At 41.5% G+C, this 72,089-nt stretch overlaps 1 protein-coding gene across 1 annotated transcript; it reads left to right on the plus strand.

Annotated features, from left to right (window-relative positions):
- The first annotated feature begins 2,736 nt into the window (after positions 1-2,736).
- TNFSF11 (TNF superfamily member 11) lies at positions 2,737-23,555 on the plus strand. The gene is made up of 5 exons (XM_058018627.1): positions 2,737-2,955; positions 11,011-11,178; positions 17,649-17,694; positions 17,777-17,875; positions 23,040-23,555. Exons 1-5 carry the CDS (start codon positions 2,737-2,739, stop codon positions 23,459-23,461), a joined length of 954 nt encoding a protein of 317 aa, XP_057874610.1. The 3' UTR covers positions 23,462-23,555.
- Positions 23,556-72,089: the final 48,534 nt, after the last annotated feature.

A 72,089-nucleotide genomic window follows, 5' to 3' on the forward strand; every position in this document is an offset into this window, starting at 1 on the left:
ACAACTCGTTAACATTTTCCAGTATACATTTCTTGCATATTGTGGTATATGATACCCAGTAGGGGATTTCCTGTCTGTATTGTAGTAAGTTTGGAAAAGGTTTAGGTGGCTTTGTCAAATATGCAATCCTAGTGGAGTGTCAGTGTTGAATGAGCATCATCTGTAACTTTGTGAGGGCGTGTCAGGAGTGCTTTCCTCAGAGCAAATGAGGTGATGTCTGTGGGCTATATCAGTTTTTCTAGTGTGTTTTGGATAGCTGATGGTTTGTGGAAGGAGGTGTGTTGGTCTGTGGATTTTCTGCATATGGTATTTTGACGGTTGCTATTTTTATGTTGACCTTGGTGTCTAGAAAGTTGGTGCTGATGTAAGTTTTCCAAAGAGTTTAATGGGCAATTCTGGTTGCTGGATTTGTGGTAGAAATCAATGAGGGAATCTAAGTTTCAGTAAAAATGTCATTTATGTACCCCTAGCATACCAAGACATAGGAACCTGCGATGGTTTGGTGGGAAGGTTGACGCGGGGTGACTCCTTACGAGCCTGATGTCCTGGATGAAAGTACCTGGGTACGTGCAGTTCCATCTGAGATTTTGTGAGGGTGAAATGGTTGTGGATGAACATGAAACAGATGGGCTTGATTATTCAGTGACAAGAGACAAGACATTTAGGATTAGGGTCAGCAGTAATGGTGCCCTGGCGCAGCATACAACGGATAGCAATACTAAAGACGGTAGAGAAGATAGTTAATGAAGCCAGTAGAGAAGATAGTTAATGATGCAGCAATCCTGGAGGAAGGCATGTTTATCTAGAGAAAGTTGTTTTTGTATGTGACAAAGTATTTAAAGATGATGTCATCAGATCTTCACAGCTCTTCACTGAAAGTCTCCTTTTGTTTCCTTCTGCAAGAATTTAGAAGAGCACCTTAAGGTGGCAAGAGCTGACATAAATTTTTTCCATCTTCATTAGGAAGAAATTTGCACTCTAGAGTGAAAAAATCTGAGGTCTTTCTTGAGTTACTTCTCATAGGAAAGCATAAAAAATCATGTGCTGGCATCACTGATACTATCCTAACTTATTTATAAATTGTTTAATAACTAATTGGTGACTGGATCTTAAAAACTATGTAGACCCTTAAAAACCTCAATTTTAAAAAGTTCTTTCTGAAATAATTGTTTTTGTAGACCAATGTAAAATTGATTTAGGAGGGTGCAGCTCACTCTAATGTGAGATTATATTCATGGTTATTTTACAGGTGGTGGTGGCTATTTTGTCTTTTTTTTTTTTTTTTAGAAAAGATAGTAAACAGTTACAGGAACACTTCTTCCAATTGACTACAGACCACAATGCTCCCAATGTTTCCAAGAATAAAAGTAAGCATTAAAAAAAGTAAGAGTAAGAAGAAATAGTGGTAGATATTCAAGGTATTCCTCCCAATGGCTATATGGTGGTTGATGTTGAGATGCAGGTCCCCTCATCATCATTTCTCAGGTGGTGTCTTGTAGGTGAAGGAATTGCCATTGCACCATTTGGGTTCAGTGCTAAACATAAGTTCCCTCTGATAGTGATTTGTTGCATGGTGGTTTGGTGAGTTCCAATTTCCTTTACTTTGTTGGAGCTCATAATTACGTCAGGTTCTGTCAATCTCTCAGGAAGGTAAAATTTTCTCAGTTTCTTAGATTAGAGAGACCTAAACAGGATATTGTGTCACGTGTTTGAGTTGAAATATAGACTTTTTCCTATAGACAAGATGACTTGTAAGATGGATCTGTGTCATTCTCCCATGCTCCTCAAAGCCTGAGCTGGACTTCAACTCACTTTTATATCTGGCCTGAACAGGACTCCGAGAGGACAAGGAGAAAGAAAATGGCTACAAACTGTAGCATGGCTTTATGAAGAAGAGGTTTTGGTATTGAATGTAAGCTGAGACATAGAGAACATCAGAAGGTGATCCTAACCAAGGGATCAGGAATGTGTCTGTAGTGGGAGATGAGGAGGTTTTGAGCTGGTTTCACTGGCAGCCAGGTGCCAGCACACCTTTGCCATGTCTTTAACCCCTTCCTTTAACACGATTGTGAACTGCATTGCTTCTTTGGACAGTGCAAGCCAACAGCACTTGTGCTCATTTTTAGCCTGGCTGGATTGAGGAGCGAGTGAGACTGGGAGAGGTTAGCAGTCTTTCGGTCCCCGAGGGCTTGGACCCACCGAAGGGGCTGGGGATGCGCACCCGAGGTGCACGCTGACTGCACACACCGGGAATTCAGGGGACAGGGACCCTGCAGATGCACCCAGGGGCTCAGGGAACCCTCGGCTGACGGGGCCGCCAGGGTGGAGCGCAGACCTGAGCGGGACAAGGGTGCGGGGGGCAGCGGCAGGCGGCGGAGGCAGGGCTCACCGCGGGGCGCAGCGCTGCGCGGGGCGGGGCAGCGCCGACCGCCATCCCCGGGCGACCAGCCCGGCGGCGGGGCCGGGGCACCGGCGGCAGGGGCAGGGGCGGGCCGGCGGGGGCCGGTCCGTGCTCGGGGAGGCGAGGCGAGGAGGGGGCGGCGGTGGTGCGTGTGGCGGCAGCGGGAGGGAGGAGGAAGAGGAGGAGGAGGAGGAGGGCGGCAGGGGCGCGCCGCCCGTGGCTGATTGGCCGCCCCGTTTATAAGAGGTGCCCGGCCGGGGCGGCCAGGTTGTTTGCCAGCGCTGGGGAGCTCGGCGGAGCCGCGTGTGGAGCCGTCGGAGCGGAGCGGAGCTGCGATGCGTCGCGCCAGCCGAGACTACACCAAGTACTTGCGCGGCTCTGAGGAGCTGGGCAGCGGCGCCGCCCACGAGAGCGCCCCGGCGCCGCCGCCGCCCCCGCCGCCCGCGCACCCGCACCCGCCGGCCGCGTCCCGCTCCCTGCTCGCCGCCCTCGTCCTGCTGGGGCTCGGGCAGGTGGTCTGCAGCGTCGCCCTCTTCCTCTACTTCCGAGCGCAGGTAAGCGGGAGCGGGCGCGGGCGCTTCCCGCTGAGGCAAGCGCTGCCGCCTCGCACCCTGCAGAACAGGGCAAGGCCCTCGTGCCGGTGCGATCGAGGGGATAAATTAAAGAGAAACAAACAAAAAGTTTTAGAAGACAGCTTCTCTGTCTCTAAAGTTGATGCAGTTCTGAGATGGGTCGGGCCAATGGGCTCCCAGTGCCCTGATCACTGGGGCTGCTCAGTACGAGAGTTCCAGGTAGCGCCCCGGACATCGGGTGCATTTTGGGGTACCGGGCTTCGCCGCCAGGTTGGATATGAGGGGTTCCCTGACTCCAAAAGCAGTTTAGTCATGATCCTTCACCTGAAGTCTTGCAGGGCTTTGGTTTTTAATGATCAGCTCTCAGTTATCCACTGGAGAGAATTTTGGCATTGGCTAGACAAAGTTTTTATAGACAAAGTTTCTTGCCCCTGAAGGTGATGCACTGGAAGAGGCTCTCCAAGGAAGTGGTTACAGCACCAGGCCTGACAGAGTTCTAGAAATGTTTGGACAATACTCTGAGGCACATGCTGGGATTTTTGGATATGGTGCTCTGTGGGGTCAGGAGTTGGACACGATGATTCTTGAAGGTCTCTTCCAGCTCTGCATAATCAGTGATTTTGTGGCATGGTTGAGGTGTTTGGCTGCCGTAAATATTTCACCAGCAGGAGAAATGGCTTTAGGGACACCAAAGATCGTCATGCAACACCACTGGTGATGGTTTGTCACTCAGGCTGCGCAGGGGCGCTGCAGGGGAGCTGGGTCTGTGTGCCCACGGACATCGGCCAGAGGTGCCTGCCGCGGCTCAGGAGCTTTTCCTGGGATCCTGGGGATGCCTGGGAGAGCCGCACGTCACCTGCCAGGCCCCAAGAGTGCCGGGATGTCTCGGCAGAGGCAGCGGTGCGTGCGGGGGCAGCGCGGGGAGTGTCGCTGTGGGGGCAGATAAGGTGCTGAGCGGTTGGGCTTTCGGGGAGCGGAGCACTCGGCTTCTTGGAAATGGCTCGGCTGCCTGGATTCCCTCGCTGCTGCATCCCCTGCCCTGCAAAGCCGAGCCCTCTCGGAGGAAGTGGGGAGCTGCCAGCGAGTTGGTTCTCAGGGCTAGGTGTTAGATTTCTGCTTGGCTTTATTGTCGGATGCTAGCTAGTTCTGTTGATGTGGCTCTCACTGCCGTCATGGAAGTGGTGCTTCTGTTGTGTGTACTTTTCATTTGAAGTCGGCACAGACTGGAAACCTGTTTCTTTCGGTTTACTTTCTAGGTAGGGGCACTTGATCTTGAGGTAGCAGGCTGGATTTCTTAACTAAGTGCACTCTGAAAGCAGGTGTTGCACAAGTGTATACCCACTTAATCAGATGAGTGACTGTCAAATATACAGTAACGCTGCTGATAATTTATTATGCGGACTAATTCATATTTTCTTACTGACAATGACTTTGTGTTTTCCATTTTTCGAAAAATAAAAATGTAACGGCAGTACAGCACTTAGTTAATCATAACTTGTATATTTCAGAAGAGTGACATCTAATTTCTGGGACTCATTGTAAAGTAACTTAAAGCTACTTGTTTGCTTGACAGTGAAATAAATTAATGCCTGCTTCAACTTGTGACAGGGGAATGTTTTTCACTCCAGATGTTCATGAACCTGAAAAGACATTCTTGTCAAAACACAGCTCAGAGATGCGCAGCAATGTGTTCATTATTGGGATCGAGAGCCATTGCAATCAAAACAACTAATCAAAGTGTACCCCCTTATGAAAGGCTCTTCCTGACAGGTACATGTCAGGGTTTCGTGTGTGCCTAACAAAGGGTAAAAAAGAATCATAATTGCTATTTTTCTTCTGCTTCATTGATTTAAAAAAATGGCATGGTTCAGGTGTAACTCTGCATTTGACAGGTTAATTCTCTTGCTAGCTTCTTGTTCCTGTAGATTTGGAGTAGTGCTATTGAATGGAGTCTTTCATAAATTTGAATTTCCAAAACATCTAAAGAGGTGATATAACTCAATGTAGGCTTGACTGAAGTCATTGCCTAAAAGTTTTTAATGAAGAAATTGTCATCAATGGAAAATAGAATAATAAGTATACTCTTGAATTTAAGTACATAATTCACTATAGGAAGATATGATAATTCATATTTTTTCCCCATTTCTAATTGTGGAATAATATAGATAGAAAAACATAGTAGGTCCTGCAGCAGTTAATTCTTATTTCACACTCTTTGAGATGTATTTTATTTAAGTGGGACATGATCAGACCTCTTTCTTTTGGAAAGATTTCTGTGATGTTTGATTTTATTAAGCTGCTTCAATTTGGCCTTTTCAAAGTAAATTTCAGCTATCTACATTTGTACTTTAATAACAGAACTTAATTATTTTTAATTAATTTTGTTGAAATAATGAGGCATTAGGAGTAGTAGCTGTGGATGAAAAGATTTGAATTGTTTGCTGTAAATTAGAGCAAATGTGAATTAGAAAGATTTGACTGTATAGGCTGATGTTAAGAAATTATATATCTTATAGAAGCTCTTTAAACCTTATCTAGGAGTCTGAGTAAACTCTGAGTCAGTTTTACCACTCACATTTTGTCTGTATTCGCATAAAATCATTTGGGCTGGATCATGACATCGTATAAGCTGAGACAATAGTTGAGGTTTTGGTTTTTCCTTAATTTTGTTTATTTTGTGGCTTGAGCATTTGAAATTTCACAAGACACAGAACTAAGACTGACACTAGGTTTTCACGGGTAAACACATGTTTGTGGCCAAGAAATAATGCAGTGCCATGCAAGTGAGACAATGAGCTGGTATGGCGAAAAGGAAAGAAAAAAAGCAACAAGACCAGTATTCTCATAAGAGTGTACTGAAATGTAAAAACATTAGCATGTTTAATCCATGCTTTTTGGTCTACCCTGTGCAGTGTACTGAATCCCAGAAATTAAGCAATAAAAAAATGTATTGGTCTTAAGCATTTATTTTGCCTATACTTTGAGGAGTATTTTCTCATTATCTATAAAAATGCTGTGAAAATTTAGTTAAGATACCCAGAGCAGCTGGAGGTCATCTCTCGATAGAGACTCATGCACAGCACAGGGTGACAGAAGTATTTTCTTTAACTTTGACTGATAAATGCTGAGGTTTAGTCTCCAAAAGCTTAGCTTTTAAGCTTTTCTTTCTGGCCCATTTCCTTAGTGCACTTAGATTTCAAAAGAGTAGGCATCTGGGCTAACACTGACTGAGCTGGAGAGCAGTGAAGCAAATTGAAACTGCTCAAAATGAAATGTGGTGGCTGTGTGCCTAATGCTCACAGTTTAAGCTAGACTTCCAAGAGTGTGCACTTTTCCCATTAAAAAAAGTCTGTCCAAATTTCAAGTATTCTAAGATTAAAGAGGTCACAGTTGGATAAATGGTGACCTGGAAGACCAGGTTTTTTTGTCATTTCATGCTTATGTGGAATTCTTGTGGTATGTTTTCAAACTATTACCTTTCAGACTTCAGTTGAAGTTTTGTGAGCATTGTGGCTAACAGAAAAAACAGCTTGCTGGGGATTGTTAACATCTTTCAGAAGCCTGAAAGAACCCCTTCTTGGTGCTTAAGAAAGGTCATGGAGTGCAAAGTGACATTTGATAGTCTGGAAAGTGGTTTAAGTTTGAAAAAAGTGCAAGTATAGATTTTAAACATTTATTGTAAGGAGGAAGTATTTAATGCAATATTGTAACAGTGCATAATTGATGCAAAATTTAATAGTAAAGCTGGTTGGAATGTATTGTATCTCTGAAAATCAAACTGAGTCCTTTTTACACCAGAAAATTGGTTCTTAATTCTGTAAGATAATCTAACCCATGATGCTGGAGTTCATTTTGGCTGCCCTGAAGTGGCTGAATAGACTCCAGAAATGCAACTAGAATGATGAGAGGTGCTGAAAACCAGGGGCACTGAACAGTCTGACCTGATTTCAAGGTCAGGCAAAGCAGATATTAAAAATAAGCTAGACACTCCTCTCTTTAGTTTAATTCCTTCACACTTTATAAAGCTTTCTCCTTTATTTGTGTTTGCATCTTGATATTTCTTCCAGATATTAAATTTTTAGGACTTTTTGCTGAAGGTGCTCTGCCCTGCAAGTTAGCAAGATGCTTCTGGTATAATTCATCATAATTTTCTCATTCTTTAGAAGTTCTTCTCAAAACTCTCTTGGAAATTTTTCTGTGCATCACTACTTCCCCAGTTTTGATTTCAATGCTTGGTAGTGCTTGTTTACAGCCATGGTAGTTCAGTGCCTGTTCTTTGTAAAGACTTATGGTGCAGGATTTCTGAGAAGTCCTTTTCAGGCAAGTGAGCTGATTTTCGTAGTTAAATGTGGTGAAGACTATTCTTGAAGGTATTCTTTGAAAAAGGTGAGGGCAGTAGTCCCAAGATCAGAGTTTCCCCTTATCAAGCAGTAACTCTGGAGACTTGCAGTTTTTGTCAGGGTGGGCTGTGCAGCTCCAGGTTGCTGAAACTGTCAGCTGCGGTGTTCCCATTAAGCCTTCAGTCTTTCACCTGTAGGTGCAGAGATGCTGGATTTCTGTCTTATGCCTTGAGCAGAAAAACTGTAAACTGAGCAAGGGATTCTGTGCAATCTGCTGTTACTGTTGTGATACAGTATTGTGTGACACATTTGAATGTTTGCTGATAGCAATTAGTCTATGCTGGCATGATTTGTCATGCTGGACACTCGGGCCTTTACAAATTTCATTATTTTTGTGCTGTAAAACCTAGTTTTCTTGCCTGTAATTCAGAAGATGTGTTTTAATAAACCCAAAACTGGGATAGCAGTCTCTGTCTAGTAGAATTGTTGATACAAGTTAGTATTTATTGGCAGTTATTTGCTGTAACTTTCTATGTTCTATTCTGTGATTTGTGTAGAGGGGAGAAGATTCAGATACCCAGATCCTGTTAAGAGACATCAGTTCAGTCAGGTCTCTAATGATCCCAGCATGAGAGGTTACATTTGAAATAAAGGGTCCTAATTTGGGTCCCTCAATACCAGAAATGTATCAACAAACCAGAAGGTGTCCAGCAGAAAACCACTGTGGACAGGTAGGAGCCATCATGTATAAAAGAATGGAGAGCTGGATTGTTTGAAAAAGAGCAGATTAAGGTGAGGGAAGCTAATCACTGTTTTTAGATACCTGAAGACAGGCTCTTCAGAAACGTGCAGCAGAAACAAGAGGCACAGTCATAAATGGCACCAAGGATATAAAACCCAAGGTTTTTTTGCACACTCGAAGTGGTGAAGTTTTCGGACAGTTTGTCCAGAGAAGCTGAAATTCTTTCTTGATGGACATTCCCTAAAGCTTGTCTAGAAAAGGCCTTAACCCACCTGGCCTGAGTTACAGGTTGGCCCTGCTTCAAGCAAGGGGCTGGACTAGAGACATCCAAGGTACCTTCCAACCCAGGTCATTCTGCATTAACTGCCTTTTAGCGCTGTTGGTAAACATTTTGTGGTTCTCTTTTTTATTATTTCTTTTTATTTTATTTATTTTTTATTATGTTTAGTTTATTTTAGTTGATTTTCTGGGTTCTGAATGCAAGTGGAACATAGTGTGAGAGATGCTTGAAGAGTTAAGTTTTACTGTCAGTTAAAGCTAGTGTTGCCTTCCTGATATTTCATTCTTATACCCATCCTTGTACTGACTCTGATGCTTATCTGGTATATCTGGAGTAACTTGGTTTTGAGGAACTAATCTTAAAGGAAATTAGGCCAGCAAAATTTCCTCCCTTGTTACTGATTTAGAAGAGGAGACTGAAATCCAGGAATTAAAATCTGTGGTGAAGGGGGTGAGAGCAGAGAGGTGCTGATTTAGATCTTGTGCAGTTAATGAGGCTGCACTGTACTAGCTGACTTCAGAAGGCATTAGTGTAGGTTTTTAGCACCTAATTCATAGAGCTGCAATGGCTGTACACAGATTTTGTATGGGGATTCAGCTGTCAGGCCATCACAGGAAGAAGTTACTGCCTCCAAGGCATTCTGTAACTCATCACTACCCCTCTGGTCAAAGCTGTGGCATCTTATGATCTTCAGGTGGACCTTCTATGACCTGTTTCATTCATATGCAGGGATGACTGAGACAGCTAAACCAGGCTACAGCATCTGACACTGGTCTGGGTTAATTGGGCAAAGAGCTTTCCATCTGGAGACTTGAGCAGAAGGGTGGTGGTGGAGGAGGCAGCATTTGGTACCACTGTCTGTGCAACAAGTGTCTCTCTGCTGTGTGCTACCATAGGGTGGCTGCCCGGTGGTGTAGACTTCAATTCAGCTCTGTTATCCTAACCTTACACTTTTAAGTTAAATAATTTCTTTTTGGGGGGGGGTTAGGGAGTTGAGTTTATGTTCCTGTAAGCAAATGATATGCTTGATTCACTCTGGCTGTTTTGTATTGAGAAAAACTTCCTCCTGATATGGTGTTTTGTTCAGCTCTGTGTTAAAGAAAACTGAACACTAGGCATCATCCATAATGTCTTGGTATTTCTGCATTGCAGTTACAAATAACCTTTTGTAATTCTCAGGTAGAAGTGTTCTTTCTAGCTAAAGAAAGACAGAAGTCAATGTTCTTAAATAGGCCAGCTGATACAATTAGGGAGCCTAGACTAAGAGTTTGGGTGCAAAACCCCTTCTTTAAGCCTGAAGTAAAAGCAGAATAAATGCAAGTTGAGAACAGTTTCTGGGAGTCCTAGGCCATCTCCGAAAGATAGTTGTTAATCTCTTCAGTGTAATGGATTTGGAGTGTGTAGGAAAAAAAGGTGAAATGGAGGATTTAAAAATATACTTGATTCAGTCACAAAGACTGATTGATAAAAATGTATTACAGATACTCTAAACTTACCATTCTTTGTCCAATGTTGCAGATGTGTCTTGTGATGCAGTAGTGTCATCTTTAGGTCTTTAACTTTTGCTGTCTTGCTGTCTTTGGGACTGTTTCACACAGCAATATCTTTTGCCACTGTCATGGCTTAATCCCAGCTGGCAAATAAGTCTCAGACAGCTGCTCACTCCCTGATGGCATTCTGGAGAGAATTGGAAGAGTAAAAGTGAAAACTCATGGGTTGAGATAAAAAAAATTTAAAAGGTAAAGAAAAAGCTGCACATGCATAGAAGGAGAATATGAAGGCAGGTGTTTAGCCGTCCCTGGGACAGCAGGGCTCCACCACACAAAAAGTGACTTGGGAAGACAAATGCCATCATTGCAAATGTCTCCCCTTTCCTTTTCCCCCCACCTTTATATACTGAGCATGATGGCCATATGGTCTGAGGTGTCCCTTTGGCCAATTTTAGTCAACTGTCCAGGCTGTGTCCTGTCCCAGCTCCTTGTGCACCACCTCTTTCTGGTGGGGTGAGAGGCAGAAAAGGCCCTGACTCAGTGTCAGCCCTGCTCAGCTGTAATGAACACGTCTGTGTGTTACCAACCCTGTTTTGGTCACAAATGCAATACACAGCCCCATACCAGCCACTGTAAAGAAAATGAACTCTATCCACAATGAGCGCATCCATAAAGCACATCCAGTGATAGCTGACTGACAGCTTCAGTGATACAATTTCAGTGATAAAATTGTTCCAGAGATAACTTCTGTGTCTTCTCTTGAAAATAATGTGCTATACACACACATGCATACTGTTCCCATGTTTCTCTACTTTACATTCATGTGTCATCTTACAAAGAATAGCTTTTGAGGTAGGATAACTGTGTATGTTTCCTGCTAAAATAACTGTGATATTGCCCTGAGTGGTTGAAATGCAGAATTCAAAATTACTGACTTTACCATAAGAATGGGACTTATCTTTAACTTTTGAAAATCACATACCTAGTCTAAGCTAATGAAATAGGCAGCACCAGGAGATATTCATTATCCTAACTCACATGTTTGTTGGATGTTGGGAACTTTTCTCTTTACACTGCTTATAATGAGAATTTAAATAATAAACTTAGCCTGGGGCCAAACTTGTAGGTGGTTGAAAAGTGTCTCTAACACTTAGAATTGTGGTTGTGCTTGTGTTTTTGTTTCAGATGGACCCTACTAGAATTTCAAAAGAACATGCACACTGTGTCAGAACACTTTTTGGACACCAGGAAAGTACAGATTTGCATGATGCCTCCTTTGAAAGTCAAGAAGCGAAGTTAATGCCAGAATCCTGTAGAAGTGTGAAACAGGCTCTCCAAAGGGCTGTGCAGAGGGTAAGTGGCACAGACAGTGTGTTCTTTATTTCGTGGTCCTGTTGAAATTAAAACATTTTTTCTGAAATCTGTATTCAGAGGTAAGTTCTATAAATTATTTCCTGGTGTTTGAGTAACACCTGCTGTTTTATCCAGGATTGTATTGTATTTGCTGATGAATCTGGTAGTGGCTAACCAATTCTGTATTCAAGCACATTTTATTTACTTTATTTTTCTTTTAAGAAAGGAAGACTTGAAGTTGTACTAAGAAAACTGATTGAAGTTAGGTGATTACCCATTCTGACATTTGGATGGGCCTGAAGAGTAGTAATTTATTCTAATATTTGTATAGGTTTTCCAGATGCTCATAACAGGTGTCAGTTCCACATTGTTTTCAAGGGAATCTTCCAAACAAGATTCTCTTAAGTCAAAATCATCAGCAAGCAAAATACTGCCTGAAGGAAAAGGAGATAGCATTTGCTCTCATTTGCTCTTGTTTCTTTTTCTGGAGTCCAAAGTGAGGCTCAGTTCCTGCTTTGGTTTTGCTCACTTTGTCAGTTCTGTGTTCTGTGCAGGCCATTCTCACACTGGCAGAGGACCTACTTGGCCATAGCATGATAACTGGGTGGTCTTTGTCCAGGAATCGAGAATGACAGGTTGTTCCCAACACAAATGACAAAAGAAGTCAGCCCTAATGAAGAAGCCTAGACAAGCTGGAAATATGCCACAACCCCCTTTTACTGCAGTTACTGCCTTTGATCTCTTTTTGCGTTCATTATAGTGTTTAGTGCTAATTATGGGCTGTGTAACAGATGGATGTCTGCTATGGTATTTGGTTTTTCTGGCTTATCAGACCCATTACAACTTTACTGCCTCACATCTTCATAGGACTAGCAGTTTTTCATTAAGGGTGCTACATAAGATTTGAGCTGAACTCACATATGCTTTAGCATGAACTGTAGTTGACTTAAATCTACAGCATTTGAATTGTGGTAATGTGATGTATGGTTTTAACAGAGAACTCTAAGTGACAGATCTTTTTGTGAACAAAACACAGAGACACATAGGAGTCTTGTCTCTTTTGCTGGCCACCTCCTTCAAGAGCTTTAGGGGGAAACAAAGGGTTATTTCTGTAGGATTAGGTCTTCCCTCCTGCATTTTTTAGAGCCTCTCATGAAGCACCTACATATGTGCTGTGTGCTGGGCTGCTCCTTCACTCGTGACAGAGGAAGGAGCTTGTTACAGTAAGTCAGTGGGGAGCCCTGTGTTCTGGTTATTTGCTGCTGGTTACTCAACAAAGACACTGGCTTTAGCTGAGGCTTTGTGTCCTGCCAGTCTGGATGGAGGTTAAAAGCTGCAATGTCCATGGCCAGGATAAGTAGTGAGTAGGGATAACTTTTTTGGCTGATCACTATTAGTTTGAGAACAATAAAATTTCCCTTGCCAAAGTAATTAGACTCTGAATGTCCTTTGAATGCAATGGAGTTTATTAAGCAGCTGCACCAGTGGTCTGGATGCTTTGTCATCTTGTATCAATGACAGAGAAAGAAATAAATAGGAAGGTGGTGACCTGAGGCTTTTTACATCTTGTCGGTACATCAGAGAAGTGAAAGTAACAGTGTCAAGGCAGAATTATACTTTATCATCATCTGTAAATTCTGCCTTTCAGACACCCTGCAACAATGAAGAGCAGAGATGCAGCTATAACTTACTTGCAGTTGCACGCACTCCTTTGTGTGTGGATTCAGCTAATGTGACTTAGAGGAGGTTTCCTGTTGTCTGTGCTTTCTTCACTTTCCTTAAGGAGCATAAAAAATTAACTTGTGTGCTTTAAGAACCAGTATCCTTATTTGAACTGGCAGCATGCTAATTGACTAAAATGGAGCATTTCAAAGTTTTTCAGTTTTTCAATATATTGTGTTTTGCAATCCAAGCTGTTCAGGAAATGAAAATAGACAAATTTCTTTTGCTCAGGTTTATGGTCTGGTTACAGCTTCTGGCTTCCTGTGCCAGTTCTCATCGGTTTTCTTTGCACACCTGTATGTAGACAGAGTGCTTAAATGTAAAGCAGAGATTGATGTTGAAAGTGGAAGTGCTCTTATGAAAACCAGTGTAGTAGGGCTGCAAGGTCCAGACTAGAAATACTTGTCTCCTGAAAAAGTAATAGTTTTTTTCTTTTAATCAGAATCTAATGATTGATTCCTTAACATATGCTGTGATAAAAATTCTGCTTAAGGATCAGCTTACTAAGTAGAGAGAATATTTTCAATATTGCATATAAACTTGCAAGCAGACAAATAATATACTTTCCTAGCCAGTCTGTTTGCTTAATTTTTTTCCATGTAACTCTAAAAAAGTTTTGGCAGTCCAGATGCTCTAACCACAGTCCTTATGAAGTCTGTTATGAGCCTGAAGTAGAAAGGACTACAAACATATCTTGGGTCAATCCATAAGTAACTTTGCTTGGCAGGGCTCCCAGGTTCTAGCTGCTTGTGGAGTTCAGGCATAAGGAGTTCTCCCACATGGCAACAGAGTGCTTTGCTAGACCTCCAGGGCAGCATTTATAAAGAGATCTATATACTTAGCAGACATTTAAAGAGCACATAGTTACGGACCAAGTAAAGGCTTCACAAGTGATTGCTGTAAGTTGTTAAAATTTCACCTAAAATTTTGTAGGTTTCCATCCTGCAGTCTTACATGCCTTTTTTTTTTTTCTTGCAAGCAGTAGACTACTCATTTGGAGAGAGGTTTTATTGCTGGTCTCTAAGCTGCAGTCTGAATATAGGTTCATGTACTTTTTATTTTACTTCCTTCCCGATTAGCATTCTTCAGATTGCTGAATTTCCGGCAAGAGAATCAGATACTTCTTCCTGGTATCAGCTTTACTTAAGGCACTTGGTAATAAAAGAGTCAAGTGGTTAAAGAAGCTTTAAGATCACATCTGAAGCAATAAGTGAGTGTCCAGAAGTTTTCTCATTGTTCCCTAAAGGCTACTTAGAGCTGCTCATAGTAGATTCTGAGATATTTAGTTAAAAGCTAAAGGAGACTAAAAACTTTTCACAAATGTCATGTCTTCAGGTGTAGCCTTGTCTCTGCATCCTCAGCATTGGACATAAGTTCAAGAGCAGCAGGTATTTTAGCAGCCTGCTGTGGATGAGGTAGCAAGCAGTTCCCAACTTTCCAGGCACTTAAAACATGATTTTTAACTGTAAAATGAGAAACTTTTGGACCTTCTTAGTGGCCTTTTTTTTTGTTTTTTTTTTTTTTTTTTTTTTTATGAAGGGAAGACATGTTTTTAGTTTTTGTGACTAACTCCTTGTCTGTTGTTTAAACAGTGAGTATGTGGAGGAGGTTGGAATGTGGGAAACAGGCCAGCAGTATTGACTTGGTGGGCAGTGAGCAAATGACAAAGGTGTACAAGTGCAGCTTGTCATAAGATTAAGAGTGGGGTGATTTTTGTGTACAGTTCTGCTAAAAATAACTGAACAGCTTGGTATCACACACGCTTCTGTGGATGGCAGTCTTGAGAGAAGTTGCTGGTAATGTTTTGTCAGCAGTTTTCATGCCATTATAGCAGTGTCTTAGTCACGGGTTCTGTTGAGTGTTTTCTGCCTCCTTAATGAGCCTCTACATTGTGAGTAAGTATGAGACACCTAAAAACATTCAGGAGCTAAAAAACACAGTGGATACTTCGGTGATTTGAGAAATCACAGCTCTTAATTCCTTGCAATAAGAATACCAGGGGATTTTATAATCCCATTAAGAGGCTACCTTCAAACATCCACTGAAAAATCTCCTTCAGGGTCAGAAGCAAATACAGTTAAATGCTTTTTTAAGGTAGGTTATGTATCAGCACCTTGGAACTGTAGGAACATCAAATAAGAAAAAAAATCAAGATGTGTTTAACTGCTTGTTCTTTAGGAGGAAACCTACAATTCCATATCTGTTTTCTTGGGACTAATTAATATGTTTTTTCTTCATTTTGGAAGCTGGGGCAACATGACAGAAAGACTATCAAACTTTGATGAGGCTGGTCAGAATCAAGTAACGAACTTGACACTAGTCTGGAGCTTAGACAGGTGCTGGAGGATTTTGTTTTTTTGGCCACAGTCTTCCACTTCTGATCCAGTGATAGGCTCACAGAAGAGTCAATGAACAATTGGCTCAAAGCCCCCAGCCTTGGTGTTGTTAGTGCCATGATCTAACCAGCTGAGCTAATCTTGAATTCCAGACAAGGAGAGTTGTGGACCCAGGTCCTCCTGGGTAGCTGTCCTGCTTACTGAGTGGTGAAGCTGCAGATGAACAGCACCACCACCAGTTAGAAGGAGAGCAGCTCAGACTGATTTAATGAGGACCAGAGCCATTCTGTGTGGAAGATGAGCTGAGTCAGGCTGCTGGGTTTCAGAAGATGAGGTATTCAGCTGCTTAAGCTAGAGCATCTTTGGAAATGTGCAGAAGCAGAACTGAAGGCTCCTAAGAAAAATGTAAGCTAAAACGAGAATAGCAGTCCACCAATTCAGGCCTTTCAAGGGCCGAGCAATTATCAATCATGGGATTTTTCTTTTTTTTCTTAGTACCAAGTCTAGATCTTAGGAGATTAGAATGTACATGGTTCTTTTTGGATCTGCTCAGTAGGCTTTCCAGGCAAGGACACTATCACATCCTCCCAAAGGAAAGGATATTGAAACAAACTTCACATCTGAGAAGTTTCCACTAAGAAAGCATGAAGACAGACATGTCTCTCCTTCAAGGGAAAAAGGGCTGAGATAGGTGTGCTGCAATAATCTCTGAGAATGTGGTCTATCTCCCAGGCTCTTTTTGCTTTACATCCTGTTCTCTTCAGGATGGAGGCTTTTGTCATTTTTCACAGTACCTAGTACTTGCGTTCTCTTGTTATCTTCCTATTTCTTACTCAAATGTGGCTAGTGGCTGATGCTGACATGCAGCTCCTAGAATTGAACTTCATTTTTGTGCTCCTAGAACTGACATTGAAGTAGGAAGATCCGAGAAGCAAAGTGAATGTAATGCAGGAAGTGGATGCGAGTTTTGCTGCTTTTGAAGTTGTGATTCTTCTGCTTTTCTTCTTGTCTTTACAGCAACAAGCATCTTCATGATTCTTATCTATGAAATCAGCATATCTCAGCTGAAGCATTATGCTTTGATAGTCATACTACAACTTCCACACTACTGTGGCTTTTCATTTTGGTTTAACATTTGAACACCTACTGAAAGTGGAAAGTGAGAGTAATAAATGCACCAGCCAAGGCACTACATATTTCACTGTGGTTGCAAAACTACATAAAAGCAGGACTTCAGGTGTTTTCAGAGCAGGATTTCAAATTCTGAAACACCCCAGTGATTGAGACCACAGTGGGACTTTGCTGATCTGGCCAAAGCTGAGATGTATTTCATATACATGGATTGAATCAGGCAAACAGCAGTGTGTGAGGCATAAAGATGAAATAGAGGACCACTCCTAGGTTCAAAGAGGGCTGTCTTCAGCAAAATGTTTCCTTTTACTAAACACCTTCTTGACAGCTCCATGATATGAAGTATTCAGAATAACCAACATATTACCCCTGTTTTTTTAGAAAACAGACAGAGTCATGGGGAAAAGGGAGACAGAACTGAGGGTTGAGCTTAATACTAAACTTAGTCTAGGCTTGTAACAACATCGGGCTGCTTAAATTTTGAAATCTGCTGGTTTTATCTTTTTCTCAAGAGGAGGTGTGAATGATTAAAAGCAAAGCTTTTTGTGGTGCCTGATGTTTGCATTTTGTGCTGGTTTTGGGTTCGGGTAGCACAGTTCTTATTCATGTTAAAATGTATCTGCAGCTAAGAATTACACCCTTTTGAAGTCTGGCACCCAGCCCTTTGGTCCAGTATGGGTAATACCTAATCCTTCAGTTCCTGCATACCTGGTTAGAAGTGAGCCTTGATTGTAAAGCCTTGTAGCCTTCCTTGTTGGTGACCGGTAGTGAGGCGTGGAGGTTTGCATTCACCTCATCACAAATGAAATTCAGAGTTTAGCTATCCTTAATTGTTAGAGTGATTACACACTAGTTCCTGTATAGAAATGCCTCTTTCCTTGCCTTTAGACTCCAAGTCATTAAATCAGTTCATAAATTCCATTGTTTGATGTGATGCCTTCTTATCAATCATTGTTCCATTATACTTAGAGAAATATTCCAAGTACAATAGGTAGAAAAGATTTTAAATGTGCTGTCACCACCACAGTAAATCATGGAGTGATCATACATACTAGCATTTCTATGAACCTTTATTAGAATTACCAAATTACTAGGTGTAATTTGACTGTGTGTGCCTGTTACATGAATCATGCAAATCTGATAATTTATATCCCAGACATCTGAATGTGCTGCAGGTGGAACAGTGTCCTCAGATACATGCACAGACTATTGTAAGTGTGCAAACTAGACAATGTTATGAAACCAAGAAAGCATCAAAGCAATGTCTCCTTCTCATTTTAGGAGGTCCAGCGTGCTATGGGAAGAATGCCACCAAGACCAGAAAAAGGTAGATACTGGTTTATGAATAAGCAATATTTTAGTTCCAATAAACTTGTCTTTTTGGGATAATGCAATTCTTTTATCTCTAGCTGCAATGGAGGCATTAGGACTTGAACTGTACAAGAGGAACAAACCTGAGAAGCAGCCATTTGCCCATCTCATTATTGACGATAAGAATATTCCATCTGGTAAGTTCATTTTTTAAGTGAATACTTCCAGTACTAATATAAATGTATCAAAAGTGAAGTATATGAAGATATTTCAGGAAAACAGCAACAGACTGGGACTTCAGAAATGGCTTTTGGCAGTCAGAATAAATTGGATGCATTAAAGAATTTCAGAGGCAGCAGGAATAGTGGTTAAAGGAGGATGGCTCCCCTTTGTATCAGCCTTGTGCTGATTTGAAATGGCCTCCATTTCAAATTGCCCATTTTCTTGACCAACCTCTGAGGGGAAAATCCTGCCCCTTTGTGCTGTCTTCAGGTGAGGAGGGAAGATCCACATTGAATGCTCTCCTCTAAAGTTTCCCATTTTCCTTTGGCCTGTAGGCCCATTAGGAGTTTTTCACTCCCACTGGACACCAGCCATGAGGATGCATGCATGCATACAAGCATGTACGAGCACAAACATTGCCCAAACTACTGAGCAGGGGGAAAAAAATTGTTCTTGTGGCTTTTATCTGCCCCTGTGGTAAGAGGATGGCATTCTTTTATCTTGCCAGAGCTCTTATTTTCTGCACACAAGTATTCAGATGACTTTGTGAATATCCTTGCTAGTACAATACCAGAGAACAAGACATGAGTCTGCCTTGGAACACTTTCCAGAGGAAAAGATTTATTCCTAACATTTTAAGATAGTGTTAGAACAGTTTTAGTTTTTGCCCTGGGGCACTGTCAGTTGAGATTTTTTGCTGTATTCTCAATGCTGTATTCTTAACAGTTGGTGTGGTAAAAGTAAACCAGAGTTTTTTCTGAAGCTGTTAGGTAGGGGATCTTAAGAAGGGGTGCATTGATCACCACTGTCTTCTTTCTCTGAAGATTTATATGTTCTGCAGGGCTGAACTCATTGTTAATTGAGCTATGCACATTGATTTTCTGTTTTATATAACGAAACCAAAGGGGAATGGTGTGTTGAGACTTGAAATCTGAGATTTTAGCAGCCTGCATAGTAATACCTTGCTCTTGCTCTATTTAAAGACAAAGCACTTCTGTACAGATTCTTGCCTGGAGGGATAGGATTCTTTCAAGTGCATTGGCATTGCCACAATCCAGAGCTTTATAGCAGAGAGCTTAAACAGCTTGTCAGATGGCAGTCAGAACTTCCACAGGCTTTCTTGTTAGCTCAAATGCCTCCTGACAATCTTCTATTTTAGTCAGATTTTGGCTTTGACCTACTTTTCAGTAGGTCAATAGTAGAGGACTCAGTATCAGTAAACTTGCCTTAGCAGTTTTCCTTTGGAAGGTTTCAATTAATTTGCTAGTCACAGAAACAGATCACTCATCTGCAGAAGTGGAGTGTGTGTCAGTGTTACAGTCTGTGAAATCCACCTTTTTCTGTGCGGAATTTATTTGCTGCTTACCTGGATGTTGCTTAGACTGTAATTTTACAACTGTAATTTACAGCAGCTGATAATTTTTACAGTTGTGCTTTGCTGCATTAGCCTTCAAGGGTGTGGCGCAGCACATCTATGGGTGATGGCCAGGGGGACATTGTTCTTTTTTTCTGCAGATCAACTCCTTGTCAGTGTGATGAGCTGTGCATGTACTCCCTCCCCTCTGATCTGGCTTTTGCCTCTTTCAGAAGAGCATTGCCAGGAGTTAATCCATGAGCACAGCTTCTGCAGCCCCTGTGGGCATTGCAGCAGTGCGGGGCTGCATCCCTAGGGATAGCAGGAGCTCTGAGCCTGCTGGTGGTGAGGCACTTCAATATCATGCTCACTGGCATGAGGCAGTACCCACTTGGCTGGGCAGCACAGAGATTAGTGACAGGCATAAAGACAGGCTTTCTCTTTTGGGAAAGAAAAATTTGCCTGAAGGGTCACCGGGAGTTTTTCCTCTCCCATCTTGTTTTCTCTGACTCTGGGAATTTGTGTTTTCTTCCTTTGCTTCTTTACCCTGCATGTCTGAAATCCGTCTGAATTGTGTTCTGCCATCCCTGAGCGGACAGATCTGTTCTTAGTATTTTAAGGTTCTCTACTGTCATCAAACTCATCCAGAATAAATGGTGCCAGGGGGAAAAAAAAAAGTCTTCATCACTGTCAAACAGGATTTTAAGCAGTTTTATACTGAACACCTTTCATGAAGGGGCCACTGAGCAGTGTCAGTGAGAGTACATTTTGCTTTGACTTGGTTCACAATAATGTCAGGCCTCAAGTGGACTTTTGCAGCTTGGGGGATAGTGCAAGGGAGGGGGAGAAATTACCCTTCTCAGGTCATGGTGTCCCCACCCACCCTTTGGCACAGAAGCAGTAGTGGTTTGGCTTGCTGTGTGTATTTTTTAAGTTTGCTGCCTTAGGTTAGAGCTGGATGCTTGCTGGTTGGTTTTTACCAGAGTTCACTATAAATGTTACCTAGGTTTTAAATGAAAACAGTGGATTTTGGTTTATAAATTGATTACAGAAATTAGTCACTGTTTAAAGGGGAAAATTGCAAACAGAAATAAATATAAATGTTAAATATATCATTTGGGGTGTGAATTGATACCTTTAGCTGTCTAAGGAAATGCTGTAGTATTCTGAGCTATTTACAGCTGCAGGTTTGACTTAGCTGCCCTTTGCCTCCAAAGGACTTTTCAGAGCAAACAGTACTTTGGTCCTTTCTTCAGGCTTTATTTATACCTGAAAACTACTAGGATGCAAACAGATTATCAAAACAGGGCTCCTTTCTCCTCTGTTCCACTCACATCAGCTTCCTTCTTGCTAATTTATTTTATTTAACTCATTTGTATTAGTCTTAGTTCAAGCTCACAAAAAAGCAAGACATTGTTTTTATTTATCTTCAGTTTTGAGAAGAAGTGTGCATTGTCTTGAATTCTTATATAAAGCTTTTTGCCCTGTCTGGAGGCCCATTTTGTTCATTATCCCCCAGCCACTTCCTTCTCTGTCAACAGGACTTAGCTTGTGCTGTTTTTTTCATGGTTCCAAAATTATTTCCTAGAAGATACTGTATTGCACCACTTTTGACTGTCCCATGGCTTGGGTTATGTGTCAGAGTTTCTGATACGTAACATTCATGGACAGCAGATCCAGCACTTACATGCTCCAGTTTCCTGCACTTTGTTTCAATGTACTGCTTGTTTTGCTGTCTCCAAATCTAGGTGTGTTACCACCAGAAGTGCTGAGCACGTGCTTGCTCCTTCCATTGCAGGTCACATGGCATAAGCCCTACCAGAGCATCTTTGTGCTGTGCTGCTGGCTGTGGCACACCTCTTCTGGAGCTCTGAATTGTGGCAAACTGCCTGTCTGCTTCAGCACACATGATCACAGCATTATAATATAGCTTGGAAGGGACTTCCAGAAGTTATCTGTACAAATCCTTTGCTCTAAACAGAGAGGGTCATCTCCCATCATCTCTTGGCCTGTTCCCCTGAGCGCCCAAATTGTGTAACCAAAATTCACCCCGAGCCCCTCTCTCAGTTACGAGCAACTGTGGCACCTATTTGCTCTCTTTCCCCTTCTTCAGCAGAATATCTTCCCACTGAGGATTTCTTCAAAATTGCAGCTTGACTGGCAACTAAAAAGTTGACTTGTCACGTAAATAAAACCTGCCTAGCAACTACCCAGTGTGCCACCAGGCAATCAGGGCATGCCTTTCTGTTCTGTCATAGGTGTGCATTCCTGTCCTGTATCTAATGTGCCTATCCTCTGATCCAGGTAATGATTTTTTGCCTGTCCTTCTCATCTTGAAGATAGCCCCTCCTCCATGGGGCAGTATTTCTCCCAGAATTAATGCTGTGCAGATGAAGTTCTGTAATTTCCTCAGCTGTTCCTGGTGCTTCAGAGGTGCACTCTGGTACCCCTAACTCAGTAGATTTTGCGGGTGAATAATTGCACGCTCAGAGACTTAAGAGTTTGCTGTCTTTTCCAGTTAATTGATGGATTTCAGATGGTTTTTTTGAGGCACTGCAGAGAAGTTGGCTTCTCTGTCTGTTCTTGCTTTCCTAATTTCTACCTGGCTGCACTAGACCCGTAGGGGAGCAGCTATTTGTGATCTGCCTTTGACAGTGCTTTTGCTTCTGTCTTTGTGGAAGAATGCCAGAAGGTTTTTGTTCTGGGCTGCTGTTGAAGTATTCCTCTCACATGGAAAAGCTGCTTGCCCTTGGCAGTTAGGGGAGATTCATCTTTCTCAAATCCCTCTGTTCCTGCTTCCCCTCCCTTTCTGCACAGACCCGGTGGGGTCCTGGGGCATGGTTCTGTACGTGCTCGAAGGAGAGGGCACTGTGCCCTGCTGTGTGCCATGGAAAGTTTGCTCAGGATGGACTGTTTTTTGGTTCCATATTGGGAGAATAAGGTACTGAATATTTCAAGCAGGCATTTAGATGCACTGGGAGGCTGAGGTGTGACATTCTCTGGTACCTACATGAACCCACTGCTGCGGGAGGGAGCAAGGGGGGTCAGTTGTGTGTACTGAAAATTACTAGGGGTTAGGGGGACAATTTGGCCACCTCCCATCTGTTGTGTTATGCCCTGGCTGTTACCCTGAATAACAGAATGTTAGTGACTTGTGCCTATCAGGAAGTTTCTCTTAAATACTTGAAGTGCTGTGTGAAGTCTAGGCAACTCAGTGTGTAGTCCTAAAGATGCACTACTGTACTGACCTTTCCCTGTTTTTTTGATGTTATCAAATGAAAAGTATGTTTACCTTTCTACCACTACAGTCATAAGAACATAAAATATGGAAGGCTTCATAAGCTTTCTCTTTTGGGAATTGCCAGTTCAGCATTTTTTTCCAAATTTTAGTTATTCCTTTTCAACACCTGCATGTTAAAGAACAGTTACAAGTTTTTCACATTCCTCTCAACTATTTGTAACTTGACTAAAGTTTTAGGTGGAATGCAATGCCTGAGCACAGCTTGTTTCATGGTTGCTTTGCATAATCAGACCGTAGGCCAGGAGGCTGTTTTGTACCATAGTCCATCAAGTGTTCTGCTGGGAGGGCACAGTTATAAGTACCAAGAAAGATTTGGGAATGTATGGTGTAGAAGATTTTTTTTTAGGAATTTTTATCATAATTGTTTCATATTTAGCCTATAGAACTCCAGTTGCTATTGATTCTAAAAACATAGAAGTTGCTTTCTAAATGTTGGGGTTTGTCAAAATTTGTAAATAATCCTTTTTTTTTCTTTTATCTCCAGGAACTCGCAAAGTGAACCTCACATCCTGGCATCATGACAAAGGCCAGGCAAACTTATCAAATATGACATTCAACGATGGAAAACTGATTGTTAATCAAGATGGATTTTACTATCTTTATGCCAATATTTGTTTTAGACATCATGAAACTTCAGGAAACTTGACTAAAAGAGGGCTTCAGTTGATGGTTTATGTGGTAAAGACAAGCCTTAAAACAAGGCGCTTGGATGTGTTGATGAAGGGAGGAAGCACCAAATACTGGGCAGGGAATTCAGAATTTCATTTTTATTCTGTAAATGTAGGGGGATTTTTTAAACTAAAATCCGGAGAAATGATAAGTATCCAGGTATCAAACCCGTTGCTACTGGATTCTTCGCAAGAAGCAACTTACTTTGGAGCAATTAAAGTTAGAGATTTAGATTGAATCTTTTTTTAGTGTGCTGAAAATTTGAGTTTTTAGTTGTCCAAAAACAACTTGAAGAACTGAAAATCTTCTGCAGCCCAATTACATCTGTATAAAGCCATATAAAGACATTTTTTTGTCCCATGTAAATTCCAGTGGGAGTCCTGCAAATACATGGAAGGGCAAAATTACACAGTTCTCCTGATGCAGTCTTAAAGCAGTTTTACTTCATTTGTCTCCACTGGCCTCACTAGTCATTGTGCCTTTTGCATTGCTGTAGTTGAAATCAAAACAATTACAATTATTGAGCTTCTGTTGCCAAGTTCTGCCCTGGTTACCCTTACTAGCTTTGGTGCAAACGTAGACAGGACAGAACTTGGCTCCAAACTTGTTTTTAGGGCTCCTTTTTGCTTGGGTTGAGCGTTCTGACCCTGAGACAGCAAAGATGATGAAAGTGTGATTAATCCCATTGCATTTGATGTGGCTTTTCAGATGCTGAGTTAGGGCTGATTGTGCTTTGCCGGATTAGGGTTGGAGAGCTCAGACCACGGCAGAAATGGCTTGGAGAACACTTAAACAGTCCAACTTAACTGTTACCTGATTAATAGGGCCATTCCAGGAAGAAGGGAGATCATCTGGTCTTGCAGTTCTAAAAAGTTAATTACAGGTCATGTTGTTATTGTTGCACAGTTAATTGCAAATATAGATTGCCAAAATATGACGTGCCTTTAAAGTGTTACTTTGTGCCAGAACCTGCAAATACATTTTTTAAACAAAAAGTATGTATTTTTATATTCTGTAATATCTAAAGTTATATTTCAGGTGTAATGTTTTGTGTAAAAAAAAATGTAAATTATATTGTCCTATAGTATTTGATACAAAATATTTAAAATCTCTTGCTGTTTGTATATTTAATGTTTTAAACTGTTTTTATGTACAGACATGTTAAACTCGTGCACTTTTTAATCCCAATGGGAAAAAATGCAGCTATAAGAGATTGTTTGCAATTAGCAAATGTAATATATATATCTTTGTTCTTCTTAACTTAATACATTTCTTTTAAACTTGTCAGTATTAAGGGAGACGAAATCACACCAATGCCATGAGTAATTATACCAGAATGCTGGTCACTGGGTGCCTTTCAAACCTGGAGGGTAATTAAGCTGGCATTATGTAAAAATGAAATTTAAAAAAAATTAATATGTAGTAAGCCCTAGAAATGTTTTAGGGATATTTATAGTTATTGAGCAGGCATATTTTCCTACAACAAAATCTGCCAGTGTCAAGTTCTGCAATTCAGCAGTAAATTTTTTAGCTTCATTTCCTGAAAAAGTGAAGCTTAAGTCATTGCATTGCCTGTTCTTGTCTCCCACTGTAGCTTTTAAAACTCTGCACCCTTCTGCCAGCTTTGGCAGATGAATGGCCGAGTTAAGAGATATTCTTGCAGGTTTTATGAGGACAGACAGCTGAGAACACCTCAGCCATTTATACATTAGTCAGTGGCTGGCCACTGTTGATTTTAGCCAAGAGATTGCCTGGGGAGGCTCCTGAAGCCTGAGCTGTCGCTTGTACAGTGCTTGGCCAAGAGAGGTGGGTGGATGGAACCTGAGGGGGTGCAGGGGCCAGGGGGGAGGGCTGCAAGTACTGAGGTCATCTTTAGGGCACATCTGGACAGGGGACAGCAACTTGTTGGGTAGGGGGGTGAGGGAGGGTTTTGACGTGTGTGTGCTCTCTGTTGATGATGTGGGGAAAGCCCACTATTTATTGCAGTAGGAATGAAATCTGTAGGAATTGGGGCTTCATAAAAATCCTCAGGCGCTTTTTTTTTTTTTTTTTTTTTTTTGTTAAAGGAACCGAGTTGAATTCAAGCAATTATTTTATACTGTACAATAAACATTTCCTTTTAATGTTAATATTGTTTTCTTACAAAATATATTTCTAAGAAAAAAATAACTTTGTGATTTCTTTATTTTTGTGTGTACCCATATTTCTTGTGCAGCTTTGATAATTTTATTCAGATTTCAGAATGTACAGTCTGGGAATGGTATAACTCTCAAGAAAACTGAGGCATAAATCAACTATTTTGAGACAATTACAATGAATTGTATGGAGTTTTGATTTGGCTTCAGATCTACATACACCACTTTCAAGTCAGGTTATATTTTCAGGGCTTGGAAATTCAGCTGAAACTGAAGGCTTCCCATGATGTTTCAGTTGTCAGTTCAAACCCACAAATGACTGAGGAATCTGTGGCTCTTATTTTTTTATTTTCAGGGGCTACAGGTCACAATCATTTTTTCCTACTATAAAGATGTCCAGTGGCAGTCTGGGAGAAAAATGTCTGTTCTGTGTCCTGGGGGTTTAAGTCACCCTCTGAGGAGGAAGAGATGGGGGTTCAAGTGGTTTGAAAGTAAAGTTAGGCTTAGCAGCTGATTTTAGAAAATGCCCACAGATGGTGTGATATGAAGGAGGGGAGCCACCAGCACTAAATGTCACCTGAATGACAGTGGCTGTGGGCTGTGTGTGTGTTCTGGAGAAGGTCACAGGACCTGTAGCATGTGTTGAGCCCCTGAGCACAGACTTGTTGGTTGTCTGTGCATCCTAAGCCACCAGAGCTGAGACAATGTCTCCTGAGGCTCAGCTTAGCATGCATGTTCTCAAGAGGAGGGCTGTAAGCATCTCAATTTCACAATACAATATGAGGCTTTAAATTTCCCCTGTGCAACAACTTTGAAGCCTAAATGGTTTGAGGGTTGTGGAGATTTTTGTTTTTTTTTTTTTTTTCTTCCTTAGCATCTTCTGGCTGCAAGTTTTCCAGTAGTGTGATAGACTAGGTGGGAGGGTTGTGATAATGTCCTCATGGGGCTTTGTAGGTTGCTGTGAGAGTAACAATTAGAAGCCAAGCCCTTACTCTGCTCTCTGCAAAATAGAAATCAAGTGAGAGATCTCATTATTCTGCCTGTTGTGCCTTGGTCCCTTCTTAGGTTTTGTGCATTCAAAAGGAAGTAGGAAGCTCCAGGTAGAGCTCTAGGTACAGTTTGACTTAGCTTTCTATATCAGAGAAGCCACAGATTGAAAAGCTTCAGTGGTGCCATTTGAGGCAACCTGGGCACGTATTCCAAGATGATGAAACCTGCCTGCACTAGCACTGACCTTCCTAAAGCCAAATCTTCTCCCTAAGTGTCTGTTCCTTGGTGTCTGCTTCATCAGAACACAATTAATGAGAAGAGCAGACTAATCAATTAATGGAGGGACTTACCTTGAGAAGAAAATGAGTATGCTCTAGGCCAATAAAAGTACCTGTGACTCTTATTTTATAATCTTCAAAAGATAATTTTGGTCTGTGGATAGAGGGTTATTATTTGCTGAAAACTGAAGTTAAAAAAATCTTACTTGGAAATAGTTTATTTGCAATTCAGGGTATTTGTGTGCATGTAAACATCTGTATATTCTTACCATGTTCTTGCTAAGTTAATTTTTATACATGGGGTTATGATTGCATATTTTGGCACCTGGGTACTCCTCCCCCCTCCTTCCCAAGCTTGCTCCAGCCAGTGGCTGTTTCTTTTTCTGTCTATCCCACTTCCTTTTCTCTGGCTCCTTCCAGCTGCCAGTGTGTTCTGCTCACCCCACTCTTACTGACTTACAGCTCCTTTTCCTTGTGGCAGCAACTGCCTCGATTCAGATCTAGGTATATTCCTCCTTTTCTGGCCCACTTTCAGGTAGCTTTGCTGTGCCTTTTCATGGAAAACAGCAAGAAATTTGTTTTTCAAAAAGATTTTTGAACCATTGGTGCAAAGACTGAGCTGGATAGGAATGAAGACAAGCAATTTGGGAATAAGGAACCAACAGGTTGGACACACAAAGCAGTCTGTGCTGCCCTTTGGTTTGATGTACCAGTTTTAGAGGGCTCCAGACAATAACCACATGTTTTTATTCTGCTGGTAAAAAATTAGTCTGCAGCAGAACTTAATATAGATGGCTGTGTGCAGCATTTTGCTGTGGTGATTGGAGAAAAATCACACCTAAACCAGAAAATGCTCTTACACATATACACAGGCAATTTCTTGTTCTTTCTCCCTCTCAGTATTGGCATCTTGTCCAGTGTTTCCTGGTTGCTGTATTTGGGATCACAACCTGCACACTTTGCCAACTGTTTATTATTTTTTAGCTCACTGGAGTCTGACCCTGTAGATCCCATACCATTGCCTAATATCTCCATGTGTGACTAGCTCCAAAGCAAAGCTCAGTCTTGGAAAGCTGAGAAACCTGTGTCAGCTTGAGGTTGTTTGAATCAGATTTCAAAAACTTCTTGGCAACTCCAAATGTTTTTTTCCTGCTTTTTTTTTAGCCTTAAGTATGGATGTGCTGGGGTTTCTAGCTGTGTTTCCAAGGAAATATTTGTGCAGGGGTGGAGGTGAGAGCTTGGCTATCTTTGATTTAGTGCTGTCTGTTCACAATCCATTTTGTGAAGTTTAGAGAGGGCATATTTTTCTTCCATTTGTTCAGGGCTTGAGTCATGTGCTGTTTTACTGCCTGCTCTCTTGTGCCACGCTGCTTTTCCCCAGACTGCACATCACCAAATGCCAATCAATTTATGCTTGCCTGTGACAGAAGACAAGCAGGAACTCCAATTGCTTTCAGCTCCCTACCTGCTGCAAGTCACAAAGTGATAGGTTCATTTTCCCAGCCTTCTGGATGGGATCATGATGTGGCTGCTTCCTGATCCTGGAGGTTCCAAACTCCCTGCCTGTCTGTATTATCAGGAGTGAGTAAGGATGCCTGGTGGGTGGCCTTGGGGACCCCAGCTCCTTAGGGGGAAGATTCACAAACAGGATATCCTCCCCCTGTCCCCTCCACCAAAGGTGATAGATTTTGGAGGCAGCAAAACATGATCATATGGCAGATAACTTTTTGGGAACTTCAGATACTCTCTTGTGCATAATTTTTTTACTTCATATCCCACCAGCTTGAAGGATTTTAACCTGCTTTTCACTGTTAATTGGGATGGGTGTAGTGTTTGGAATTTTTTTCTTTACTGTGTCACAAAAGAACACCAGATGCTGCAATCACAACCTTCCATGGACATCGCACTTAAAATCAGTTCACCACAGATGCTGCCTATCAATGCAGAGTGGAGCAGACCTTCCTTGCTTGTCCACAGTTTACTGTTGTGTCTGCTCTGACCCCAGTGTGGGCTCTCCACCCTGCTGGTGTCCCCAGGAACTGATGTCCAGCAAATGTTGTAACCTGTACATGCTTATTCTGCCCTCTGGGAACTAGTAGCACATGACACTGCTTTAGTTAGCAATCATTTGCACATTGACTACTCTTTTCTGTGTAAACATCTCCCAGATATAAAGTTTTCTATGTTACATACAAGTTTGACCAGCTCCCTGCTTGACCTGTAGCTTTTTGCAATGTCAGTGTCACTAAATGTGGGGTTTTTTTCTGCAGTGCAGTATCACATGCAGTGACACATCTAAAACAAAACAAGGTCCATCTGGTTTAATGTTTTATCACTCATCATGGCTCCAGATCTTGCTCTGGGAAAACATCTGCAGTTCTGGAAATGGATAGTTAGGTTATTTCTGTCCTGCTAACTGGAAGAGGGCTGGAGTTACGAGGCACTGAGTGGCACACAGCCTTGCAGCTTCAGCCAGCTTCCCTCCTAAGCAGAAGATCCTACCAAGCTGCAACCCACTAAGTTGTGTTTTTATCACATGAAACTGAGCATATGTGCTGCACAGCCCAGGGCTCGACAGAGAGGGCTCCTCCAAGCAGGTCAAATAGGGCTGGCATGAGAGCTAAAATAAACCCATGTGGGCAGCAGAGGTCCAGGACTGAGCCTCTGCCTTTTCTTTTTAAATTTTTTTTATCTTTTTAAATCTATGTCTGTCAGTAGAGAATAATAAATTAAAGAATACTCTGATAGCACAAATAATTTTTAATTTGATTACTATTTCCTGAGAGCAACTGTTGAATTTACTGCCTGTTGTCACCTGTCCCCTATAATTGTGTAATTGAATTATTTACGTGAATCTGCACTTTTCTCTCAAATCTATCATACCACTATGTAAAAAGAGAGAATTTTATTTAAACCTCATTATTCTTATTGTATATATAAAAAGTAGTATTATGATTACTATTTTTCACTCACAAATGTATTGGACTGCAGTCCAGCATTCTGTCCAGCTTCCTGTAGCACTTTATGCTATTCTTGCTTTGCTATCTGGCTATTTTTTTTTTCAATTTGGCTTAAAATTACATTTAAAAAACATTTTTTTCCCAAAATATGAGCCAATTAGAAATGTCTCATGATTTATTTGAAAATATCTAAACAAATTTCCTCAATTTTTCTCTTGTCCTCTGGTATATGCCATCTGCACACTTGCAGAATTGTGCTGATGTGTGAGATTGTGAAACAAAGCAGCTCACATAAAAAAGATAATTGAGAACTCTATTGGCCCAGCTGTGCTGTGAGACTTGCTGAATGTGAAAAATTCCTCCAAAATACATAAATTGCTTGTTACAATTCATTCAGTTTTATTAATCCTGGTTAATATTGCCCTGGTAAGAAAGGGCTGAGCTTCCCAATTTTAAATCAGTGGATGTTTTCATGCTGACATCAATAACATTATCATAAATAGTTTTATATGAGCGAGTTTCTTTTTAAGCCTTTTTTGGCTGGTCACTATTTTAATATAGGCTATATACATATATTTAATATTTATCGCTGTGCAGTGAAAACTACTTTAATACAAACCAACAATGCAAATAATATTCTTCTATTATATCTATTTCAAATATAGCATCTACAGTGTATGTGTAACTGAGGATAATACAGCGCTGAGAATAATATTTGCTCATTGGTGGCATACCTAGTTTTTGTAGCTATTATGAGGTCTGTCATGAATAAAGATTATTAACTTGTTTGGGCATTTTTGTGCCTGTGTGAAAAGGATGATATCATATGTCTCTGACAGCATCTACAACAAATGAATAGGTGGTGGAAATGTCTTTGCTCATAAAATGTCCAGAATGACCCATCTTTTGTCAGCATACCGGCCAGCAATGGGCACAAGGGCTTCTAGTTGCTCCATGCCAAGTTTTGCGGCTATAATCTGGTGAGGGAGAAGTAATACACCACACCTGACTTGCCAGAGATGTTCACACTTCCATATCTAAGGTGCTTGCATTATGTAAAATAAGACCCAGGCAGAAATTCTGCTGGTAATTCTCCTGGTAAGGAGGCTTTTTTTGTTCTGCTTGTGTTGTTTTTGCCAGGTAGTGATGATGCTTACAAAACTGAAAGGAGGCTCCAGCCGGCACCCACTGCTCCTCCTGTGAGCCAAATGCCTGGGAGTGCAGATGGCCTTTATGACCATTATGGGCTGGAGACACATTCAATGAAAAGTAATTTAAGTTCTTACAGAAAAAGTATACGAATGTGGGTTTGTTCCCAACACGAGACAGTCTGAATCAACAATGGGAATGGGCCGGTTACCAAAGAGTCTGCTGGAGCAAGTTCCCACTGCCAGGGCAGGATCTCCTCTCCCTCTTGGCCATTAGAGGGAGGAAAAAATAACAGACTATAAGAGCCACTGAAAAAAGGACCAACACCAAGAATGTACCATGGGTTTAATACCAGCTCCTCCTCTCAAAGTAATTATAGTTGATGCTGCCCAATGGTTACCGATGAACTATCTTTCATCGTTGGCTTTTGTTGGGAGTCAGTATTTTGGGTTGAACATCAAGACCAGCACACCCAGGTCAGCTTCTCACAGAGAGTAAAACAGGACTGAAGGTGACAGGGAACATCATGCTGCTTCAGCCATGGAGACAGGCAGTCAAGTTTGGGCTAGACCAAAGCCCTTCCTACGTGTTCATCTCACATTATATAACTTTTATCCAAAAGTTCACCACGGTGCTAATATTAAAGTGAGAAAAGACCAGGCTAACCGAAATACTGGTATTTCTCATATTATCAACTCCTGAGTACTCGGAAATGTGGTATTTGCTAAAAATGTACTGGTAAACTCTGAACTTTTCTTTGAATTTCATGACATGACCTAGATTTAGGTGATGCAACTAACCCTTGAAATACCATTTTCACCTAACTTATTCCTACTTATGAGCAAAGGAGATGACACATAACCATACCTATGGCTCCCCCATAAGGAAGTACCTCGTGTTTGTAGGGCATTAATTTTTCTTAACAGGAAAATTAACCCAGTATGTGCCTCTGAAGGCTCAAATTCTGCATTACTCCTAAATTCCAGTGCTACATGTTTTGGTGTTTCTTCTGCTATGGAAGCAAGATGTTTATTGGAAGTCTGGCTCATCGCTCCAAAGCTACCGATGAGATGGATGTGATCATGTGTATCTTTCAACATAGAGGAACCTCCATTTGAATTACAGCATGCTCCCTTGGTTATACAATACAAACTTTTCTCTCTAGTATTGTCCCTCTTCATCTGTTTGGATGTGAAAATGAGCACTGCTCTCAGGTATTTAGAGTGTCTAAGGCAGAACCTTATTTAATGTAGTGAAAAATCTGGAACAGTAGTGGGAAACGGCACGGAGGTCTCTGCAAATGGTCATCAGCAGTTAGGACAAGCTTATGAAGGTTTGGATGCCTTCACTAGAGTTGTGATGTGCTCTGCTAGAATCACAGCATTTAAGAGGAAAACTGCTTCCAGACAAGCTGCCAGATCATTTCCATGTAGAAGACCCACCCTCACTATCTGTCTTTGCTTTCAAGGGCGCATATTTTGCTATTTTGGACATGGTTAGAACTGCCCCCTCCTAATCCAGGTAGAGATGTAAAGAGAAAGCATGCTGGTGCTCTCTGCCCCAGTGGTAATAGGCCAAATGCTGTGCTAACATCAACCCACAAATTAGTCCAGGCTCTGTATAAAACACGGTGTTTGCTCAATGTTCAGAGGTGCTTAAATATTCAGCCATGAAGAAGAGAGACCAGAAAAGCAAGGAAACATTTTCCTCCCTCATTGCATATTGTTTGTGTGAGAAGGAAAACATTGGCATCTGTGCCTACCCCACACCACACCATGTTTCTCCCAGGTTGTTCCCATGTCAGCAGAGCAAGCCACTCTTTGTGCTCAAGCTTCCCAACCACAGGGCTACCCAGCTGTGCCTTCAGTGGTGAAAGAGTGGTCATTAACTGGCCTTCAGATGATCATTCTTTGCAGGCATCTACAGAAGATCCCTCAGCTTTTTTTAATTACTGGGGCTAAATCTAGGATATCAGGTACCTGTAATTTTTTCTTTTTGTCCTGAGCTTTCTAAACTAAACAATACTGTTGAGTTTTCAGGGCGCAGATTAAAAGGAGCAATGATCCAAGGTGACAATCCAACTCACTTTTTGTGAAGAAAAGATTCCCAGATTTTACAATGCTGAGTTCAGTGTGTGCAGGCTACCTGTGAAACTAGGTCATATCTTCAAGCTGTAACTTAAACTAGGTCATACTTTCTGACTAGTAAAGAGGGGGAGTTTGAGTTTCAAAAGCTCGTAAATTATCATTTCCTGGAAAAGACCCAATGCAATGAAGTGCTATCCAAAAATCAACCAAGCCAGCTTGACACATAAGAGGAAGTTCATAAAACATCACTTTATCTTCCTCTGCTTCATGAAAATGGAAATGTATTTCCTTTTCAAAATAATTGGTGCTGCACACATTGATTGTGGTTTTAGCTGAGTAATTTAAAGTTTTCTGAGCAGGAACATTCAACACAGAGTTTTCTGGTTCCATTCCTATAAATCACATAAGGGGGAGGTTTGCTCTGGCAAGTTTGCAAGACACCTGGGTTTGCGGGGGTCAGAGGAGAAATTTAGAGCTTTCTAAATTCACCAATGAAACATTTTGACATTAAGAATCCTCACAAATACCATGCAAAGTAGATAGCTCTCGGAAATTATACATGAAAACTAGAATACTCAGTGAGTTCTTTAGACTCAGTAATGGGAGAAGCCATCTCAGATGCTCCCCACGTCTGTGGAATCAATTGACCAAAACTAACCTTTCTGACAATTTGACGTATCTGTGCCGATTCTTGCAAGCATCAATTTCTGCACAAGAAAGGTTTGATATCTGCAGGTTCTTCTTAACATTCCCAGTGAGTCCTAACTCAGCGTCATAGCAAACAGTAACGGACAGTATTTAGGACCATAAATAATGCACTTGGCCAAAAGTATCTGAATACAGAATAATAACTGCAGTGACTGATCTGGCTGAGATTTTTGATGCTGAATTCAAGGGTTTAGCTACTAATTTTCTGGAGGGCTGAGCACTGAAATTCTTTCACTGTCCTAGAAAAACCCAATCATCTGAATTTTCCTGCTTGCTGTGCGGAATGAGAAGTGTACATACTATAAGGACTGTAGGGAAGAATGAGCAATGCTGGGATGGCTGTTGAGAAGAGATAAAACAGAGCCACATTTTCCCCAAGTAGGACCTTTGTCCAGCCCCAGTCTGGTGGGGGAAGACTCCACTTGAGTCTAATACTTGCTGGCTTGCATGACAACACATCTCTCTTCTGCTCAGGGGAAACCCTGCAGCCAGCAGGCTTGAGAATGCACGCCAGGGACTTTTGCTGCCTTCATTTTCTCTCCTTGTGTTGACTGCTTGCTCACATCCTGCTCCTTGTGGCATCTCTGCCACCCACCTCTGCTCAGCTCAAGGCCCTCCTCTCCACTGTACCCCGTTCCTCTCCCTCTTTGTTAGCTTGCCCGGGGGTCCCACAGCAACCTGTTTACCAACCTTCAGAAGCCCTACATCCATTTGGCACTGAAAATCTTTGCCACAATGACTTCTTTTTTGGTTTGCATCTGCTATGAATCCTACCTACCTCCACCAATGCCCAGAGACTTCTTTCTGGTGCCTGTGTAACCTCTAGTCTGGTGAGCTCCTTGGTTAATCTAATAACTCTGATCAAAGCTAACAATGTTTTGCATGGAGCTGAAATAACTTATCCCAGTGGGTCAGTCAATGAGACAAATGGAGATTTTTTGACCCTTATTTGTACACACTGGAAAGCTTTCCCTCTCTGCAGCACATACAGAACAGCACACCTCCCTCTAAGGGAGGTGAGGCTTATTCATCTTCCTCTCTTCTTCCCCAGCGTTAGTACACTGATTAAGATGACTAAGAACTTGAATCCTGTCAGGGTCCTTCCATCTCTTGTGTTTAAGGAGATGTTAGCCCCACTTCTCTAGTGACTGACCCTGGAAAGACCTCTCTTCCTTTCTTGTTTTGTGTCTAAAATCTAAATACTCTAAGATCAAACCAGACTTCTATTTCCTATCAGCCTTCTCTTCACCCCAAACCACCAAAGATCCCCAAATGAGAAGTACCATAAAGGGACTAGATTTAGGTACCTTTTAGGGACACATCTCATTGCTTTCTAGCAAGCAAGCGGTAGATACTGAGATATTTGCAGTTTCTGATTTAGCCTCAGTTGCAGAGCCAAAGGAAGTATCTGCATTAACCAGGATCTGTGCTGCTTATCGTGCTCTGAGCCAGCATCCAAGCGCTTAAAGTGCACCAGAAATCAGCCACTGGCAGCCTGGAGTGGTATAACACAGCAAGGCAGCTGCACTACCGAGAATTTCCTCTTCATTTGAAACACATCATAAAAAATCTGAAGCAGGAAATGGGTTATCTGGTAAATGATGCTGTTATCTGGTATAACCTCAGCACATGCTAGAATTCATCGCCTGCCTTCTAGTCCTGGAAATCAGTTCAATTGTGTCAAGCTCTTATTCATTTATTTTCTCCTAGTAAAGGTGCAGGCATTCACACTCCACTCTACTTCGTTATCTGTGGGTTATTTCTCCAAAATGCTACTTTCACCTAGGAGCTGAAATTCTCAAAATTTGCCAATGCAAATTAGGCAGTAGGGTTATGATGAAATACATACATACATACATACATACATATATATATATATGTGTGTGTGTGTATTCTTATGTTCTCAATTGTTTTTAGATATACATTCACAAATAAAAATTCTCTCTTCAAAACTAACTGTTAATTTTGTTTCCCTGGAACATCAGCAGCATGAATGGCTCCAAGAAAATTCTTGTGCTGGCTGATAAAACATATCCCTAATAAATATTTAAGCATTATGATGTCAGAGAAACACTACCATTAACTGCCTAAATAAGATGGACTGCCACTAGTAGGAGACAATGGTCCTTAGCCTTTGAAGTGCTAGTCATGTGAGGATTAGGTTTCTGAGACATTTTGAAATCGCACTTTAAATCTTTACACCACCACAGTGGCCCAGGCAGACCTGTTTGTTCTTGGTGGGTATGGCTTTCAGTATCAGTGGCAAACCCCAGGTTTCTGGGGTCACCCCACAGATGCCTTCCAGGAGCAGCTGCACAAGTTGTCAAGAGTAGGTGAAAACAGGCTACTGCTGTGCTCCCAGAAGATGAGAGCCCAGAGGGAAACATCACCTCTTCCAGTGTCAAAAGGAGTAAGGAGGCCTCAGAAGAGGTTGTGAGTTCCCCCTGGTCACTAGACACATGGTGTGAGGCAAGGTCCTGGTCTGTGCCAAAGGGTATGGCTGTGCTACTCAATAAAGGGGGGCAGGGTGAAAGTTTGAGCACAGGCTCCTGTGCTTTGTGTGCTGTCTGCCTGTGGCTCTGCTGTTTGCTGCTGCAGCCCTGCTCTGTCCTGGGCAGAGCTCTCTGAAGGATGGCCTGGAGCCCACCTGCGGGCTTGGCCTCACACACATCCCTGGAACTCTGCTCTGTACCAATGTGGCCTGCAGGACTCAGCAGAAGCAACTTTTGGTCATCCTGGCCTGGAAACTGATGGTTCCTCAGAAGGAAAGCCTTTGGATTAAAAAAAAACCCAACAACAAAAATCAACAAAACATACGAAGTAGAGGTGGAAATTACAAAAGAGATATCAAGAATCAAAGCAACCTCACGGGGAAGGTTTCTGGCTGCTCATCTGAAGGCTCTTATTAGTGGATGTCAGGTGAAATCAGCTGGCAGTTTCCATGTTGCCTGGGGGTAGGGGAAGCAAGGACATGTCCCCATAGCTCTAGCAGCTGTAACTGGGCTGCCTACCCTTACCTCCTGCCCTGTGGTTGGAGATGCGCTGAGCAGGATCCAGCAAGGCAGAAGGATGAAGAACTTAGCTTTGCTTGCTGGGCGCATAAATGAGGAAGAGGAGCTGACTGGAAACCGAAGGAGATGAAGTGGCCTTTAGCTTTCCCCTTGGCAGGCTTTGGTTGATTTGATTTTTTGCCACCATGAAATACAGCTGAAAGAGATTTCCAAGTCAGCAGCTGGGCTGCTGTCTGCTCAATTTGCTTCACAGAAAATCAAAACATTTTGAACAAAATTGAAAATTTTCTCATGCAAAATTGCCCCTTTTTTTATTGTGAGGACAATGTTATTTTCCCACTGAAATAATTCCACTCATCTCTGTGTTGCTGGTGCAAGACTGACATAATAAACTGGGAAGTAAGAACTCTGTGTGGGGTGAATCTCTTGAGGATGTGTAAGTCCAGAGAGTCATGACTATTCAAGCTCTTTTGCTTGTTTTTGTCTTTCACACTGGTTTCAACCATACTTCCCTCTGTCATTTTCTCACAATGTCTTTATCTTCTTTCCTGACAGCCTGTTTGCTCCCTCCTTTCCCGTATCCCCTTTTGACATTTGAGCTTGGCATTTTCCTGTTCAACCAGGCTGGCCCCTCCTGCTGTGTCGATGCTATGTGCTCTGCTCTGCCCATTGGGCTGGACTACTATTGTGCTCCAAAGTGGTTTTTCACAGCCAGCTCTCCTGGGATCTCTGAACAACCTCCCACAAGATCCTGCCTACTGCTGCCCTGAAAAAAAAGTTGCTGCCCACTCTCCTTCCATTCATAATAAATTTTTGCACTTTTTGTCTTCCGCACTTCCCCAGGGGTCATAGGCTCTACCAACTCATGGTCCCAACAGCCAAGGGTGGTCTCTAATCCTAATGAATGACTAATCCTTGATTAGTCATTCATTGTCCACAAGCAGCTGCCCTGTCTGAACACCTCCCTAGATGTTCTGCCTGGTAAAACTGCTCTCAACACATCCTAGAAATCTCCTGGCTTGCCTGAGCCCCACAGCAGATGCTGGAGTGAGTAAACCCCAACTTGAGAGCCAGAGCTTGAGACAAGAGAGTTCATCCAGTTGTTTAAAGAAGGCATCACCTCTGCTTTGATTCTTGACATTTCTATTGTAACTTCCAATCTGTAGCAGATGCCTAAGGTAGCATCCCCTTGGCTGACCCTGGGCCTTCAACATTACGGTAATGTAGAAAATAACAATTTGCAAATGTTGCATCCATGCCAAACAGTGCCAAACAATGCATTCTTGTCACCAGAAAGCAACTGGATACAACATTTATTATTGAGAAGCAATTCCAATAAAAGACTTTGCACACAGAAACAATACACGCAAGCCACTGAAGAGTCTGCAGATGAGAAAGATAATGATTTGCTCTTGAGCGTACACCCGTTCTAATGAAATTTTGATTCCATTGACTATGAACTCAAGTCAGGTTGGCAAACACACAAACCCTGAATTTAATCAGGCCTTTTACTGTTTGCAAAGCAGTAAATGATATGCTTGGTAAGCAGAGTAGGCAGATCTGTGTGCTGATCTCTCTGCAATGTGGTGATGTGTGCCATGCACAACTGGGCTGTTGCCACTGCTGCCAAGCTCCTCTGAGTAAGAGAATGGAACATATTGATTTGCAGAAATAAAGAGAGCACATCAGACCTCAAACTTTCTGTATCCTTGGGAAAAAAATATTAAAAAAATTCAGCATCTGATGATGCTAAGAAGAAAAATGTAGAGCAGAACAATGTTAGCTGGAGAAATGAAAAGAGAATCATCACCCAGAACATGGCTTAGGTAAAGAATTGCAGTGGGAATCTGGAGATCTCCAAATAGAATGGGTTTGTTTTGGATCCCTGTCCAATTCATGGTGCTTTATAGTCTAATTCTCCTTTCCCCAAAATAACACTTTCTCTGTAGGTCTTCTGTAGAGAGATGTTAAGGAATATTACCTTTATCTGGGAATGTAACAGAGTAAACTGCCTTCCCACCACACAGCTGTGCAGGAAAAGGTAAGGAGAGAGCACAGAGACAGGAGATGCACAGGAATGTGTCTGTCAGATAAACCTTGGGGTTGTACAGCTGAACCTCAAAGACAATGTACCCCACTAATTTTTGAAGCTTTAAGAGTCTAAACATCACTAAAAATCTGTGCAAAAGAAAGGACATTGTTTTGTTTCTCTCTCCAGCCTGAGCCCAGGCTTTGTGTGCCTGTCTGTACTCTTCAGCTCCTGACTGCAACAGCAAAGGCTTCAAGTGTCAGTGCTTCTTCTATCTCTGAATATTCTGCCTTATTGTCCTTGCTTACCCTGGTAGATCCCGGGGCAGGACTGCAGAGTCTGCACAACACTCAAGGATTTAGAGCCATGTCTCCCAGGAGGTCAGGGAAGGAGCTGCCAGGGCTTGACCTTCTGATCTCATAATGTACTGAAGTTATGCAGAATTACTGGATAATAAGCCTTGAGAGGTTATGCTAATCATGACTAAACACAGCCATCCACGATCAATGATCACACTGCCCAATTCAGGTACAAATTATTATTTAACATTTACCTGGAAGCAGATTGACTGGTGTCCCATCTCCTTATACAGTCCCTTCTTGGCCAGAGTTCCCCTGCATGTTTCAAGGACTGCCTAATCCCTTGTTAGGATCCAGGGAGTTGATTGCTTGCTTTCAACCAGCCATGATACAGCCGTAATTGTGATGACTGTAATGCACAAATATCACTGGTAAGGGCAGCACTTTTCTGTCATCCTGTAATTAGCCCCCAACCTTGTATAACTCTTTCTACAGGTATCTTTTTAGAAAGAAGTTATCAAACAACCAGTCTTCTTTCAAGGTTGAATCAGATTCTCAGAGGAGTTTTGAGCACTCAACTCAGCCAAATGGGCATATAATTACACCTAAATTCTATGAAATTTGTTGAGGCATTCAGAAAATATTAAGGCAGTGCCTGAGAGACAGAGGTGGTAGTCTGTGTGGTTTGGAAGGCTTGTTCTGATGGGGCTGGAGCTCATTTTAGGCCCTCCTTCTCCTCACAGCTACGTGTTGAAATAATTAATCCCAGCAGTGGTGGAAGTGTGGATAACAGTGGGAAAGTCTGTATCCATCGGGGGAAGGTTATTTATGCAGATTCCATTAGAAAACCTGTCTCAGAAATTTGCAGTCTGATATTGCATGTAATCCATTTGGATGTCATGTTGGTAAAATATGAAGCTTTTCTCCCTTACAGAAATGAAACCCCTGTATTTCTACCTTACTTTCACTTCTTGTGTGTTTCAAAACACAAAAACACACAAGAAATATTCAGCCATCCATCTGTCTTGAAAGGCTTTGCATCCAGCATGGAGATGGCACAGGCAGTCTCAGAAACAGGTATTGTTCTGCCCCTCATGCTGCTGGAGCCTGGGATGCCACAGCAGAGTAGTGATCAGCGGCAGGAACCTGGATGGAGAATTCCAGGCTTTGAGTCCCTATCACTACATCTCAAGAGACAGTAAAGCTGATACCCTGAATTCACCTGTCACATGGATACATATGTACACAAATTCCTGTATAACATTCATACCTTACTTGTATCTGGAATTTAACATATGTGGAGTTTAAGCGGTGCCCAAAAGATGGCACTGTTTATTTGTGCTTTTTCCATTCTTAATTGCATACCTTCTTCTAGGCTGGCATATCATCTGACAAAATTAAGACAGGACTTATGTACTCTACAGAGAAAAGCAGCACAAATCAAACTCTTGCTGCAGCATGGCCTTTCCTATAACCTTTAATGTGCAATATTTTAATGGGAATGGGCATATTGATGCTCTGTAGAACTATAACTACAAAGCAGTTGCCCTTTTATTTCCATCTAGCACTTTCACCGTAGATGTTTTGAACTCATACGTTTCATTTAATGCCTGGTGAATGAAGAATGTGCTTCAGTCATTTCAAAGGAGAAAGAATTATTGACAAGAGTTGGATCAGAACCATAGTGGTGCCTTGAAGGCCCCTGAAAGTTACCCTGTACATCTCTGCCTGGGCAGTAATCATTATCTGTATTCACTGAAAAAACCCAACTAATGCCAAATAGCATGACAGCCAAATTACAGTGAATCAGTTGCCCACCTTTTTGTTGAAACTGCTAAATCCCAAGTCCTACCTTAACAGCTTGCTGCAGCCATACAACAAGAGCAAATGCGGAAATACAGTTTACCTTGCAGCAATGAATTTAATGAAAGGTTTGCTGGTAATCATAGCAAATGACAACATTAATCCCTATATCAGCTGTCAGGTTTCTCCAGGCCTTTCAAACTAGAAGGTGTGCCAAACAAGCTGTAATAACAAAACTAGTATTACTAATACCTATGATAATGCCTTATTTTATTAAATCAAAGCTCTTTGCAATCTCAGCATGGGAGTCACTTCACCTAGGGTTGACATGTGGCCATTTTCAAGGTAACAAACTTCAGGTGTCAGAATATCTGACTGATGACTGTGATGGCTTTTGACACCACACTTCCCCAATTCAGCTCAATCCAATCCAATCCAATCCAATCCAATCCAATCCAATCCAATCCAATCCAATCCAATCCAATCCAATCCAATCCATGTTACTTGTGGCTGCTGTATGAAACCAGAGGGTACCAACCAGTGATGGCCCAATAGGAAAAAAAAGCTCCATCCCTTGCCAGATCCTCCCTTAGACCTGGTACCTCCTGCAGTGGATATAGCTGCTCAGTGGAGATACAGACAGAGAAAATCTGCCTTGATGCTGCTCTCTGCACTGCAGAGCACCAGTCCAGGAGTCAGCTGAACAAATATCGCTCAGACATAAATCTCGAGGCTTGATAGGTATAAGTGGGTCATAGCTACAGCTGCACAAACATTTTCTGGTCTCTCAGACCTCCATGGAACTTCAATGGGAAGCAAGCTCCCAGTCCAAAATATATTTCTTCATCATCTGTGTCCTCTTCTGCACTCCATGCTATTTCCTGCTTGCACTTGCTCCTGACTCCACACTTGCTCAATGTTACGTGTATGTGGATTTTTAAAAAGTGTGCTGGGCTCAGATGTGCAGAACTAAAGACACTTGGCTGCTTAAAACCAGCCTCCTCTGAAGCAGTGTGTGAACAGAGAGATGGCTTGTGCTCTGGTGATTGCCTCATTGGATGTGCCTTGCTTTCCAAGGTCAGGAGTCTGTCAGCCTGTGTGGGAAGTAGAAGATGACAGGCAGGAAGCAGAGGCAGGTTATCTTAAACTACACCTCTATTTTGACTGGAGGGCTTGTGAGACAAGGAGATTGCCTGAGTAAAGCTTGCTTCTCATTCCCTCATCAGGGTGAAGAAGTGTGATTCCTCAGGAAGGGTCCTATCCATCAAGAAAGGCATTGGATGCAACTACCCAGCTAAAAAGCCTTTAAAAAAGAAGAGATATTCAAGCCTCAGGGTTTTAGCTCTCATCCACAGTGAACTGTGAGCTCACTCTGGCAGCTCAATGAACCCCAAAACACCAAACTCTGGGTCCTAGAAGCCACATCAGCAACAGAAGATACAAGTCTGATTATTCAGGCTTTAGTTCCAAGAGTCCTTGTTTTGCATGTGTTTGGTTTTGGGCATGTGTTTTGTTTTGCCTGTTTGTTTTAACCAGGTTTTTCTAACCAAATGTTCCTGGTCTGTCCCACAATGCTTACAACCATTGAGGGGGTGCCTGGCTTTCACAAAGAGATGTTGATGCTTTTTAATTTGTACTTTCAATTAAATACATAGATAATGACAAAAGAGTTGACATTTGGGTTACATCTGGATGCTCAGTTACAATCATGGGTGGCAAAATTTGTGCTCATAGTAATGACCATTGGTTTTGAGAATTTACTTCAACTTAGAGTTATAATAGAAATTATGTATTAGCTAATTTGTTCTTGTGTTGAGAAGATCATTTGCCATTCAGGAAAAATAGGTACCGTTTTTTGGGGGTAGTAGGGATGGGTATTTTTTGTTTCAATGACTGTTTCAAGAATCATATGGGTATGGAAATAAAACCCAAACCCTTTTTTCCCCTTTTTTCCTTTATTTTTTGCTCCTTGTATCTTCACTGCAATAATAAGACATTGGAACTCATAATTTAGCTAGCAATTTTGATGATGCTACAAGAGGTAGATGCAGCTCACTGTTCATCTATCCGGGCTCTGCAGAACTGAGAACAGTGAGCATTTGATTGTGTCAGATAGATCTTGGAAGGTACAAATGGGCAAATTTCCAAAGTAATGCAGAATTCAGGGCTGATGGGAAATGAATGTCAGTGCTGAAAACTTCAGCACAGATAGCAGATCCGTGCAGCGGCGTGGAGGCATTTTAAAATCACCCAGTTCACCGCTATTTAAGGAGGTGTTTTTCTTGGAATGATTGTTTCAAGGGTTGGTGTAGCTAGGCAGCTATGAGCTGGCTGTGTACACAGCAGGATGTGTCAAGGTGGCTCTGGCACTGCTCCCACCCCGCTGCCTGCAAGGGGGTGAATTTCCCCACCCAGAGGCAGCTTCCCAAGGCAGACCTGGGAGCTCAGTATGGGGAAGGTGTGTGGAGGTGGCTGATTTTGGAGCTAGATACATGCACGGGCAGACTGGCTCACTGGTGATGGGCAGCAGCAGAGGAAAAACAAGAAGGGATATTTTCCTCAGGAAATGCAAGCCCCAGGAGCTGGCATCTGCCTGCTCCCACCCCTGCAGCATGGCTTCCTCAGCTCTCCCAGCTGCTGCCGTGTCCTCTTGGAGCTTCCTCTCATCACCCCAGAGCCTGGAGCTGGCAGCAGGGCTGGGACAGTGGTGGTGAGTCTTTGACCTTGCTGTTCCATGAAAAGGGCCTTGATTCCTGTCTAAACACCCCCCACCGAGAAGCACTGTTCCTTGACAGGCTAAATTATATTTAAACACAGATTCTCAGCTGGTCTCTTTTCTTCACTCAAGTGACAAAGGCACACAGTGCTAATAGTTTGATATATTAGCTGAATCTAAGCTTACGTCTTGTCACAGGCATTGCCAAGCCTGAAAGGAGGGTTGTCTCACTCTGGGTTAGGTTTGGTACATAGGCTGGACACAGGAACGTGGCCAGCACACATGAATTTGAGGCAGGGCTGGTGTGCGGTTTGCCACATGTAGTCAGTTTTTACTGGGCACTGCCTTCTTTTAGAGTATGTGCTTCAGTGACTCACCTTGTAAATCAGCTGTGGTTATAAACTGCTTCCCAATGAAATCCATCTTTTTTTTGGGTTACCACGCCATAGGGGTATAAAAGGTACCCTCTGTCCAATCCGTGCTTCATTTGCAGACAAGTCTTCTCTGTTTCTTTCTTTTGAGAGTGACTTTCTCCTCTGATACCAGATACTAAAAGGATTGTTTTATGTCATATCTACCCTCTCCAAATAAACAGTGGTACTCACAGGACTGCCCAGCTCCAGCTGGATGGCACAACCATTCCCTCCTGCAAGCACTGCCTCCCAGGGAAGGGGAGAGCAAGGTGTGAGACCTGTGCTGAGACCTCCACCAATGTCCTAGTGACTGTCTGGCAGTAAGAAGTTACAAAACTCCCTCACCTGACCCCATCCCTGTTGAGGAAATTATTCTCATGAAAATGCACCCAATTTTCACATACCAGGGCATCAGGCATCCAAAAATTGCTGCTAAATCTGGATTACAAAGATAAAGTAAAAGAAGAAGAAAGAAGAAGAGGCATTACACTTGTCTCTCTCTCTGCTATTTAACTACTATTTAACACTCTAATCCTCCTGAGGCATTTTTTTCCCTTTTACTGTAATTCTTTAATATGGTCTGCACCGTTTATTGTCATTCTCCTTTCTCATAGGTTTAGGCTATGATTTAAGCTACTTTTTTTTACCTTAAATACCTGGTTAACTGTAATCTCTCAGGAACCAGAGACACATGAGAGACCAAGCCCTTATTGTGAGGCTGTCTTCTTGCCTAGGAAAAGCTATTCACAGCAGTCTGTTTTTAAAAGCTTTATTCAGCAGGTGAGACTTAATTGCCTAAGTCAAGAAAATTCTACCATTTCCTTTCAGATATCAGACTGCAATAAAATGGAAGTCAGTGTCAGGAAAATTTTCTCTGAAAATTTGCTAGATTGGTGTTTTGTATCTTCAGTGCATTTTCAACCAGCAGGTAGTCCCAGCTGCTTGGCCTGTGTGTGTTTCTGCTCCTAGACCGGGAAGCAATCCTCATCTCCATAAGCACTTTTGTGATCTTGTATCACCTCTTAGCTGAACAGCTAGGATAAATTTATCCAGGAAGGAACAGACCAGACCGTTGTCCTGGAAGCCTGGAGACAGAGAGGAGAACTGAGAGCAGTCATCAGAATGGTGGTGAGGCTGCTGGGTGAATCCTCTGGCTCAGGTTGTAATAATTTGTTCTGATTCTCTTTGGTGATCAAGTCTCTGATTTGTGAGAGTTTTGGTGAATATTCCCTGCAGTGATGTAAGGAGGAAGAATCCCAGCATGTGCCAGCATAAGACTCTATGTTCAGCATCTGAGAGAGCTATTATTGTTGTTTTGTTTATTGGCTTTCTTTAAATGATGCTTTGGAAAGTCTTCATGGGATGCAGCTTTGCCTATCATTGCAGAGTCATGGGCAGGAGTAGGCAGTGCTTTTCTGCAGAAACAACAGAAATGAGCCTAATAACCACAAAATACCTCCTAGAGCAAATAACTCACAGAAATTTCCATTCCAGAATAATATTTTGAAGTAACTGGAGATCATTTCCTATAATGATCATCACCTTTTCTGGTGCTCAGAATGACTCAGAACCAGCTGCAAGGCTTCTGTGGTACTGCAGGCACTTGAAAATGTATCTTTTGCATGAGCAGCCACTGCACAGTCACAAAATGACTTGTACACTCTCAGCATCTCTTTTTGTGACCCAGCCTTCACTGCTCAGAAGCTATTTGTTGCTAAGGACTTGGTGTCTGACAGTCCAGGACATGTAGGGCTTCTGTTGATCTGTTGTTCATGTTATCTCTAACACCTGTGCCCGGATCCAGAGAGACACTCGGGCACTTCAGGTGCCACACAGGTCAGACTGAGGTATGGGCAATGTGCCTAAACCCTCCTCAGAAGTGAAGACTCCAGGGCTTGCACTTTTTCCTGGCTTTGGCAGTCCTGCCTGTGTCCATTTTCAGAGCTGCTACATTTTGAGCTGAGTGTGGGATTAGTCTGAAGTTCCTGTGGGATCCACAAAGGCTTTCTAGGCTTAAACTCCCTGACAAGCAGTCAGGTTTGGTATATTTGTTACTAGCACACTTAACTCACACTGGGGAGACTGGTTTGTGTTTAAAGCAGAGAAACCACTGCTACATCTTTGTTTATTGAGCTCACAGGATGGTGAGCCATCAAATAAGCTTTTGTTCAGAGGAAAGGGAAAGTGGCATCCACCTTCTGTTGGATGGTGGTAAAATAATGTGTCTGGTGTCTTCACAGAGAAAGGAGTTGTACATTCTTCTCCCACAATCCAGGGTACTATGAGAAGTTTCATGTTTGAGCAAAACAGGAGAAAGATGAAAACTGGATCGTTTTGAACTGAAACCAAAAGAATTGTGAGACCAGAGGGATCCTTTGCAAAATCGCCTTATAATAAGGGCACTCACTGCAAGTGCTTCTTCCCTCATTCCCAAAATAGTTAATATATTTTTATTGTAAGAGTATGTAACATAAAATTAATGCTCAGGAACATGGTTATTCCTTCAGCAAGTGAACTCTGTGGATATTAGGCTTTAAACCTTTTTCCATTTTATGAATCTCCCATTCCTTTCTGGATGATGGTCGAGTTTTCAGAGAGGAAAGAGCAATGCTGTCAGTGTGGTGGTTATGGGCTCTCCCTGCAGTGGGTGTGAGCTGCTGTTGGATGCAATTCCCTGGTCTGTGACCCTCTTGGTGAACTCTGTGATGTTTCAGGCACGCTGTGCATGGCTGGGAGGGAGAACTTCTCTGCTCAGGAGCACCAGCTATGAATGCATGGTGTTAATGCACCAGGTCTGCTCTGCACCATTCATGGCTGGTTTAGGATTTTATCTTCCATGAGTCTACCTAGTAGCCAGCTATTGCTTGGCTTCCTCTTCTGTTGTCCTTGGTTAATGCACTGCATTTTTAGCCTGTTCATTTGAAGATTCCTTAATTCGTATGAACTCCAGGGAGAACAACAACAACAAAAAAAGGCCCTTCATTAGTCAGTGTTTGTACAATGCCTTGAAAATCTAAAATGGTGCACAAATGATGAGTGCTATTTACTTCAGAGCTAATTTGTCAACCTTTTCCTTATTTCAGGAGCCTTTGGGTTTAGCTGTTCATTTGCTTAATTGCATCTCAGGCTTCCAGTCAGAAATGCTACACACACAGCAGTTATGCCATGCCTCAGGAAGAAAACATTAGAGATGATGTTTCTGACTCACCAGCCACAATGCCTTCTCCACTCAGGTTCTGTATCCCTCCCTCCATTTAGCCCCCTGTCCTCAGTTCTTCCCACCATCTCCCACAGGTACAGCTGATATAATCATTGGTATCACAGATTTACATCACAATAATATTAATACTTTCTTCTCTCACGTGACTTATTCCTCTACCTACTCATTACGTGTCTCCTTGGTGCTTTTTCTAATTATCTCTGCCACATCCTTGAATAAGCTTTTGCTTCATTTAGAGTGTGCTGTAAATGGTATGGTTTTGATAAATTAAGCAATAATCAGAAAAAAATTTTCAATATTCTGTAGTTTTCCATTAAGTTACAGTTATAGTGACACAATTTGCTGTGCTACAGTTCACACTGAGTTAGCCTTGTTTTCATTAAAAACCTCATTATTTAGAGATTTATAACTCATCTATAGAAATTTGCCCTAGGGTGAAACTTGATTCTGTTTTTTAGCTCAAAAAAACTTAAAAGTAATTCAGTTTGTATTTTGTGGCTTTTTAAAGAAAATAATTCCACCCGTTTTAAGCTTTCTGTGTCATGTAACTAAAAATAGCTTCAATTTCAGAAATGTGTTATTAGTTATAGTAATAACAATAATTGATGTTAATACAAATTCTACTTATGTAGAAAAGATAGCACTATAGGGTGAATACAAGAATGGAATTGGGGTATTTACTCTCAAGGGTGTAGAACCCCTCCACATTTAAGTAGGGGAATAAGACTAATCATTCCTACTGCACTTTGCTTCCCTCTGGAATATTGCAGGAAGCATAGAAGGAATCAAGGCATGGTGGATCCCACAATACTTGCCATGATGGTTTCTCATAGCCTTTCCTGAAGATTTGGATCACTGTCTGCACTAATTAGTGCCTTTGCCACTCTTCATTCCTTTAGTCTTATTTGGATAATTGAAAAGGAGACAGAAGTTTTGGAACAGGACCAGCCAACTGTTAAGGAATGATGAGGCTCAGAGTGTCTGGGCTGTTCTGGTAGGCAGCTTACAAACACAGAAACCGGAGCAATACGAAAATCGAGGCCATAAGTGCCAGTTCAGAGTAAGTGTGATGCAAGTATATTTTTGGAATTGTGAACAAATTTATCAGTATTCTCTTCTGTCTGGTATAGAGTAGCTGCTTCACAGGGATTTATAGACCTCCTTCCTGCAGAGCCTCAAGGCCCTCCAGCAATGGAGTTCTAGATCCTGATATACTGCAGCAGTGACGAGATTGTGAGATCAAATATTAATATTCTTATTTAGTGCAGTTCATTGACACTGCAAATTCTTCTGAGTGCTCCAGTCTCTTGGGAGAATTTGCTCATGTTTGGGGATCTGAACTGGAGCCTATTTAGAAAAGTCTAAGATTTCATTCTAAGATTTCTTTTCCTAGCCTCACCTATGTTACACCAAAAATAGTTCTGCAGTGTTTCACATTCATTTGTTGACTGTAGTTTCAGAGCCTGCCATACTTAATATTATGTAGGCAGCAGACTCAGAGTAGACTTGTTTGAGGACACACATTCAGCCAATTTGAGCTCGCAAATAAGAGTTTGGTGTTCCCACTTGGGTGGGTAAGGTCATTTGTGCACAACAAAATGCAACCACTAATTATAGAGACTATCTTAAAATTTGGTAAAAGGCACGTTTTCCCCAGGCAAAGAACTCACTGGGCTCTGTGAGTTTTGAACATTCAACCGGCAGGAGAAAGCTGATCCTATACAATGTAAGACCTCACTGCTTTTTTATATCAAGTATAAAATATAGGAGCTGCAGTTTTACCATCTACCATATTCCCAGGCCTACAAGAACAAAAATAAAAAGACTTAACATTTTGCATAGATGCAGTAGCTAATCCTGAGGGCTGTGTCTTTGAGTTCCTAATACACTCTGGTCAGCTTTTTTGGGTCAGAATAGCTCAAAACCGACCTTGTCAGCAGAAATTGAGGAAGAACTAGCTATCTTAGCAAATAATCAGAATGTCTTGTCTCCATCTGCGTAGCAGATTAATGCTACCCAAGTGGAATGGACTTGGAGATTGTGAGGAGAAGTAATGCTTGAGACTGAAATTTCAGTAATGAAATTTTTAGAAATAGTAGTTCACCAGGAATTTTGTACTATGTACATGTGTGATATAAAAGAAACACTGATAGCATTGGGATATAAACTTCATTTCAGTGCTATATAAACAGTAGTAAAACAGCTTTTTCTGAAACCAGAGCAAGGAGTAGATTGCTTTTAAGTAGTGTTTGGGATTGATGCTAGGGAAAAGAAATACTCAAATGAAAATTATTGATTCAATGAAGAGAAATTCAGTTATTATTTTCCATCTCAGCATATTTTTCAGGCAAAGTTAGAAGATAACATTCTCTGGGCAAGCGAACACTAACTGTACATTTGGGGTTCAGTTTTCAAACAGACATTTTCTGTCTCTACTCATTCCCACTGAAGTTAATGACTTTGTTTTACTGAACGTCATAGACTTAAGGGACTTCAGAGCGACACATCTGTGATGTCAAATTCCTTCACAAATACTGTTTTTCAGGGATAATAGTTTTTTGAAGGTGTGTAGGAACATAATTCGCTCCAATCACCTGTATTTTTCTGAGGATCTGGACTAGACCTACCTACTTGCACATGTAAATTGTTAACTACAAATAGTGTGCCACCTGAAACAGGGAAGCAATGTCTACCTGGTTTTAAGGATTGTTGTAAGGGGAGAAAAGAAGCAGCAATATCTAAAATAGGCAGATATAAGGAAACAGTCTGACTATGGCTTCAACAGCCCAATTCTAGGGCCATTTGAAGCCCACTGAACTCACAGGAAGAAAATGCTGGACATTTAAGCAACAAAAAGAAAGCAAAGATAGAAAATGCTTCTTTATATGTTATCATTAAGATTTTCCTAGTTAATTTAATTGAGGCATGCAACAACGAGCTGTTTTTCAGGATTGGATCTGCACTGTTTCAGTGAACCTGTAGGGACTTGGGAAACTGCGTTAGTAACATATCTGGTCTGAGGGCTTTGTAATGGAGTGACTCGACTCCTGATCAGAAGAACAGTGAAGACTGTCACCTTTGTCATGGGAAGACAGCTTTGGAAAGGGAAACCTCTGCAAGGCAAACACTGTAATTAAGATGGATGCACAGCAGCCCTCTGTTTCTGCAGGCAGTGGCAAGGAAGGACCAAAGAATTCCTCCCAACACCCACACTTCTCATGCAAAATAAATCAAGAGAGCTTAGGAAGCGAGGTTCCTGATAAATCCTCTGCATAAGGCGTCTGCCTTACATGAACCACGGGCCAGCTTTGTGCACAGCACAGCGTTGAAGCAGAGCTGCCACTTCAGCAGGGCAGCCTGCCCCAGCGGCCTGCTCCTCTCTGGGGTCTCACAGCCACAGATGGGAAGCTGCTACAAGCCTTCCTAATGTGTATAAATCCGTCTGTGGATACACTGTAATCTCCATACATACCAATAAAAGCTCATATGTGGGAATTTCCGTAGTTGTGTTCCCAAGAGCCTGTTTTTAGGAAGAGAAAATGAGAGCATTGCAGAATCCCTGAATCCCCCTGCTCGTACAGCTGCTTCAAGCACACACACCAGAGGGCAGCTGCTGTTTTGGCATCTTCCTTCCCTTTGATGGGACCCCTATCAATCACACAGGCCCGGGATGTGTCTGGCTCTTAGGGGCACAGGGGAGAGCAATCCATTCGGATGGGCTCCTTCCACTGAGGATGGTGGGTGCCCTCACTGAGGCAGCAATGCTGCCCTCTTTGCACTCCCTGTGCTCCGTGGGGCTGCCTCACCACCCAGACTTGATAGCTCCACCCGGCAGCCAGAGCCAGCTGGAATTCTCTTTACTTTTCTAAGTAGAGAAGGTGCCCTCCCATGCCACCCACTGCTCAGGGCAGCTCTGCTCACCCAAAGGAGCATAATACAAGAGGGAGATGACAGTGGAAGAATTGATGCATCTGAGAGTCAGACAATACAGGACTGAAGATGGGTTGTATTTTTTCTGAGTAGGCAGGAAATTGATGATTTTTTTAAAAATTATTTTCAGTTGTTGGTCTGGATGAGGAAACAGGGTAAGATAGAGTACCAGGCAGATGTTGCATGATTTGCTGACAAGAAAGGATGTTTTCTGATAGAGGGCTAATTAAAGACTTGGCAGCAAATTGCTTATTAGATGAGAAATGAGATGCTTCAGATGGAAGGCAAAACACCTTGTCATATTTCTCCAAAGTGTCAAAATACAGATCAGTGACTGAGTATCTAAGCTCTGTTGTGCAGCTATCACAGTTTGTTCTGAAGAGACAATATTTTCCTTGTCGTGGGAGAACTCTTCCAAAGACTGTGCCACAAAACTTTCTAACTGATAGGACATACAGAGAATCTCCTTGTAGCACATGCCTTGCAATGACTCAGCTGTGGAGGGAATCTCCTGCTTAAGAAGATGACATCGTGCCCATCTGCCACATGGGACTTGTGACAGCAACAGTGCTGTGAACTATTTTTGCCTGGGTATGTCCTAATGTCTTCTCACCCAACACGAGAGGGCAGATTCCAGCAGAACTGAGTAAAAAAAAAAAAGAGGGAAAGGAAAATTATGAGAAGTATGAGAAAGGTTTTGAAGGGAATCGCAGATCAGTTAGGAGTAACTAAGCAAGGTATTGTTCTGTTAAATTATTGTGAAAGCCTGAGAGATGAGTCAGGATGATTATAACAGCCAAATATTGCAGAACAATTAGTATGATAGATAAAATTTGAATGTTTATATGAGATAACAAGACCAACCCTGCTTGGAGTTGCTGGGGCAAGGAATGATGGCCTGCGGGGATGATTTGGGGTCCTGGACCCTGGGACAAGGGAGCCATTGAAAGGTGGGCATGGACAGTCAGGTCATCAGCATCCCCAGGGTCCAGGCAGGGATTTAAAGCTGGCTCTGAGCACAGCAGAGACAGGAAAATGTAGTTGTTCTTGTGCCTCTCCCTTTCACCACCCATATATATGCTTTATCCTCACATGTGTAAACATGTGCTTCTGAAGCAGCAATGTCATTATAGTTAAGGCTATTTTGGTCTGAGCCTATCACAGGGAGACTGTTCTACCCATACAATCGGAAAAACCAGGTGAAGCTGTTGATCAGTCTCTCTTAGATGTCACTGAGCCAAGCTGTACCATCTGCATTTAGTCCTGCTGACTTGTCCTATGAATCTTTCTCTTCAGATCATTCCTCATCCTGGTATTTTTTGCCTGTATGCTTACTGGTTGTTGACATTTTTTGGCAGTGATATACATCTGTGTTGCAGGGATTTGCTTTTACTAGACAAGTGTGAATGAGAGCTCCAGAAATGCCTTGCTGAGTTACCACTCTTCAGCTACAGCCTGGTGGAGGGGTCTTGCCCTCTACTCCTACCTGATGAACTTGCTTCCCCATGAGTGGTGATCTAATGGAGAATTTCTGCTTGTAAAACATAATGCACTGCAATATTCACTATATATTAATGTATGTTTTCAAAAAGGGCATGGGAAATCACTTCCTGAAGTCTCTTCCTTCCATCAGTTGAAGAAATGGTAAGATACATGGTTGGAAATTAAAACTCAGCAAGCTTAAGATATTAACAAGCAATTTGTCAAGACCTGTGGTGAGTTTATCACTGGTAGTTTTTGGGGGTTGAAGATTTGTTTGGGTTTTTTCATTTGTTTTAAAATTGTATTTTACTTCAAAGAGAATTTGAAGCTGGACATGCACTACAGAGGCAAGACTGAGATGCCTTCTGGAACAAATGCAAGAAAACAGAAATAGAGAAAGAGAGAGGGAAAGAGTCTTAACAACACAAAAATGAAAGTCAGTACTGTTAGCAAGAACTCAGTATTGTTAGCAAGAATTTCTGGTATAAATGATGCTCATCAGTTAGAAAGAAAATGAAAGACAATGAAGAAAATCTGACTGGATAAAGCCTTGGACAGCTTGGACTGCTCTAACAGGTCACGTAGTACAAAGTAGACCCTAACTCAAGTTGAATTCTGGACAAAAGGTCTCCCAAGTCCAGCTTGAATTATTCTCTGATTTGTACGATTCTATGAAAGAAAAGACTGATGTTCGAGCTGGTTATGTGGTGTGAAGTGGGGGTGTGGATTCAGGCTCCTAAATCTCTGCATCTGCGATATACGTGCCTCAATGAGGGCTGGATTGCTGAGGTCCTAAGGTACACAAGGAAGATCAAGTTGTTACAGAAAATGGAGTCTGCAGAGACTCATTTAAGGTTGAGATTAATAGCTAGCTAGGTGCTGCTGACTGTAATATAGACACACACATACAGACACATAAATTTTGGAGTCCAGTTCGGGAGCTGCGTGCCATCAGTCAGTACTATGATATGGCCATGAAAAAGACAAATGCACCCTCAAGCGTGTTGCACAAAATGTGCTTTCTAGAGGTAAAGTCCCAATGTTATTTCACTAGCTCTTGCCACCATTTCTCTTTTAATTGCAGTTTACCATATTTAAGATTTATGATTGAAGAGATAAAGGCTAGTGAAATGACAGTGGAATTTCACAAAAATCTTACTGTCTGCAGGGGATTGAGTTGTTTTTAGATTTGTTTATTGTAGCAAACTGAGGACTATACTTTCTCTCTCTAAATACTTCAGGAGTTAAAACCACAAAGCATCGAGGGAACAGTGCTGACATGAAATGATTTAACCATCATTTGTTTGGGGACTAGATAAAACTTAATTACCAATCAATATTTTTCTTAGTGTCAATCCAGCATAAGCATGCAAAAATCCTTACAAACTCTGGTTAGGTAAAAAGTGATTAAGAGTTAAAATTCTTTGGTGTTCATATAGAAAGACAAACAAAAATCTTGTTTGTAATTTACTAGTATTTTTACACACCTTTCTTGCCCTGGAAAAGCAAAGAAATCAACAAATTTCAAAGGCATCATCCCGACAAAAGCTCCATAGTGCCTTTAGTTACATCACTTAATGCCCCAGCTGTTAATAATTGCATATTTATTACATAAATATCAGAATATGTGTATCCTCTTCTGCCTATCAAATGTAATTTCCATATTTTTGTCATGCTTATGGGATAATGACCCTACTAATGACTTTAAAAATTCCTTTGTGTTGTTATTTCTAACTTCATAAATATCTTTATACAAACTTACAATCAACCATCTTCCTCAGTTTCTAAACTCATTCCATTACAACAAATAATGCATTGCAAGTATTATTTTTTTAACCCTTTATATGAATAACATAAACCAAACGGCATCTTCTGTGACAAAAAACCCCAAAAGTTAAAAAAAGGAAAATGTATCATTATCAGTAGTATTTTTCCAATCTAGGCACTTTCTTATTTTTTTTACAATAATAACCACAGCTTTGGTTTTGCTCTGCACTGGAATGTTCTTTTTTGGCAGTAATTCTCATTCATCTTGGACAATTGGCCAAAATTCTTCCTGTTTTTTTCTCTGGTCATTGCCTTGCTCTTCACCATTGGCAAATGCTGCTCCTCAGTTGTACACCACGTCCATACCTGCAAATATTTGAGGTCCAAGTTAAGCCTTGCAAACCATGCGTTGGACTTGAAATGTTTAAATCTTCATAACACATCAGGAGTGGCACTGCGCTTGCAGACATTTTATGTAGGTTCTGTTTTTAGCAAGACCACTAAATGGGCAGTTGGTAGCTACATAAAAATACCTGTATTTGGGTCAAATGTTGGTAGAGACATCGGGAATGACGCATAGAGGGCTTTTTAGTTCAAACAACAACAAATACTGTTGGGACGGGGTGTAGCACCTCCCAAGACCCCAACATTCTTCAAGATGCTTTTTTCTTACAGTGGTATATATTTAATTATCACTGTCTTTTTATGGAAATATATGTGTGTATTTGCTTAATTGTTATATTTATTAACTTATTAACCTGATTTTCTGTTTCATTAATCTGATGGGCTACTTGACACAAAATTAAACTATGAAATCTTAACTTGCCATCAACACAAGTTACACTCTTGATTTTGTGCATTATTTCATTTAGATGGTCTAAAACATTTCCTCCTAGTGTTAAATTTTAATGGGAGTTTTAGCTTGGTTTGAAACTACACAAACCAAATGTTTTCATTGACCAAACATGTATTTTAAGATTTCTTATGCAAAATTTTGGAATACTTTAACAAGGGAGATAGCTTTCCCCACTTTCAGCTATGGGAATATGGGAATATAGCAAAGTTAGCGAAATCAGACCTGTGAAAAGTGCAATGTAAGTTTTTGTGGCTTGGCCCCAAGCTTTTGAGAGTCTGAACTGCAAGTATAGCCTGACTTCTGTAAAAGCTCTCACAATAAACTCTTTCCTAGTTCAGAAACTTACAGTCATTCTCCAAATGTATGGAGACTGAAATCAAATGAATAAATTTGAGTTGGAATTTTTCTTCATTTTCTGAATGGCAGAGCTATGAGGCCCTGGAATGAATTTCCAGAAGAAATGCTGAGAAGAGACAAGGTTGTTTTCTTAGAAATAGAACACAATAAGTTTCAACTTAGGATATTTGGTTCAATAGTCCACAAAACCAAGATATCAGCTTAACATTTCTCACCTGGTTCTGTGTTCTCTGTTCTGAATTCAGAAAAATCCTTTTGGTTCAGTTTTGTACAAGTCAGGCTCACACACTGCGGTCCCTCTGGACAAAGAGGTTATGAATTGTGCTAAATAGCAACATCTATCACTGTCATGTTACTTCTAAACTGCTTTGCTTTCTAGGATGGACAGACGTCTGTGAAGTCAGTCCTTTACAAGCAGCAGAAAATTCCACAGTAAAAAAGAACAATTGCAGAAAGTGATCTAACAATTTTTACCTTGACACTGTGTGAGTAAGCCAATGAAATGAGAAAAGTTTTTCCAGCTGCTAGACTTCATTAGATTGTGTAAGAGACTGAAGATGGCAATTATACCTAGGCTGAACACTAATTCTTGTGGCATCCCACTAATCACTTCCGCAAAATTTGATGAATGTCTGGTTATCATTACAATTTGTTTATAGGCTTCCACACAAAGGAGGATGTTTCGAGAGAATAAATGCTTTATTCCATTCCTGGCCCTAAGAGAAACTACACCAGTGACAGCTGCTCTCAAAGAAGGAAATTGTTTTGCCAGTTATAGCCAGTCAGGAAGGAAGCCAGCTAAAACCTCTTATAAACACCAATGAGACTAAGTATAACTGGTTTATTCTGCTTACTATAGTGAGGTCAGCTTTTCCTGTCCCATTTTTGAAGAACTTCATGTCTATCGGGCAGAATGACAAGATTTCACCTAGCTGTACTGCAAAATACTGCCTGAGAATTTAATGTATATTAATAGTCTTCATCTGCTGTAATTTTTCTTCTAGTTAGTGAGAGAAATTGACTCTATAAAAGGTTCACAGGGATTAGCAAACACTTAAGATCCTCCTTTGTTCTGTTGTTGAGCACCCACGTGGCTCCTACTTCAAAAAGTTTTCCATCAGCATTTTGAAGTGTTTTTCATTCAAGTCTTTATCATGCAATGGAAAGCTGCTTATTTATAAATAGCAAGCAAATGACAAAACATCTGAATAGATGTGTAGGATGGTGTGAGAAAAATCTTCCTGTATTCCAGAATTCTCAGTGCAGATCCCTGTTCCACTGGGGTGGCACTGTGCACCATCTCCACTAGAGGCTGGAGGTTGGATTCAGTTTGAATGAAGTCTGAGGCAACAACTGGGATTTGCTTCAGAACTCAAATCAAGGGAGGTTACAGATTTAAATAATGCTAAAAACAAAACATTCAGGTTTTTTTCATTGTACAGAATGATAACCAAAAAAGAAAAAGGGAAAAAGAAAGCTTGGTTTTGTACATAAAAAATGTGGTTTTTTTTAGTTTTTAATGAAGACAAACGAATTCAAAGGCTCATGTACAAAAGCACCACCCTCCTTGGTCAATGGTGTGGGCACTCAATAAGGCTGCAGGATGATAATAGAAATACTTTTGCTGCCTGATAGGTTCAAATCTGAGTATCCCATGCCTAAGGACAATGCCTATGTAAAATGATGGACATACTGGGAAGGTACTATTTGAATAAACAAGAACCTCTGCTTGGAAATTGGATTTGAAACCAAATGTATTTCTTTGGCACTTTGCACAGCAGGTTATAAATTCATTCATGCACACAAAATGTATCTTTTTCCTTTTCTTTTTCCTACAACCTGGTGAACAAAATACTCAAGCCAAGATTCAGCAATTTTCACAGGAGAAAGTAGGAAATAGCTCAGCCTGGAGTACAAGAGAACAGGGCAGTCACTTAGAAAGATCCAAGGCCCTTTTGGGAAAAGGTGCAATCCAAATCCAGTTTTGCATGCTAAATGCAGCTCTTTAGAGTAAATGGGAGAGGAAAAGGCTTAAGTCCCAATGGACAGAAATGTTCTACTTAACTGCAGTTTTCATACATCCCAAAGTTACACACAAATTTTCATGTTTTATACATTTTTGTGTTTATGTTCCTAATAATGCCTGATACTTCTTTATGGGGCCTGGCAATGTTGTGGTTTTTTGTTGTTTTTTTTTTTTTTGTTTGTTTTTTGTTTTTTTGTTTTTTTTTTTTTTTTTTTGTTTTGTTTTGTTTTTTTTGTTGTTTTTTTTTTTTTTTTTTTCTTGTAAAGGTACTTTCATTACTTTTTTACTCATTGATCTGCACAATTCTGTTCCTGCACTTACTTTTACAGCTACTTTTCTCTACTCTAAACACAGAAAGAAAATACAAGTGTGATTTTAAAATCAAAGCCCCAGAATGTTACAATATAATATGATCAACAGCATCAAACAAAAGTCTGTTATCTAGAAGCTGAAATACAAGGAGTGTTGTCCTGAATAATGGCAGCAGAGATGAGGTAATACAGATGTCTTGGAGAATATGAGATTCAGAGAAAGACAGTTAAGCCTTGGTAAGAGTATGAGGCATCTGTTTCATTAATGAATTTACGATAATATAGCAAGATTTGGTTCTTTCTTCCTAAAGATGCTGATCTCTTCTTCTTACTTCAGTATTTGGACCATAGCCCAAATATTTTCTTCTCCAGAAAGCACCTCCCACCCACTTTTAATGCAGAATGCTTAAAAGCCAACTGTTTCCTTGAAATAGTGTTCACTCCCTTTCCCAGCAGGGTCGTGGCTCCTGGGGTCAGAGAAAGATTTTGCTCTGTTATTTTTACCAGTATCTTGCACCATCAGGCTCTCAACTTTGCTTTGTGTCTTTGTATGTTACTGTAATAAAAACAATTGTTTATGGCATATAATTTGCAGAAGTCACCTGGGAAATTTCTTGCAGGGGCAATGCTTGTAAGAATTTCAAGGGTAGCTCATTCCATTCCCTCTCTCTTTCCTCTCTCTTTCACTGCACACTGAGATTTTCTTCACCTTTCAGAGGTAGGCTGGCACAGGAAAAGATTTAGATCCTTGGAAGGGACTGAGATAAGAGAGAAAAACTGAGAACAACTGGAAGAGAAACTTTCAGAAAACAAAATCTTCCAAGTTTAAAAAAAACTGTGGTGAAGTTGGAAGCTATTTTTGAAAATACTTTAAACAATACAGAAACCCAGATTGCAAATATTTAGCAATTTTTCTATAAATATTTGGTTTGTTGTACCCAAATCCTCCTAGATAAACCACTGGATGTATTATTCCACTCCTAATTTTCATCCAAATTTGACCAAGGTACAGAGAGGTTAGAGAAAATCTATGAAGTTATTTGCTGAATCATGTCAGAGAGGGAAACAGTAAAATTCCCTATTCCCATGTTTTAAGTTGTTTTTATTGTTGCATTTTTTGGGGGTGGGTGGGTTGTGTGTCTTTTAAAAGATGCCAGAAGCTCACCACCACATGGAATGGTATGTTTACCAGGACAACTGTGATCACAATGGGAACAAAGTTGTTTCATTCTGCTGACATGCCCTTTGGAGAGTCAAAAGGGAAATGCACAAAGCTGAGGCGGGCAGAATGAGCAAAGCTCCGAAACATCGGGCCATCAGTGAATGGAGCATTTGCATGCATTGTAAGTAGCCAGGAGGTGAGAACTCAAACCCTGCTTCAGTCAGGGAATCTTCACCTCAAACAACTAAAGCTTGCAGGGCTTTTGCATTCCCTTTCCACCCTCCCTAGGCAAAATGCACCCTGTTTCTATACTGCCTATCTATCTACAAAATGATGTGAAGCCCAAAACACACAAAGCCCTACTGGAGGCTTACTCCTCAGCATGCTGAAATCAATGAACCTCTTTTGTGATTAAGTACAGTTCTTCTTTGGCCAGGCAGAAAGGAGAAAAGAAAAGAGCTGAGATGCTGCAATACTGAATTACAAAACTTACTTTCATTTTATAATCCTCTAGATGTATACTGATTTTAGCAACAGCTAGTTTCATCAGCTCCTTTATCCTGTTGCAGAGAGTTGACTGAAGCTATCCACAGGTACCTACAAAGAGAACTAGCGTGATATTAGTTGTCTGCTAGCCACATGCAGGTGTGCCAGGTGCTGTAGGGAATCTAGAATATCACTGGTCATCTGTATTTAAACAGCTGAAGCCTCTTCATGACAAGCTGTTCTTTCAAAGATTTGCACTTTTTAATTTTCATTTAATCAGATGCACTTTTACTGACTAAAAAAAAAAAAGTGCACTTATTATATGAAAGGTGAAACACCCTCTGCAACCCCCCTGCCTGCCCCCAGTCCTACTCAGCTGTTCAAATTTTGTCAAGAAAAAGTATTTGCAACTTCCAGAGGTTGGTTGCTGTTATTTTTCCCCACAGGCTAAAGAAGCCAGATTTCACCTATGACAGAGCCTGCTAGTCTTCTCGTTGTTTGAAGGAACAAGTGACTTTCATCTCCTGAAGAAGCTTGCATTCAAAAGACAAAAGTCTTCTTGGTTTCAGCACAAAGTTCAAGGGGAATTTGGTTCCCAGGAAGGGAAGTGCCTGGGAAGATGTGGAATTGTTGTTTCATTGCTGTCATGGTGGAACAGTACAAGGTAAGGGCAGGTTCAAAATCTCAGTGACTTGAGAAATGTCTTGTGAGGGAGGGTAACTGACCCTTATTTTTTATTCCCAGCAGTCTTTTCTGTAGTGTGCTGAAATTCATATGGGAAAAGCTTGAGGCAAATTCTTCTCTCTTTCTCACTTAGTTTTTTTGGGTCTGAAACAAGAGCTCTGCTGAGCTGCCCTCTGCATTCTGTCTCTGCATTCAAGTGCCTTTTATCTATTTTCCTTTAAATGCCAAATGAAGATTCGATTGCAGTTAGAAATGTCTTTCTTCTTTTTTTTTTTCTCCCGTGTGCATAACTATTATCCAGTCAGGGAACGATCTTGCATTTGTGTCAAAATTAATTTTTTAAACTACTTTAAATTGTCCTCTCTTGCTGCAATTACAGCATAGCATAATGAACCCTTCATATTTTGATATCCAGAGGGAGGTAGTTCAATAAATATTTTTAATTGCCCATTTTGTGTTCCACAGAGGTGAGATTCCCAGTATGAAAAATGTCCAGAATGTCTTATTATACTCAATTCTTTTTCTCATATTAATTTTTACAGTACTATCCCTGATGGGACATTATTATTCCCCGGGTGTACACACACCTTCTGTATATGCAGACAATATCTGAATCACCATACAAGGATTTCAAGGATGGACACTTGGACCAATTATTCGATGCCAGTAAAACATCAAGCCATTTTTGGCTATAGTATATTCTGACTCAATAACATTCTGTTTGTCTGCTTCAAGAGGCCACTTGGTAAATGTTTATCTTATACTTCTAGAGGCATGAGCTGTTTTCAGTTACAATTATATTTTTTTAATTGCTTGCTTTCCATAAAATTTCTTTATCTTTTGCCAGGTTGAGTCAGAGTCACAAAGTGAGATTTTCTTGCTAAGACACATTAATAATTTACTGTGTACAAAACTGATTCGGAGCTTTCACATGGTTTACATTTAGAGGAACGTACAACCCCATAAGCTCCACAAATTGAATTTCCTATGCACCTAGATCCCAAGGATCTTCCTTGTCTTCCCTATGTTTGTAGCTTTTAATGAGGTAAGTCCTCAGTCAGTTAAAAATTTCACCTGATTCCTCTTTTTATCCAATGTTTTGTTAATTAGGCATGGTTACACCTCTTCCTTTCCCCTTTAGGTTTCAGGCTTTTCTTTTCCTTCCTTAGTGGTTTGTAATAGACACATTAACAACACAAATGCTCTTGTCATTTCCATTTTCATTTGTTTTAAAGAAAAAACCAGCTATTTGATAGGTTGAAATTAAAATCTCACATTTTGAGGGTTAGCAAACTAGGAAATGAACAGTGTACTAATAGAAATTCTCTTGACTGGCTAAGAAAGCAAAATAACAAAATGGAGAAAAACAGAGCAACAGACACTCTTGGGAATGAAAGACCATGTATGTCCTTCTCTTTCCCTAATGTTCCTTTTTTCCCTGTCCAACTTTTCAATTTTTAATTTGTGTATTGTGAAAGAAGCTGTGTTGTGACCCCTTGCAAACTGGAAGACCAAAACTGAAGGATGCTGCCATAGGCCTTTGGGCTGAAGATGACCAGAAGACACCCTCATCAGAGTCAAGAACAACGAGATGTCCTTGGAGGAGGTCAGCTAGTCAGTTCCCGCTCATATAGAATTACGGGGATTTTTTCTGTTGAGATTACAGGGAGCAGAAGCAGGTCAAATACAGCCAGGATGCGCTTTTTGTAAGAGCCCCAGCAGTTGTCTGCTGTTTGTCCCTGAGTCTGTCGCTCGGAGGGAAGGATCTGTGTGTAGGGAAGGGTGGGGCACTGCCCCAAAGAAGTGACAGCTCTTTGAAGTCTGTCATCCGAGTGGAAATGTCAAGCTATATAGTCATCTAAGATAGGAGTGATGGCAATAAAATAAATCGCCTCCATCTACCAAATTCCCTGGTTCTGTACTTCTGCAGAGCTCTGTTAAGGGTGATTTATAATGCTTTTTCTGGATATCCAAATGTTATGACATCAGGAGAAATTGTTTTCTTGGAGGAAGGGCAGAAGGGGCAAGCTGTTTAATGCTGAAATCATCTGCATGGATTTATTTCTTGTTCTGTTTATAAGCTGGTTTCTTGCTTACTGGTTGTATTATTGCAAGGAAAACACCAAACAGCATTGGATTGACATTGTTGACAGGATGAGAAAATGGCCTGAAGAACCAGGAAAGTTCCAGATTGGACATCAGGAAGAATTTCTTCGCTGAAAGGAGAGTCAGGCAGTGGAACAGACTATCCAGGGAGGTGGTGGAGTCCAGTTGTCTCTTGAAACTGTCCAAGAAACAACTGAACATAGCGCAATGGTGTAATTGACATTATGGCATTTGGTCAAAGGTTATAAAGGTTGGAGTCCATGATCTTGGAGGTCTTTTCCAATCTTAAGGATTCTATGATTTTATGACATTGTCTTGAACATTTTTGTTTCTTTCATCTAAAAATAGCACTTGAAGTTTTAATGCTTGTCATTCTTAAGTTGTATGGGTGTGTGCATCTTGTATACTTTAATCAAGTTATTGTTTTTAAACAAAGGAAAAAAAACCAGTTACTGTATAGTTCCAAAACAAAAAATAAAAATTCCAAAAGATGGAATATGTGGAATAAATTTTTTCATGTTACAATAAGGAGCTTAATAAAAAAAAAAAGTTGTGCTGAGAAATCTGCCTGTCTGTCATGCAGAGAGCTTTTTTTGTGTGTTGATCAAGGTCCATTCAGTGTAGGATGGCATTCCTCTGCCCAAAGAGAGGCACCAAGGAATCCATTCCACCTTTAGGGTTGATATAGAGAAACACAAACGCCAAGATGGGCTTGTCAACTGCTGCTTACTCTGTCCTGAATGGAGTCAGAAATGGACCTCTTCTGCATTTCATGACACATCAAAGAGTTTTCTTTGCTCCTGCTGCTCCTCACCCAGTCATGCATCAGGATCGTGATGTGACATGTGAAGGTAATACAAAATTATCTTTGTGTAAAAAAGCATAAGGCAACAGAGTTTAGAACAGTAAGGCTGGCAGACGGGAACTTGACTGCTGGATCAATAGCACAATGAGGGAGCAAAGAGAGGCAAAATATTCAGTCCCAGCTTGAGACCATTTGGCTAGAATATCAACCCATAAGCTAGAGAGCAGGGGAAAAAATAATAAATTCAATCAAACAGCTGGAAAATCTGCAAGCCAGCCAACAATCAACCACATAAAATTTGGCTAAAAGCCTGAAAAACTGCAGATGGTTTTTCAGTGACCTTCACCCCTTGTTCGGGACTGTCTCCCACCAAATCCAGTGAGAGCTCTAGTGGAGAGGAAGAATGAAGGGAACACTTGTGCCCACACTTGTCAGGCACCCATGGGAAAGACCTCATTTTCACCAGAAAGGAAGCAGGAGACACTTCTTAATTTGGTCAGTGATTCAGAGCTAACCTTCAGCTATGTAAAAGTCCTCTCTGAAAGCACAGATGAAGGATCAAGGTTAACAGTCTGTATGTCCCTAGACCTAGCACTTACCAGCTCAGTGACCATGATGGAACTGTAGAGAGATTCTGTTTGATTTATAGACGAGTGCATAGAAGAGTTTGAATGAGAAGGATTTTTTTTCCCCCGTACCTTTCCTCCCTTTTTCCTTCTCCTTCACCTACTCTCTGCTCCTTATAATGGTGTTTTTCAGAGACACAGGTCCACAAAGCTGGCTAGGATCTTTGGTGGTCCTCTCAACCTTACTTTGCTCTGTGTTCCATTATCTCACTTGCACCAATTTCAAGTTTGAACATCCACATTAAAAAGGACTCAAAATGATAGCATAATAACATAATGACAAGGATAGCTCATCTCAAAGGAAAGATACTCATTGGGTGAAAAAGTCCTAAGGAAGCTGATGAATCTTCACAGTTTTTTTCCCTTGTAATTGTTACTGGGGACAGGAAATTACTGTGGGGGGCTGTGTCACAGCCAGGAGCGAGGCAGTCAGTGAGGGCAGTGCTGGGCAGTGGGCTGAGGCTGGCCTGTCTCTCTGTGTGCATGTGCAGAATGTGCCCAGAGCACAGCAGCAACCTGGCCGAGCCTCCACCAAATGGGCAACACCTCATGGCTCCTCACAACACTTCTTTAAACTAAAAGAGAATTGATTTACTTTGCAGTGAGGGTGGTGAGGCGTTGGCACACGTTGTCCAGACAGGTGGCAGATACCCCAAACCCAGAGACATTCAAGGGCAGATTGGATGGGGCTCAGATCAATCTGATATTGTGGAAGATATCCCTGGTTGTTGCAGGGTAGGTGGACTAAGAGGCCTTGGAAGGGTCCCTTCCAACCCAAAGGAATCTGTGTCCTATGATTCTGTGAACTGCCACTAGATGGAGAGCTTTAGATATACTCTATGTACACTCATCCCTTTGCAAAGATTCAAAGACTCCAAGGCTGGAAGGAAGCTCTATTATCCTTAAGTCTGAGCTCCAGCAAAAAAAGGCAGAACATTTTGCTTAAATGGTTCCACATCGAGGTCATCATTCCTTGCTGTGCCAAAACAGCTTCTCAGAAAAGAGACATCCCTTATTTCAAGACTTCATACAAGAATCTATCATATCTGTACTGAAGGCGTTGAAATGGCTGTTCAAAATGCACACTTCATTTCTCATCTGGCTCTTGTCTGTTTGGAATCCCAGCCATAACCTCCACGATATTACATGGTTTTTTTACGGGTTGTTTTTACAAACATTATATCTATGGTTTTTAACTGAGCGTCTATGAGTATTTTTTATTTCTGACCCATATTACCTTGAACTGGTGTGTGTAGGAGTTGTCTGACATTAGTGGAGAAGCTAAGTGTTCTGTATGAATTTCAACACTCTGAGTTTCTGAGTTTTTAAATTGCATTTTTGTTTTAAAAACACTAATTCCTCACTTATCATAGCTTAGAAGGGGGGGAAAGGCTTTGCTAAAGACTTCTGCCATTAATTTAACAGGTTCCAGTGAGAGTTCAGTACTGTCTGATTTAATTTAAGCAGGGTTACCTTGAAATGCAGCGTTCATGACTACTAATTTCTACTTCAAAAAGAGCTGAAATTCAGTCATCAAATTATTCCATCAAAGTTTAAAGCAATGTTAATAACTCTCCTTCTGTCTTGTTCCTTGTAGTTCTGTGAATTATCTGCATTAGGAAGCTGGATCTAAATCGTTCTGTCACCTCACCAAGCCTTTTCAGGGCTTTCACTAGAGGCAGAGAAATATGAATAATACAGCACATGAGGCTATTTACAACAGAACAGCTTTATTTCTGTTGTTTCTTCAGTCCTGCTGCAAGTGATATCATATGGAAAAATTCTCTGCAGAGCAGAGGGGCAAGGCACAATGGATGTCCAGGCCTTCCTTACTCAGGCATATCCAGGCCAAGCAGGGACTGGGGACAAGTTTGCCCCAAGCACATGGTGTCACAGACCTTGTCACAGCTGCCCCACCATCTCTTGCTGAGAGGTCACCTCTTGATCTGTGCCAAATTTCCTAGCGAGGATGTAACTGGGCCTGTGGGGCTAGCTTCCTTCCCTTGTCCATTTGCATATCCAAGTGGAGCATTGTCAGACACTGCTCTCAAACCCACATGTTCTCTGTGCAGAATGGATGCTGTCAGAAATGCTCTGCTGGGTGGCTTCCTCCTGTTACCTTCCCATTCATGTCTGAGACTTTAACCCTCACACCTTTTCCTCTCTTTGCTCTTCATCATTATTTCTCCTTACATCTCTTCTTCCCTTAGCTTCCTCTTTTTCTGAACCCTCTGCTCTGACACCAAAAGACAAAATGACAAAAAAGTCTACCTGTGATACCCTTTAGAAAAACAGTGTTTTGGACGGCTCTGCCACAGGGAATGTGTCACCAGCTTGTGCTCAGCTCCTGTGCTCTGAGGTTGCCTCATGCCCAATGGACATGAAATGGATTCAATGCTCTCCCCTTCATGGGGTTAAGCCTGCCAGAGTTTTCTGGACCATTGAGAAGGATAGAGGCCTTGTATTGTGTTGAGGAATCAAGTTTGCAGGAAAAATATTTGCAGAGTTGTTTTGGTGCCATCCATGTTGAGATGATGCATTCCTCTTTCAAAGAAGAAAGTGTTGCTTTCACTGATAGACACACAATTTAATGGGACAAGGTGGCACAAAGCATAATTCATGGTCCAAGAGATGCCATGCAGTTGGGAGGAAGGCAGGCGCTGGTGGGGAGCTCAGCAGCAGCCAGTGCAGGAACATACTGGCTGTGAGAGGCAATTGCAGCAACAGCTCAATGAGATCTAGACCCACCCCTATTTGCTCAAAAGAATGAAGATGAGGAAGTTTCAGAAAGGCAGGAAAAAGAAAAACCTGGAGAAGAAGGCTTCTCTAACTTCCTTCTGTGGGAAGGTGTTTTTATGCCCTTAATTTTGCCCTACCTCCAAGCAAAAAGAACCTCAACACTGAAGCATTTGCTTTTGTTCATTTGCTGCTCAAACTCATAAAGGAAAGTTAGACAGGAACCTGATCTTTCTGAAGTCTGCATTTTCATAAATATTTCCCTTTACGAGTTTGTGAAATTGAATTTTGGTTGATAACCCTGCTTTGTTCACCTAGCCTTATATCCTCAAGAGAACAGTGAGAAAAATGAAAAGACTTTAACAAAAAGTAATCATGGCAATTCAGTACAATGGCAGGGAGACAAAGATAAGATGAAAAATAAGGTGCTGTTCTCTCTGCTTTCCTTGTTCTCTCATTTAAGTGATAATTTTCATACCTTACCTTTGAAAGATATAATTACAGTAATTGGAATCTGACTATTCATGAGATCTATGCTGTGCAGTACTTTTTCCATTTGATATTTGTGTCTTTTTAACTAATATAAGATCTTTAATCTACTAAATAAATACATAGGCCCTTATACTCTGCTATGTCCATGCACTTTGTGCTTCTCAGGCAAATAAAAGCTGCATTAATGCCAGCATAAGAAACCATGGGAGCCCATGCTCTGGAAGACAGAAGGGCTATTCAAAACTATTTCAAAATTTCTGGGACCACAATGCGGTACAAATGCTATTGTGGGATATGTATTCCTTGTCTCTCACCATGTAAACATTAGCCTGGTCAGCTATTCCTAAGAACAGAATGGGAGATGAAGGTGAGTCCAGAAGGGCAGGTGTTTAAGGGAAAGGGGAAAAGAGCTTTGTGTTTTCTTGCAGGTTGGGGAAGAGGTAAAGGCAAGATGAAAATGTTGGAGAAACAAGACAGTGAGCCTGCTTGAGATGGTGTGTAAGTCCTCAGCATGGCCCTGGGAGGGTGGGCTGTTCTCACAGACTCTCCTGGAAGGATGGAACACTGCTGCCTTCCAAATCTTTCAGTCTCTGCAAAGGTTGAGACTAAGTCCTGCCCATCTAGTTCTGGTTTAGATGTTTTGTTAGTGTCAGGAGGGAGGTTTGGCTTAGTTGCTTCCCCAAGTTTGTGTATGGCCAGGAATTTTCTTCTGCTTTGTCTCTGAGCTGAGGCAAATGAAGAATAAATACTCTGGGGAGCAGACCACTGCCCAGCCAGCCCTACAATTTGGGAAGGGAAAAGGTCCAGGTTATGCTCCTTATTGTGCTCAGCTGCCTTTTGGCCACCTCTCAAAGCATAACCAGTGCACCCACTGCCTTCCACTAACACCGTGCTGGCCAGAAGCCAGGTTACATGACTTGTGGGCAGCACAAAGAGCCAGTGCTGTGGGCATCAGTGAGCTATAAATAGTCCCCTACAAAGTAATACATGTGCCACCAAAACCTTTCAATATGAAATCCTATATCTTCAGGCATGCACGTGAAGGCAGGGAGTTTATAGGAGTTGTGAGATTTGGGTGTATTTTAGAATTTTCCACCCTGGAGTAAGGTTTCTCAAACTTTGTTAGTTTGATACCATCAAAACAGCAGCAGCTGCTGCTGTATCAGTGAATGCTGCTGCTGTTGAGGAGAGGGCAGAACCCACATCAGCACCTACACCTGAAGGTCCCTTCCGGTTGCAATCTTCCTGTGGTTCAGTGTTGACTCTGGCTGGGCTGCTGCTTACAGCAGGGCTGAAGGATTTTTGGAAAAGGAGAGCTAATAGGGAGCTACCAGGATGGATGGGAACTGAGGCATGGCATGTGCAAAGGAGATCCTGAGGGAACTTGGCATGTGCAGCCTAAGAAAAAATGGTTTTGCAGGGACCTAACACCAACCTAGTAGGGACTGTAAAACCAAGAAGTGCTGGACTCTTTTCAGAGACACACAGAGAGAAGCAAAGTGCAGCAGACATCGGTTGCAGAAAGGGAAATTCCAGTTCAACATAAAGAAAAAGGAGTTCACAAAGTTTTTAAAGAGGTGGAAAAGATTGTCCAGAGAAGTTGTGCAATTTCCATTCTTGGAGATACTCAAAACTCATCTGGAAAGGCTGAACTTCAGCACTAGTCCTGTTTTCTTCAGGGAATGAGATGATCAGGGATAATACTAGATGACATCCAGAGGTTCTTATTCACCTGAATCAGGGATTTTTTTGATTTTTCCACCTTCATCAGCTGAACTCTTGAACTCTACTTATACATAGGATGGGGTTGCATGTGACACAACACTGTGTTCAACTACCATGAGTAGTTCTAAGGATGCATGTGGTCTACTGTATTTTGTAAACCTTCATCCTTACAGAAATCAGTTAGGATTTACTATTGTTCTTTTCCCTGAATAACTGGGAAATTTTCTGCTTGATAACCATACAGTACAATTATATCCATTGATTAGGGCTAAACCAAGTTTTCTTGAGACTGATCAACATTTTGCATTAATGAACTAAAGAGTCTTTTGTTCAGCACTGCATCAAGTCAAAGTTCCTTATGGGCAAAGGAAAAAGGAGTGAGCACTTGTCTCCATCTCTTCACACTCTTTGGCAGCTGCTGCACTGGGCAGGTTTGGCACCCTGGTGTGATCAAGTGACTTTGTTTGGCTGCATCAGAAAGGTCATGCTAGAGCAGATAGCCATAGCTTGGTTGTTTCTTAGCTCACTTAGGGTGTGGTTTGTGTCTGAGCTGCTCTTAGCTAAAGCCAGTGCAAAAGGTCATGGTGCTGTCAGACTGCATTTAATTTTCTGTTATAGATAGAGATTTTGTGTCTGCCCCAGTTTCTTTGTGCATTATCTGGGAGATGGAGTAAAGGCTTTGGGGGGAAATACTTTTAGGGGAATACTGCTGGGATTGGAAGAAGAGAACAGGCTTAACACTTTTAATGTGCTCTCTGTTCATGCCATTATACTGTGTGAATAATGTCACTTTACTGACTTTTTTTCACTTAAGTTTTACTGAGGTCTTTTTAATGCTTGCCAAATTGCTATGTACCTCTCACTACTGAAAGTAAGATAAGTGCATGATAATATAATTCAGCTTCACTTGTTTTCCATCCAGTTGTGAGAAAGGAAAAAAGGTATATCTTGATGTCTTCTTCCATTTTAGCAAGTACATTTCAGTTTCTTATTCTGGTCTATTTTGTTTCATCCCTTTGAAAATGATGATGAGGTAGAAAATAATCCTGTGAAAATGAGGAACAATAAAATTATAGTAATTCCAGATGTCTTTTTGGAAGATGGCGTCTACATTTGTAGGTTAGTTTTGATTCCACTGATAGTTTCTGTTGGCATTTTCTTGTTTCCCTTAAAGGGAGATCCCTTTACAGTACCATGACCCCGAACAATCTTGGGTGATTATCTTTTTGGGAAGGTGCTTCATGTGCCAACAAAGCTCCCAGAGACATCACATGTACAGTTACTCAACAACTGGGTTAGTCAGGGTGGGTGTTTTTTTAAGTGATTCCTACTTTTTAAAGCTATTTTGGACTAGTATGCCTGAAGCACAAGATGGTGGAGTGGCTTCCTTACAGTCTCACTCTGAGTCAGTGGCTCGGTACTCCAGGCTTCCCTTATTTTTATTCCAACCATTGAGAAGACCACATGGCTTCCTCCTGGCGTACTTTGAGGTTTCACAGCTCAGAGGTGCATGCTGTAAAGGTTTTTGCTGCTAACGTGTGAGCAGCTGATTTTAATCAGAAGTTCTTTATGTAGGAGGACAGGATCCATCCAGCAGCAATCAGTTGGCTTCTTGTCCATTCAATCCACCTCCTGTCTGTGGAGCTCCACTCAGACATTTTCCTACAGCGCTATCACTCACCACACAGTCTCTGCTTACCATGGGAGACAGGAAAATCACCGTGGTTTCTGTTCCCAGGGCTCTCTGTCAACCTTCTGTAGTTTTGGCTTGAGGTTCATAGACTCTTACTTTTCTCAGCGCTTCAACTTTTGAATGAAACTTCCTCCCTCTCCTCTCTCATCCACACCAAAACCCAAAGCAAAGATTCAGCTGAAATGGCCAATTTTTGCTGTCTTTCAGACGGAAACCATGCAAAACCACAGAGTTTGGCCTGGTGTCTGCCGAAAACTATAAATAGGGCTGCTCCACTGAAACTCATCCCTGTTTTACTCAAGCCACAACCCAAAGTTGTGAGACAGTCTCTGAACCCGGGTGGATGTTTTGGAGTGTGTTGACCAAGTATGGTGGCTACAAGAAATTCAAAATTCTGCTGAGTTACCTGCTTGGTTTGGGGTTTCATTGCCAAAACTTCCATGTTTCTTTCTTTACGATCAAATGCTCTCAAGCTTGTTTCTAGGTGTCTCCTGGCCCTTCTTCAGATAAGGTAGAGAGCCCTGGAATATTGACTACTGCTTCTCAGCATCACAGATTCTCAGGCTAGTCAGTGAAGGGTTTCTAATTCTTCCTCAGTTTTTCAGGGTGTTTTGAAATCAAAGGGTGAATTTGTATTTGTGTGGTTTTACTCTGAGCAAAACATGGTTTGTTCAAATCCCAATAATCTGAGGACCTAATCCAATACTCTCAGCATTGTAGAAGGGCTATTGAAGGAAAACAATAGCCCTTCCCTTCTGTTTAAAGCAAAATAGAGAACAATAATAAATGCAAAAGGCCAAAACAAAAGTAAGTATTGAGAGTCTAACTCTGTACCAGTTACCTCTTAGCCTATAATACATTCCAGAGAAGAGGTTAGGCTATAACAGTGTTTGGATCAATGCCTTTCCCATAAAGGAAGTAAAACACTTTTTGACCCAACAACGAAATATCTTTGTACATTTAAATTTGTTCATCCTTAGAGAGCAAATTATTTCATTGTATCTGGCTGTATGTTTCTGTCTTTTTCTCCTCCAGACTTTACAGCTAGGGTAGGCTACCATTTCTATTGGGTTATATCATGAGACAAGATGCCTTTCCAAATATTTTCCTCAGCTGATCGTTTAGATTTTCAGTTTATTTACCTGAGATAACAACGTATTCTTGTGTTAGCCGAGCTGTCACACTTAATTTGATAATTTAGAATTTCTTCTTTGGTTTAGTGGATGAGGTGGTTTTGCAAGGCAATGTAATGTAATGAGTTTATCTGCCTGAAAGGTGTCACCCAGAATCTCAGAGAGATCTATCTTTATATATTACCAGCTCAGCCTTGACTCTGGAAGCACACTTAGGTCACAGTGCATTCAAACCACTCCAGGGCTGGGCATGTAAACAGGGAGCAGGAAGGCAGCTCCCAATCCAGCTGCCCCACAGGCATGCCAGAGAAATTAATCACAGGAATAACTGTGTTTATTGCCTCCCAGCCACGAAATACCACAAGGACCCCTTGTGAGACCGTAAATACTGTGTCTTCCATCAGCAATGAAGGTGACACTGCCCAGAACAGAATGTCTCTCTCCTGCTCTCCATGCAGAGGATGAGGCAGGGTCCCACCTCCTTCATGCCTCTAGGCAGGACACTGAAGTGATGCTTTGTTGTGCTGCTCTTGTTTCCTAGGAGTCTGTCTTCATCCCTAGCTCTGATTTGTGAGAGAGCTGAGCGTTCACAGCTGCAAGTGAATATCAGCAGCTGCACTTTGAAGGTAGGAAAGTGCCAGGCCACAGGATGTTACAAATGAGAAATCCCCAGGTTAATGGATGTTTTTT

Source organism: Melospiza georgiana, chromosome 2, assembly GCF_028018845.1.
Source record: "Melospiza georgiana isolate bMelGeo1 chromosome 2, bMelGeo1.pri, whole genome shotgun sequence".
Lineage (NCBI taxonomy): Eukaryota > Metazoa > Chordata > Aves > Passeriformes > Passerellidae > Melospiza > Melospiza georgiana.

Excerpts from the sequence above, each read along its gene's own strand:
- TNFSF11 (XM_058018627.1), top strand. The coding sequence starts at position 2,737 with ATGCGTCGCGCCAGCCGAGACTACACCAAGTACTTGCGCGGCTCTGAG. Across the intron at positions 11,179-17,648 it reads TCCAAAGGGCTGTGCAGAGG|GAGGTCCAGCGTGCTATGGG; the intron begins GTAAGTGGCACA and ends TTCTCATTTTAG. Across the intron at positions 17,876-23,039 it reads CGATAAGAATATTCCATCTG|GAACTCGCAAAGTGAACCTC; the intron begins GTAAGTTCATTT and ends TTTTATCTCCAG.